Raw genomic sequence first — 69,085 nt, 5'->3', positions numbered from 1 at the left:
CCTTCCAATCCGCCCAGAGTGCTTCGTGTCTAGATAGAAGTAGATCGCAGTTTTAGCAGCCAGTGGAACTTTTAGTGAATTTGATATTTGAATTCTGCAAACGGTGGTTACCAAAACAAACGTTGTGACGAAATCCCCGATCGCTTTGATTGCTCTTCCTGTATATATACGAAACACGTGCTATTTTTTAATATTTTTTCCAATACTAAACCATCATCTGCCTAACCTGTGCTTTATTATCATTGGTTCGGACCCCCTAGTTTAGCTGCTGCAGTATGTACATGAAGCATTTCCACATCATTGACTTAGATCTTCGAGGAGGTGCTGGGCTGGGTCCGGCATCCTTACGACGTGTCCGGCCCACCGTAGCTTGTTAACTTTCGCTAGATGTACGATGGGAGTCTCCCCAAGCAGTGCCTGTAGCTCGTGATTCATACGCCTCCGCCACTCTCCGCTTTCAGTTTGTTCTCCGCCAAATATCGTCCGCAGCACTTTCCGCTCAAACACGGCAAGGGCGCGTATGTCATCCGTGAGCAGCGTCACGGCTTCAAATCCATAAAGAACTACCGGTCTAATAAGGGTTTTGTACATTGTTAGCTTCGTGCGGCGGCGTATGCTTCCTGATCGTAGCGTTTTACGAAGGGCAAAGTAGGCCCGATTTTCCGCTTGGATGCGCCGCTGGATCTCCTTACTAGTGTTGTTGTCCGCGGTCACCAGCGATCCCAAATACACGAACTCTTCTACCACTTCTAGTTCGTCGCCGTCATCGATTACCGTCCGTGGGAGACGCGCGTTTGTTTCCTTTGAGCCTCTTCCTTTCATGTATTTGGTCTTCGACGCATTTATTTTTAGCTCAATTCTCCTAGATTCCGCTTTCAGTCTGGTGTAGATTGCCTCCACCATCGCAAAGTTCCTGGCTATGACATCGAAGTCATCTGCAAAGCCTAGAAGTTTGTTACCCTTGGTAAAAATCGTGCCTCTCGTTTCGATGCCCGCTCGTCGGATCACCCCCTCAAGAGCGATGTTGAACAGCATGCAGGATAGACCGTCACCTTGTCTCAACACTCGCCGCGTCTCGAAGGGACTCGAGAGTGTCCCAGAGATGCGTACGAAACACATCACTCGATACAATGTAGCTCTGATCAGTAGCGTCAGTTTGTCCGAAAAACCGTGTTCGTGCATAATCTGCCATAGCTTGTTTCGATCGACTGTATCGTATGCTGCTTTGAAATCAATAAAGATATGATGCGTGGGCACGTTGTACTCCCGACATTTCTGCAAGATCTGTCGGATAGTAAAAATTTGGTCCGCAGTTGCGCGAGCCCCCATGAAACCCGCCTGATAATTCCCTACGAAACCTTGTGCTATCGGTGACAGCCGGCGTAACAGGATCTGGGAGAGTACCTTGTAGGCGGCGTTTACCAGCGTAATACCACGATAGTTGTAGCAGCCTAGCCGATCACCCTTTTTGTAGATGGGACAAACCACTCCTTCCATCCATTCTTCCAGTAGCTTTTCCTCCTCCCAAATCCTCGAAATAACTCAGTGTAGAGCCTTTGCTAGCGTTTCTCCGCCATGTTTATAAAGCTCTGCCGGTAGGCGGTCCTTCCCAGCGGCTTTATTGGTCTTCAGCAGCCTGATTTCTCGTTTGACTTCAGATCAGGTGCTAGGACATTACTATCTTCCACGGGCGCTCCTAGGATAATTTGCGTTCCGTCACTTCTGCGACTTCGCCGTTGAGGTGTTCATCGAAGAACTGCTTCCATCCGTCGACCACCTCGCGCTCCTCGGAACTCCTCGGAAGAAGGCAGTGCCTCATTCAGTATTAGCGCGTTGTTCTCGACAGCTTCCGGGTTATCTAGCTGCCTGATGTTCAGCCAAGGAGGGCGGCTTTGACGTGTCCGGTATACGGTGGACAGCTTTGAGCGCACATGTACTGCTACTAGGTAATGGTCAGAATCAATATCCGCCACCCCCCCACCCCCCCCCCCCCCCCCCCGTCGGGAGCGTACGTTCGTGATGTTTGAGAAAAATCGTGGTCGATTTGGTTCATTGTACGTTGGTCAGGTGATCTCCAGGTGGCTTTGGGGATATCGTTGCGCGGGAAAAAGGTGCTTCGGATCACCAGGCCTCGGGAAGCTGCGAAGTTTATACAGAGTGGGCCCTTACCGTTCGTGTCGGTATACAAGCTACGGGGTCCTACCACCGGTCTATACATTTCTTCCCTGCCGACCTGGGCATTCATATCCCCGATGACGATCTTGATGTCCCGTGACGAGCAGCTGTCGTACGTTGCCTCCAGCCTCGCGTAGAACGCTTCTTTCTCATCGGCGGGTCTACCTTCGTGCGGGCAGTGCACGTTAATGATGCTATAATTGAAGAAACGACCCTTTATCCTCAATACACACATTCTCTCGTTGATCGCCTTCCAATCTATCACGCGAGCCTGCATTCCGCCCAACACTACTTCGTTGGTAGCGTCACCGCTCTGGTAAAACTGGGCCTTCCCGCTACGGATCTTCCATACTTTCTCTCCTTTGCGACAGATTTCCTACATAGCTACGATGCCGAATTTGCGGGGTTCAAGCTGTTCAATCAGCACCCGTTCGCAACCTGCGAAATTTAGCGATCTGCAGTTCCAAGTACCGAGTCTCCATTCGTTGTTTCGTCTCCTAGATCGATGCCGAATATAATGATTTAATTTAGGTGTGTAGCCGTACTGGGGCAACACTACCGAGTCTCGGGATGGGGCTGCCATCTTATAGTGCTGAGACTCACCATACCTCCTTCCCGGTTAGTATATGACCTTAGTTTCCACCGGGGTTGGTTACCCGATCTCCGCTATGGTTGCTCGTATTCTACCTGGCACCACGAGGAGGTCGAGATCGGAGTTGCTGGATAAGAGGCTAACGACCACTATGGCGCCTATATTCCGCATTATCCAGCCATTTACCAGACCGGGACTGTATCGCACGCTGCCCTGAAATCTACGAAATTAAGGCGCTTAAGCACGTTGTACTTTACTGGTGGATTTGATGGAGTGAGAAAGTTTTATCTATAGTAGCACGGGCTCCCATAAAGTCCGGCTGACATTATTCTACGGAATCTTTTGCTATTGGGGATAGACGACGTAAATAAATCTGAGACAGCATCTTATAGGCGGCGTTGATTAGCATACTACCGCGGTAATTTGTAGATGAGAGTATGAGACAAATCACATCTTCCTTCCACTCCTACTAGTGGTTCCTCACCATTTTTGAAGGGTTCTGTTGAGAGTCGGTCCGTACCGACGGCTCTATTAGTCCTCAGCTCAGGCTCAGACTTATTTGGTCATATTACTTCAGCCATACTAAATTTAAAAAAGTTATGGAGTACTTATAGATTCTATTATTATTATTCAAAAAATTGTTGTATTATTCAATTTTTTGTATTTACGTATTTATTCCCGGTTTACACTGAGTGCTACACATAGACTTATGGCTTGTTTTGTTCCATTTTTCTTTATGCATTATATTGTAATATTATATTTCTTTAATGTTGATTTGCGTCAATGCTTCTATGCATTAACAATGTTAATTTAAGTTTTTAAAAGCATTAAAATTGTTGATACACAGCAGTTTAGCACTAGCGATGCTTGTTCATTGTTTTGGATTAATGATCATGGTTACTTGGGCAACCAGTCTTTCCCAGCCGAGATTCGAACAAACGTCGACTGACTTGTTAGACCTGCGTCGTACCTCAAGACCAACTTATGATGCACGGTACGGTAAATTGGTGTTAGGATTATCGAAAATCGAGCGAATGGGGCTTTATTTATTCACAATGTTGCATGTCACGTCACAAGCACATAAATAATAAATTAGTGAAAACTATTATAATACAAATGTAACATAGAGAACCTCAGTATATGCATTTCCGACCCGCATTCGACGATAGGTTATGCCCGCGGACTGTGAACTGATAACCGTCAGCAGGAAGTTGGTGTTTCGTACCGTGCAGCTACTCGGTCTTATCCCAGCGTGGTGGTGTCCGGAACGGAAGCGTTTCGTCCGTTCAAAATGGCTGCCGATTGTTGCGGCCTTGTTCACGACTTCCACCGCGTTGGCGCTGCCGTTCCTGTATCGTCCCGTCATCGGCAGGCTGATGTGGGAAGAGGGCATCAATGTAGTGTTTGCTGTTGGCCCTGTACTAATCGGTTACATCTGTTTTACGTCGTCTTATGTACTGATGTTAAGTCATAGGAATGATATAATGGGTTATTTGAATATTTTTTCGCAGCTCTTCTTTAGTTTGAATGACAATACAGATTGTGTTGATAGAAAACTTTTGAAAAGATTTTTGAAGAAGTTTGTATACATTGATGTGCTGCTATTTTTACTGTCGTATACCGCCTATTGGACGGTTATATACAACAAAGAATCTCTTGAAATTATCTATTGGAGTAGCAATTATTTGATTGCATTTCAAATGACGATGATGTGTACAATTTTGGAAGGTGTGGCCGTTTTTGGATCAATGCTGTTTCGTAACATAAACAGAAAAATAAAAAATACGATAATCATACTTTGCAACTTTGATGATCGGGGAAAGAATACGATCGGTCGCAGCCTCGCGTCTGAGTTTAATCGTTTGGCCTATTTGCATCGTCGTCTTAACAAAACTATTCAACAAATGACTTGCGTTCTTGGTCTTCCGGTTTTGCTGTGTCTTATGTATTACTGCTTAGTCCTTTTGACCGAGGTTTGATCATGTTTAAATGCTCATACCATACCTAAGGTTCTTACGATGACTTCTATCTTACAGATTCATTTTAATTACGTCTATTTGGCGAAGTGTCTACGTGCCAATCAAGAACCTGATTTTTATCTTGCTATTGGTTCTACGATATACATCACTTACTTAGGATTCGAGATTTTCTACGTCGTATCTTTCTGCGCGCAGTTAACGAAAAGGGTTCGTATTTTTAATTGAAATCTGTTCTGTTCCTTCGTGGTCTTTTCTATAATTTGAAAATTTTTAGGCAGAGCAAGCAGGAGATTTGTTAAGCCAACCAATTTTGCTAGCAAATGTTGACAAGGAGGTCGAACTAAGTGTGCGTAATCAATTCAACCACTTAAGCTTGTAGTGTAACTGAAAAACTATATTGCAGATGGAAACGTTCTCCATTGAAGTTCTTCACGGCACGTACAGCATTCACGTGTTTGGACTTTTCTCTATCGATTTTACTTTGCTATCCTCGGTGAGTTTGGCCACAGTGGCGAAATTTAGAATAGTGTTTGAATAGAAGGGCACTAGAAAATCATGGTATATTTTGTGGTTCCGTTTTTTACAGGTGGCTTTTTCTTTGATCAGTTATACCATTATCTTAGTACAATTTTCGTTGGCAGATTATTGAACCTCAATGCTCAATATTCTCAACATCAATTCAGATGTATGTATAAATAACTCTTTCGGAGAAGCGGTTTTTTTTTAATAAATATAATAAATAAGTTGCAATGGTATTATTACTTGCTTTCAATGGGTTTTTTATTCGACAAATAGGTTTTGAAAGATGCCAGCATGAAGTTATTAATAGTTACTTACTATACAAGCCGAGACCCGGAGTGGCTCTTGCTGTATCAAGAATTTCTCTCCACTGTACTCAGTCCTGGCCTATTCGTCGCCAAATCGTTGCGCGTCTCGACACACGCAAGTCGGCTTTAACCTTGTCGAGCCATCTAGCACATCGGGCCGGTGAGGTTCTTGAAGAGAACAGATTTCACTGCATGGCCGTCCAGCATCCTTGCGACGTGGCCGGCCCACCGTAGTCTCCCAACTTTCGCCAAGCGTACGATCGGAATCTCTCCAAATAGTGCCTGCAACTCGTGGTTTATACGCCTTCGCCACTCTCCACTATCCGATTGTACTTCACCAAAAATAGTTCGCAACACCTTTCGTTCAAATACGGCAAGTGAACGTATGTCTTCCGTAAACAAAGCTGCTAACTCAAGTCCGTAGAGGACTACCGGTTTGATTAGCGTTTTGTGCATCGTCAACTTTGTGTGGCGGCGTATGCTCCTTGAATGAAGCGTCTTGCGCAAGGAAAAGTAGGCGCGATTTCCAGCTTTTAGTGCGTCATGGAATCTGCTTAACCATATTACTGTCGGCGGTGACCAGGGATCTCAAATATACGAACTCATCAACCACTTCCAGTTCATTGCCATCAATAGTCACTGCCCTTGAGAGTCAAATGAATTGTTTTCTGGAGTCTCTTCCATACCGTTTATTTGGTTTTCGATGCATAGATTTGTAACCCCATCCTCCTAGCCTCCGTTTTTAGTCTGGCGTAGATTGCCTCCGCCGTTCCAAGGTTTCTAGTAATGATGTCGAGGTCGTTGGTTACTCTTGCTAAAGATCGTTCCTCTCGTTTCGATGCCCGCTCGCCGGATCACACCTTCAATAGCGATATTGAATAACATACAGGACAGTCCATCTCCTTGCCGCAACCCACTACGCGATTCGAAAGGACTCGAAAGTGTCCACGCGCACGTAACACATCACTTGCTCCAGACTAACTTTGATCACCCGCGTCAGTTTATCCGGAAAACCGTACTCGTGCATTATCTGCCATAGATGTTCGCGTTCAACGGTATCATATGCTGCTCTGAAATCCACGAAAATATGATGCGTGGGCACGTTGTACTCTCGACATTTCTGAAGGATTTGTCGGAGAGTAAAAATGTGATCCGTAGCAGCACGGGCCCCCATAAAGCCCGCCTGATACTGCCCTACGAATTCTCTTGCTATTGGGGATAGACGACGCAACCAAATCTGGGAGAGCACCTTGTAGGCGGCGTTGACCAACGTGATGCCGCGGTAATTACAGCAATCTAGCCGATCGCCTTTTTTTGTAGATTGGACAGACTACACCTTCCATCCACTCCGCCGGTAGTTTCTCCTCCTCCCAAATCCTGGAAATTATCCATTGAAATGCCGTTACTAACGGTTCTTGGCCATTTTTACACGGACATGGTTTTCCGGATAAACTGACCCAACTGATCAGAGCTACATTGGATCGAGTGATGTGTTTCGTGCGCAACTCGGGGATACTTTCGAGTCCCTTTGAGACACAGCAAGGGTTGGGGACAAGGTGACGGCTTATCTGGCATGCTATTCAACATCGCTCTTGAGAGGGTGATCCGACGAAAGCGGACTCTAGGACTGAGCTAAATATAAATGCGTCGAAGACCAAATACAAGAAAGCGTCGGACGGTAATTGTTGACGGCGACGAAGTGGTAGATAAGTTCGTGTATTTAGGATCGCTGGTAACCGTAGACAACGACACTACTAAGGAGATCCGGCGGCATAACTTCGTCGTGCAAACTTATCTTGCGTGGTGATTTGTGTGCTCTCCGACCTTATATGACTTGGGCTGGTTACCACATCCCTCATCCAGTCTTTGATTCATTCGATACCCTGATGCTCCTTCCCATTTACGATAATGATGGTATATGGCAAGGTAATAAAATATGTGTTATATGAATATACATTATATAAAGATATATGGACAAAAATAGAACAATCTCATCAGCAGCCCTTCGAATGGAATAGCGTTGCATGATTTGAGTTTACATGAGTGCTTCCATTATTAATTTAATTTTTTCTTCTGGTATCTATGAGCATTATTTAAACTTTCTTCGGCCCGAGTTTTCACTGTACAGTAACAGGTGTTGCTTCATGGGCTAAAACGAAACAAATAATTAAAATAACTTATGTTATGCTTATCTACTAAGAAGGTCGTGTGGCTCAGCCGTCATCCAAACCCGCAGTTTTGAGAATAGGCAGCCGGGAATCACTCATCATCGCACCTCCTAGCTTGGCTACTCAATAGAGCAATACCGGGTAAGGCCACGTGGAGGCGCTAGGTAGGGGCTTGGGATGACTGGAGCTATGTTGGGCGCTTCCTCATTTGCCTTCCCCAATTTATCCCCATATTGCTATACCGTGGACCCCCGTTCGTTTGACCATTGTTAATCTGAACACTTTTTAATTTGTACCCCGTTGGTTTGCACGACGTGCAAATTAAAAATGGTTCAAATGTCATTCTCAACATGGCATCATTTGTTTATGCAGACAATACACATAAACACGATTTGTTTGTACTGACCTAGCGTGTTTAATCGGTTTCACATTTCGTTTTCCTAACGATTAAGATAGAAATCCGATCGGAAAATGCAATATCCGCACTTGCAACTGCCAACTAAAACAAACTACCAAAACAATAACAAAGAGCAGGGCGGCCAGTTCACACAGGTTTTAGCATATTTCGGGTTACCAGTTGTTCAAATTAAAAAGTAACCCCGTTAGTTTGCATGAGGAATCGTTCAAACGAACGGGGGTCCACTGTATAATATTTGAATATATTTAAATTATTTTTTAATTACCGAGGAAGCGAAAAAAATTTCTTAATTACTGAAATCTATTCGTCCAACTTACTCACTTCCATCTCTGCTTTTACATCACGTATTCTCTTGTAGATCACAAGCAGCTGATATCTTGGTTGACCGTGATTCGTGCTGTTTCAAGCAGTCGTCTGCATTGAACTCGATCTTTGGCCACTCGTCACCAGGGATGCCAGGTGATTTTTTAAAAAGTTTTCACGAATCAAGAAAAAATGTCTTCATTTGTCTTTCTTCGGCTTTCCGCCCATTTAAATTGCATGGTGAAGACATGTCTTCACATTGGCTATGTACTTACATCTGATTTCACAGTAAACTCATTATGTAACTTACTGCGGATGTCAGGTAGCTGATACCATCATTCCGGAGTTCAACTGCAAATGACGGCTGTTACGATGATAAGATGAACACATGTGGGCTTTTGAAGTAGGATTTTATTAATGATCTCTTCACCAAAGGCAGTGTTGCCGAGTTTCTTTAACATCACAACATATCTCCGATTTTATAATAAAAAGAAGTTCAACAATATAATATCAAATCACTAATAATAATAATATCAAGTATATAATATTAAATAACGTAATCTTCAAAACGCCTGGGAAGTGTAACACATCTACGGGGTCTATCTTGACCGGAATTCGGTGATTGTGGAATGTCCTTCGTAGGATCATCTCGTTCGCCGTGGCTGATGTCGTCTGCAGATGGTACGTTATCCACAGACGGCAATGGATGGTGCACCTTTAGATGTGATGTGTTTCTTTTGAAACGTTGACCACTCTCGGTCTCCACCGTCGCCGTGCTTCCATGCTTCGCCACAACTGTTGCTGGTACAGGCAGAAAAGTGGATGATAGTTTATTCGCTGGATGCATGTTTTTCATAAGCACTTCGTCGCCGACATTAATAGATGTTTCTTTGGCTCCTACCTTGCTGTCTCGATTTTGTTTAGTACGATGTTTGATAACAGCATCCTTGTCTCGAAGTTCATCATCCATTACCACTTCATCTCGCACATGAGGAAATAAATATCGGAATCCGCGACCGAACATCAATGTAGCAGGAGGGACACCAGTTACGCTATGCGGGGTAACTGAATACATATAGAGGTAATCTTGAAGCGCTGCTTCCAAATTTGTGCCTTGATGCTGACCTATTTTCAGTACTTTTAATAGTGAACGATTCTGTCGCTCAACCTCACCGTTTGCACACGGCCAGTACGGCGTAGTATGAGTAAGTTTGATACCATAGTCCACGCAATAATCTATGAATTCTTGGCTCGAAAAGTTTTTGGCGTTGTCAGTTGTCAAAACCGACGGCAAACCGAATCTAGTAAAAATCCTCTTCAGTGTTCGAATAACATCAGCTGACAAAGTGCGCGTCATAAATTCTGCCACTACAAAACGACTGTATAGATCTATGAGGACAAATACGTATTTTCCATTCGGCAAGGGTCCCAAAAAATCGGCGCTCAAATGTACCCAAGGGGCTGACGGCATCTCTCGGATGCGTAATGGTTCTGGCTTATTCAGTGGACCGACCAACTGACACTCGACACAATTTCGACATGTTTTCTCAACATCTGAATCTAAACCTGGCCACCACAATGCTACCCGTAAGCGTCGTTTCATTTTTTCTCTACCTGGGTGCCCGATGTGTGACAATTGTAGTACTGTTTCTCGAAGATCTCCAGGGACAACGATTTTGTCTCTGCGGAGTAGAATGTCTTTAGAAAAACATAGCTCGGATTTAAAGGGTTTGAATGCTTTTAAATCATCCCAACAAGCATCGCTCAAGGCTCTTTTAACTTTTTGGAACTCGTCATCGTCACGGGAACTACGTATGATTTCAGTCATTGTTATCGCCGATGGTTTACTAAACTCTGCAATCAAACACAGCACCTCCTCGGACTGTCTGTCGTAGGTTTGTGGTTTAACTGCTTCGCACAATCTCGATAATGGATCCGCAATGTTTACCTCACCTGGAACGTGCACTATGGAATATCGATATGATTGCATACGAAGGACCCATCTTTCTTGGCGCTTATTCGGACAGGAAGATTCGCTAAAAATCTGGACTAACGGTTTGTGATCGGTGAGAATTGTGAAATCCAAGCCTCTCAAATACATTTCGAAACGTTCAGTTGCCCAAACTATGGCAAGTGCTTCCTTGTCGAGCGTGGAATATTTTCTTTCCGTTTTCGAAAGTCTCTTGCTAGCATAACTAACTGGTCGCAACTTCGAGTTATTTTTTTGCATTAAGACAGCGCCCAAACCACTGTCGCTTGCGTCAGTTACCAACACTGTATCAAACTTAGGATTGTAGAATGCCAAGTGGTTGGGATTCGACATAGCCTGCTTCACCTTATTGAACGACTTCACCGCTTCTCTCGACCAGTGAAATTTAGCTCCCTTAACGATCATTTCTCGAAGAGGTGTAGTCAGTGTCGATAAATTAGGGATGAATTTCCCTACGTAGTTAACTAACCCTAGGAAGCTACGCATCTCACTGGTGTTCTGAGGACGTCGGAAGTTTTTAATTGCACTAACCTTTTCATTCGTAGGAAGGATGCCATTCGCTAAGAGTTCATGCCCCATAAACTTTACCATTGCTTTTCCGAACTCGCACTTCGCTTCATTGACAGTTAACCCGTTCTCAGCCAAACGATTCAACACTGCTTTCAGTCGTTTATCGTGCTCATCTTTAGACGATCCGTATACTAGTATGTCGTCAATGAAGACTTTTACTCCTACCAATCCTTTCAAAACTCTCTCAATACATCGTTGGAATATTTCAGGTGCTATCTTCATCCCAAACATAAGCCTCTTAAACCGGTAGTAAGCATCTTGCGTGACGAAGGTAGTTATATCGCGTGACCCGGCATCTAGCTCAATTTGGTGAAATGCTTTAACCAAATCAATTTTGCTGAATATTTTACATCCATCTAGATGAGGCATTATTTCCTCGAACGTCGGCAGCGGATGCTTTTCTGGAATAATCGCCTTGTTTGCTTTGCGCATGTCTACGCAAAGTCGAACGTTTCGTCCACTGTCCTTAGGAGTAACAACGAGAGGAGAGGCCCAGCTGATGTTGAGAGGCGCAGGCTCAATAATGTCTTGCTCAAGCAAGTCCGCAAGTTTGTCGTCTACTAACTTTTTCAATGGAATCGGCAATCGCCTACATGACTGCTGCACCGGTAGTACACTGTTGTCCAATTTAACTTTCACATGTACATCTTTCAATTTTCCGATCACAGGCTCATTAGATTCGCTAACACTGAAAACTTCTCCATGTATTTCAAGCAATCCAAGTTCTATCGAGGAAGCCCTACTCAACAAGTTAGCTCCTTTCGGCTTGTCAACCACGTAAATTACGTGATGTACTGTTTTAAATCGTGTTGCGATATCAGTTTTTATAACTTTATATACATTCAATTTTCCGTCACCGTATACTCGCAGTACCTTATTCGATTTACGCGCTTTACTCACTACACATCCTCTCTTTTTCAGCCATTTCCACATTCCCCGCGTAATCACATTAACGTGTGCCCCAGAGTCGATTACCCAATCGGTTTTTGTGCCTCCTACAAAACAAGAGGTTTTGTCCAATCCCGAACCAGTGGCAAAAACATGTTGCAAATCATCATCGGAACCTTCCTCTACTGTATCACTACTAGATGAATATGAAATGTCATGCGGTTTGCGAACTTGCTGAACCTTCAACTTTCGAGACGGCTTTACTAACTTTGGCTTGGTTTTACACATTTTCTTGAAGTGTCCTATAATTTGACACTTGTCACACTTTTTAGACCTTGCTGGGCACTTTTTATCATTGGCAAAGTGACCTAAGTTTCCACAGCGGAAGCAAATGTCACGTCGTTGCTTATTTACGAAATTTAACGGGCACTCTTCCATCGGTTTTTTCATTTGATCTCGATTGCGTTTTACAGTTTCTAGTACTCTTCCCTCATCAGCAATTTCTTGAACTGACATCAATTTTTTCTTCAATATTGCTTCTCTCAACGAATCCGATACGCAGTTATCGAATACTTGTTCGGTAATGCGCATCTCTAACGCAGCACCATAATCGCAGAGACGGCCTTGGTCCCGGAGTCGATGTATAAACTTCTCAACCGATTCATCTTCCTTTTGTGCTATTTTCCGGAAAACAGACCTTTCATATGGAACGTTATTCAGCGGAGCAAAATGCGCATCTAATAAATGTAGAGCTTCGATGAAAACATCTGATCCCGGTGGAGGAGTTGCGTCATGTCCTTCTATATTATAGAATATATCCTGTACTTCCGGCCCAGCGTAGTGTAGTAAATATGAACGCTTGCGCGAAGCAAGAGCTACACAGTTCACTTCCAGGAACAGTTGAAACGATCTTTTCCATTTAATCCAACGACTGGCGATGGACGCTGTGTCCGATATATCAAACGGTAGTAAAGTGTTTGTTTTTTCCATTTTCGACCGAAGTGGGGTTATGTTCACTTTCAAGCTTAACCGATTAGCTGCTCAATGTACCGCCACGAATACACCGAATGTAACTCGCTTTACTAATTTTCGCGTATTTAAACAGTTCTTTTTCGCATTTAAGCACTCCGTTAACGAATTTAATCACAAAAACCCATCATTAGTCGCCAAAATGTTACGATGATAAGATGAACACATGTGGGCTTTTCAAGTAGGATTTTATTAATGATCTCTTCACCAAAGGCAGTGTTGCCGAGTTTCTTTAACATCACAACAACGGCCCATCCATATTGTTTTGATTCCATGCTTACGCGCTCATCTTTAGTGCCGATCAAAAGAGACTGTACCTGCTGCCAGGTACAGGCTGTGATCTTGGCCTCGAGATACGACACTGGTCTAATAAACTAGTCGTCGCCGTCGGATGTTCGGATCTCAGTTGGGAGTCAATAGGATCGTAGCAGTAGCCCCACAAATGTCCTCCACACTAACAGCTGGCTGCGAATTCTGTCGAAGCCTATAAAAAACTGTTCTATTGACTTATAAAAACATCAGCTTCAGCCTAAGTTCAAAGAAAGCGAACATTCCCTGGAACTTTTTTTTTCTTCGTAAAAAAGATATTCAAGAAATTTTATAGGAAGAAAAATAATTTGAAAGAAGAATTAAATAGAAGACAGCTTGTAACAGGAGTTCGGATAATCGACACTCTACTAACACCATGTACTAGCACTTTTAAGATTCGATATTTATTACAATAGTGGTTTTACTGCAGTTCATATTTTGCTACTTGCTTTAGTAGTAATTATTTCAAACATGTGCTTGCTTAGTATCTTTTACTAACTCAAATATCTCAAAAAGAAACTGATATTGAATTCATTAATTAAATTAAAAAAATCAATGTCATCTCGAATTGTTTGTTCAATAGCGTGTTCTACTCTAGACAATTAAGAAAACGAGTCCAATTCAGGGAGATACACAGTAATACGATCCAAAAACTGTGAATTCAAAATTCATTCTGCACTAAACTGGGTGGCCAACATAATACAAATAAGTATCTTATTTTATACTGCACAATCTACTACCTAAAGACGCATACATCCAAAATCCTATCCAAGACCGTTGCCAATTAGCTAGCCGATTTGTTAAGAGCATTCCTAGTATTTATGCGTATAATTGCATATCATTGTGGTTATTCATTACAAAGAACATATTCATCATAGAAGGTCTTATAATTAGGCAAAATGGTTACCTAACCAACTTTGAAGCGCACTCACCTAGTGAAGTCAACACACCCGCCCGCTGCTTTCAGCATTTCTAGAACTGTCTACGCACGCGCTCGATGTACTTGGTCCTGGTGAGCGCACTTCCACCCTGAGTCGGATCCATCATCCGGGACCAATCGGTTACGCCGACCACAAAGCCCATCTGGCGCATCTTGCGCTGGGCCTTGCGTTCCTCCAGGTCCGCCCAGCGTACGCGCTTCTTTCCGGATGACGGAGCGCCCTCGTAGTCATCGTTGGCGAATTCGGCGTCGTCTAGCTGCAGAAAGTCTTCTATCGTCGGGGGCCGGCGCGGTGGTTTGCTAGTGCCATCCAGACGGGCTAGCAACAAGGAGAGAAAACGATGCGTTAGATTTACTCTGGTAGTAACTGACAGACTAGAGGGAGCTTGCGGCGCTGCTTGATATTCAGAGATACTCTCTTGTATGAAATTTTGTTTTCAATAAACATTTAGCTGCACATTTAGAGTAAATTTTTTTTTTGGTAGGAAATAAAATGATACCAACCTAGGTTCTGTTCGGTCGTATCGGTGTCCCATTTGCTCGCGAAAAATCCAAGCTAGATAGGTATTTGCCAATAGGGTCATAGATTAAAAACGGTCGACGTGACGTGATTCGTCTTAATGGTTATTTGATGTGATACTCGCAGATGCCAGTTGATTTTTACAGTTCACAAGTATATAAGTTTCTTACCCTTCTTGTTTCATGTGGTATTTTTGTTTCGAGGGTTTGCCAGATTGTATTAAACAATGTGGTTAAAAACGTGCCTCACCAAACTATACCAAAATATTTTTAAAATAAATCACTCGACATAAGATAAGGTAAGGAAATTTCCTTTCGTGGCAGGAAATATTTACTATCAAAAAAGTTGAAAAATCAAAATCAAACATTTAAAGAACAGTTTTATAGGTCGAATAGCACGATCAAATCGCCGTCTCATTAGTAAAATAATGTTTCTAAGCTACACGAGAAACTATTGAAAGTTGTATCGATGAGTATGGAAGCAAAACACAACAGACGTGGGTTCAATATAATTTAAATAAAAAATTAAACAAAATTAATAGCATTTTAAATATATGTAAAGGAATTGTGATGCACAGATTAAAGTACACATTTAGCACAGGTATTTATACGGAATAATTGCTGTTCCACGCGTAATTGTACCATGTTCTGAGGTTTTTTTCCATTTGTATGGGACAATTATGCGTGAAAAAGGCTGTTAGAAACAGGTAAATATCAATATTGCAACTTAAAATGAAAATACTCGATTAAATCACATTGTGAAGGGTAATTTTTGTTTTTTTTTTCTCGTATGAATAATATTGTTTTAAAATATTCCAAAGCATTTTTCCTTCGAATTCCACTATTTACTTTCTATTCTGCAGAATCTTCAGTTACGTTTGCAAGTGGGCAAACTTCAACAGTGTCTATTTTCAACATTTGTACTGATTCAGTCTGTAAGTTCAAGTCAGCATTTAGGGCTAATCACATCACGGTACTACCTTAAATAAAAAATCCCAAACAAGCGCGGATTAAATTATTTATAGATAGGGTATTTTCGGTCCATTAAGCTATTGCTTCTATTTTTTCGGCCTATGGCCCCGTTATAGTGGAAGAACAGGTGGTTTTGACGCTCTTTTAATAAAAAACAGTAGATTACTTACTGTCTTGAGAAAATGTTATATAATATTGAAATTGTATGTCGGCAAAGTATTATTATTAGCGAAAGAAGAGGAAAATAGGCTGAATTTAGAAACCTGCTGAAAATACCCTCCCGTACCCTACGATGTTTATCGTGTAACGAACTTGTTTGTTCAACCTGGATTGAAATGAGATGAATTTTATTTATCAAATAGGAGCAAATGAACACCAAAAATTCATACAGTTCCAACCCGGATTGAATAAAAAAAATTACTATTACAGAAACATATCTTCATCCTCACCTAATATGCTCTCATTGAGCAAAACAGCTATCAATCTGACAAATAAATTTGAAATGGTTCGCATTCTGAACTGATTTTAACCACTCGAAGCGAAATAACCATCGAAATGTCAAATTTTAACTAAAAAGTTAAAAAGCGAAATGGTTCACAGCCATATAATACTATACTTAGTGGACGCCTGTCCGCACTGACAATTATTAAAAAGCAAGCTTGTCGTGCAGATGCCATTTAATTCCATTCTTTGCCATCTGAACATACTCGCTCTTGTCGGCTCTCTCATTCCACAGCTGCAACCGTCAAGGCACGAAAATAGATTTACATTAGCCAGACCATGACTGCATATGTCGCCTGTTTGCAAGCAAAAAGGTCAACTAAAAGGGCCTCGAGGTATGACACTGGTCTAATAAGCGAGACGTCGCATGTTCGAATCTCGATTGAGAGAGGCTGATAATAGAATCGTTGCACTAGCCAGCACTCTTACTGCTGGCTGCGTAGTCTGTCGTATATAAACAGAAGATCAAGTTTCCAAATCGGAATGTAGCACATAGGATTTGAAAAACACGATCGAAAGTGAGGCTTGTACAATAAATTTCCAAACAATATCCAAGTCGAATTACCACAGGTGGAGTCCAAGATTAGATCAAAGCAGAAACTTACTGTAATTAGCTCGGAAGTCGAGCAGTAATTGAATGACGATAATAGCTTTGTTTTGTTTTTATGTCATTTCAATAGTCTACATGTCAAGATGGCAGGACTACGCAACCGCCGTAAGTATATCCGACTTCTCTGTCTTAAAGCAGCAGCAGCAGCAGCCACAACCACAAGCTTGGTGAATATATTCGTCCCTGCTTGGGAAGCAGGGCTATCACACGGAAAATGTTTCTCGTTGATTTTCACTAAGTAGCTATTAGAAACTAATCTTTTCAAAAAAGCCTTACAATTGCTGCAGCTTTTATGAATCGAATGGCATGCGAACCATCAAAATCCGTTCGAAATTGGAAGAGTTTTTAGCGTTCAAAATATTTCATTCTTTCGTGATGCTGGCTTGAATCCATCTTTTCGATTGACACCCTGCGGTAAGACGTAGTGCCACGTCAAAACTATCTAAGTACCGTGATTGTGCGCAGTTCCCTACGCGTTAAGGTAAGTAGTTTGTTAACTACTGCAGAGTCTGGGTAGATCAACTGTTTAGCTTGTCTACAGCCCTGCGCTTTATACCAGCTGGATGATATTTCTAGCTTTTCCCATGTCAGTAATTCACTTTTGAAAGCGGATATGGAGGTGCCCAGAAACGGTTCGGGGCCAATGAACTGATGAGGAGATCCTTGTCTCGCTAGGCTGTCGGCGAGCTTATTGCCCTCGATTCCCCAATGTCCAGGGACCCAGAATAATGAAACTTTGTTCTGGTGGGAGAGCTCCCTCATGAAGTAAAATTCATCTTCATATTGGTCTAATAGGGGGTCAATCCTGGTGTAGTGGTTAGCATTCTATTCACGCCTCTCACGCCGAGATCCCGGGTTCAAATCCCAAACCCGCAGAAGTCACGAATGACCCATGCTGTTAAAGTTTTTGGTTCAATTTTAAATCGAATGTAAACTCCGGCATCAACATCCAATTTCAAATACAATTTGAATTCCAATTTCCAGGTAAATTTGAAGTAAAGCTTCAAGGCCAAATTAGCCCGAATTTCCATCGAATCAAATCTAATCAAATACCCAGGTCCAATTTCAGGTCAAATTTCAATTCTAATTGCTAGTCTAGTAAAAAGCAAAGCCTTGGGTATAACGTCTTTAAGACTTGACCCTTATTTATTGGTACAGACTTCGCAGCCGGTTATAAGAGTACATGACAACTACAGGGCTAGTGTGACGATCCTACTGAGCCCAGAATAATTCGAACATGCGACGACTGGCTAACTGGAAGTCTGCTAGCCCCATTTCAAGTCTAGTTTTTAGTCCAATTTCAACTTTGATTTCAAATCCAGCTGCACCCGAAAGTCCGGGTTTTTCTAGGCCAAAACATTCCGATTCTGATAGTTCGGGTGCCCTCCCTTTTGTTCATATCTGAGCACGCGCTGTTGCGACTAAACCATTAGATTCGATTCCTTCCAGTTATTTTTTGCACCCAACGATGACTCACGCAATTGCAAACTAGCCTTTGGTTTGAAAAAAAAGACGTTAAAAATGGTTACAATGGCTAAGCAAGTTACAGTGCTCTATCATCATTCTATTGGGAATAATTTGGAAATAAATAATGAATGAAAAATAGCACTTTGATACATCGAATGAAGGGATTTATTATTGAGCGACAAGCCACAATACGAGATTATTTTTCTGCATGACAATGCTCCGCGACATACGACAACCTCTCGACGCATTGTTTGTTAGTGCTTTGGATTTGAATTTGGATTTTTCATTATGGTAAACCTGCCTTACAGAGAGCTCGTGTCACTAGTTTCTCACGCGAAAGAAATCGACTAAAGGCCCAGACACAATGCATACGGATTTTGCTACGTTGCGGCAATTTGACAGTTTTTCCATGGGTTTTCTGTCATATTTCCGCAACGTAGTAAAATCCGTATGCATTGTGTCTGGGCCTTAAACTTTTCTCTAAAAGGCGTCCAACAAATGCGCTTTAACGCTGCCAGGAGGTACTCCATCGCAAAAGCAATACAACCAGCCGCTTGTCCTAACCTTAGAGCCATCCATACGAGTGACAAATCGGTTGCCTTGATCGGGATGACTTGCTGGTCGTGATTCGCCCGTTGGTAGCGATCCTCATCGAATCTCAGCTGGTGGGCAAGTAAAAAGTAGCGATAGAGATCCGTCTCGGCAAACGCGTATCTAACCATTGCCACGCGAGCAGCCTGCGAAATCTCTTTTAATTCCGTTATCGCCAATGGCAGATAATGCACGAGTACGGTTTTCCGGACAAACTGACGCCGCTGATTAAAGGTACTCTGGAACGAGCAGCGAGTGATGTGCTGGCGAAAGTTGGGATTTTTTTTAACGAATTCCGATGCTCACGATGAGGTTATGTTCGTGATGAGATTCAAAGCCGAAGGATGCATTATCGGCAAGGCAGGTGAATAGTGTATGCTCATGAGGAATGTTCATCGATTCAAAGCATTTTTTCGCGAATTCTTCAACTACTGGTCCCAACAGAGCGAAGATTCTTTATGACGATTAAACCTAGAGCAATTTAATGTCCTTGCTTGAGAAGCGCACCAGAAATAGTGACAAAGTCCTCTCGTCCCAACAAGTTTTCTTTCGACCGCGATTAAACCGAAACAAATTTGATGTTTGTGTTGCGTAAGTGCGCTACGGTCTGCTTTGACAAGCGAATGGTCATGGGGTTCGAATCTTAGTAGAATCAGGCCATTCGATGTCAAAGTGACTTTTAGCATGGGTTTATTCTCAGGCCGCTCATAACCCTTTCTTCATGCCGAATTCTAAATTATGCCGCACTGGCCCGCTTAGGCACGTCCGGCAGAAAACGAACAAAAATCTGGCAGCGAAAAACTTTTTCTGCCAGACATTCTGCCGGATTTCTGGCCGCCGTCACTCGTGAAAACTAACAGAAATGACACATCCGATTCGGGCAGAAATTTCGCCTTACGGTTTTTCTGCCGGATTTCTGTTCGATTTCTGCCAGAGGTTTCGTAGAAAAACCGGCTTTGTACCGGTTCAGCTTTCCCTCCTTTTTTGGAGCAAGACGCAAGAAGCAGCAGGAAGCGTGCAATAAACAGGTTAACAATTAAATTATACCTGCTTTGTTATGTTCTATATTATTCTCTTACCTTTTGCCCGAAACTGCAAAACTGATGAACCACTTTTCTCCTGCCTCAAAATGTCACAGTTGACATATAGAGAATTGAGCGAAAAATGAAGGCTGGTTCTGTTCGATTTCTGCCAGGCATCCGACTTTTTCGTAAGCGGAGGTTAGCACTGGTTAGCTGCGCCTGGGATGGCTATAATTGGCGACAGCGCTGTCATGTGGAACGAGGTGGTTAAAGTAGAGAAAGCATTGAAGGAAGGGTACCCAATTACACACAAGCACGTACAAAATTCAATAAGCATGTCGCTCACTCAATAGCGATTATAGCAAAAATAAATGCAGCAAACACCCGGGCGATATCACAATAGATCAACGATACTGGTCGCAGTGATGAGCAGGGATGCCACATATAATTCTGTGTTTTTTGTTGGAAAAATCTGACCATCTGTACGGCGAGGAAAAATATCTGTGTAAAAATCTGCCCAATGTAAAACAATGAGAGTGAAAGAGATAGACAGTCATTTGGCTGACTATTTCCGTCTCTTTCACTCTCATGTAAAGGCTCAAAAATCTGTTTAATCTGTGTAATTTGGCGAAAATCTGTATTCTATGCATACAGATTCTGTACAGGCGATTTCCTTCAAATATCTGTTAAACACAGAATAATCTGTGCATGTGGCAACCCTGGTGATGAGTCCTCGGTATGAAATGGAGAGGGTTACCTGGAAGGAGCGTCAAACATAGCTCTGGCTCTCTCAAGCTCCCACTTAGAGCCTCCACGCAGATCTAAGTCAAATGATGAAGCAGCTAAGTTAGGAGGTGCGAACTAGAGCGCCTGTTCTCCAGGTGAGGGGCGGCTCACACAGCGTCTGTCTCGTGGAAGGAGCACTTCCAGACTCTGTTGAATGGAGAGGTAAATGCGGAGATCAGCAGGGACAGGATAGGAACTGTAAGCGATGGTCAAGCTGTGGAGCCACCAACACAGGAGGAGGTTAAAAAGGCAATCAGTGAGCTGAAAAACGGTAAGGCTGCTGGGAAGGACGGTATCCCGGCTGAACTTCTAAAAGCGGGGAGCGAGCGGCTGTACGAAGCAATCCACCGGATCACTGTCAGGATTTGGGAGGAAAAACAAATGCCGGAGGAGTGGTCGGATGGCCTCATTTGCCCAATATTCAAAAAGGGACATCGACTGGAGTGTAAAAACTATCGAGGAATTACATTCCTCAATTCTGTCTACAAGGTGTTTTCCCGTATCCTGTTCTGTAGACTAAGACCGTTAGCGGAGTCCTTCGTCGGCGAATACCAAGCTAGTTTTCGTGAGTGTCACTCCACGACGGATCAGATGTTTACCCTGCGTCAGTTGCTAGACAAGTTCCGGGAGTACAACTTGCAGACACACCATCTGTTTGTGGATTTTAATGCGGCGTACGATTCAGTTAAACGAAATGAGTTGTGGCAGATAATGCTAGAATATGGTTTTCCGACGAAACTAGTTACGCTAATTCGTGCGATGCTGGAAGGATCCAAATCATGCGTTAGAATAGCGGGTGAGACCTCAGCTGCCTTCGAGGCGTTGGATGGACTGAAGCAAGGGGATGCACTCTTTAACCTGCTATTCAACATTGCCTTGGAAGGTGCATTATGAAGGGCAAACGTGGAAAGGAATGGAACTATTATCACGAAATCTCACATGCTTCTTGGTTTTGCGTATGACGTCGATATCATCAGAATCAACCGCAGAGCGAGCCTCCAGACCTTCAGGCCTTTTAAAAGGGAAGCGGCGAAATTGGGACTCACCATCCACACCGCCAAAACGAAGTATATAGTTGCTAGTAGGGAACGTGGGAGCCCAAGTGATCAGGCTTTCTACGGATTACGTAGCCAGCTGAAGTCCCGCAGTTTGCAAATTCGCACAAAACTGGCGCTCTACAGAACACTAATCCTCCCGGTGGCCCTTTACGGACACGAATCATGGACGCTAAAGGAAGCTGATCGGCGAGTGCTTGGGGTTTTTGAGCGTAAAGCTATACCAAGTATACAAATATGCTGATATAGTGAAGGCAGTGCAATGTGGCAGGCTGCGGTGGACTGGACACGTGGCCAGAATGCCCGACAAAAGAGTAGCCAAAACTATTTTCAGCAGAAAACCAGGATGAAGTCGTAGACTCCGAGGCAGACCCCGCACCCGGTGGGTGTGTGCTGTCGAAGACGATGCACGTTCAGCAGGTGTTCGTGGGGATTGGAGAACGGCAGCCCAGGACCGACGTTACTGGAGGACCATAATTCGTCCGGCACAGGATCGATAACGGACCGCTGCCACTAAAGTAAAGTAAGTAGATAAGTTCATACAGGAAAAAAGTGCGCTACGGCTACAGCTGTAGTGTTGGGTCGTATATGATTCTATTTATATGTATGCTCATGTTTTCCATTTAGTTGAAAAAGTAGAGAAAAGTGAATGTATTAATTTGAGGCAAGAACCTTTTTCGTTACTACTTTTTGCCCTTGGACAAGAGACTTCATTCGCATCTCAACCAACACACAAGGGGACATAAAGAACTAAAGCTTTTGAAAAATTCATTATTTTTTTATTTCAGATTTTTATACTGCAGTCTTTGATACTAACTTTATAATGATCCGACCACGGGAAGTGGCCGAAAAACGATGATACACATAAGCGTTCCAGTGCGGCGTGGAACAACCTCGACGGGATAAAACGCCGCTCTTAAAAAAACCACAATTTTTAAACTTTATGTTCCTTTTTCTCAGAAACTACACAACGTATTGGAACAAACTTTTTTTTATTTTGTTGGTAGGAGCTTGGCAAAGACTTCTATAACTTTTGAGCTTTGTAAACGAAACACAGCTTAAGAAAAAAAAGGAAGAAAAAAAGAAAAAAAAGATTAAAATTTGTCTTCTTTTTTCTTTTTCTCTGGCTGTGTTTCGTTTACAAAGCTTAAAAGTTATTAAAAGTCTTTGCCAAGCTCCTACCAACAAAACAAAAAAAAGTTTGTTCCAATACGTTGTGTAGTTTCTGAGAAAAAAATACATAAAATTTTAAAATCGTGGTTTTTCAGGAGCGGCGTTTTATTCCGTCGAGGTTGTTCCACGCTGCACTGAAACGCTTATGTGTATCGTGGTCCGATCACCGTGGTCGGATCATTACAAAATTAGCATCAAAATGCGCGGAAAAGGCTGCAGAATTAAAATCTGAAATAAGAAAATAATGAGTTTTTCAAAGTTTTTAGTCGATTATGTCCCCTTAAAAAAAGCACCCAGTTCGGTAAAATTTTGCCAAAATTTCCACAGCCGTCCTTTCGGTAAAATTTTTAATGTTACCAAACGTTACTAAAGATCCGTAAACGTCGATATGCACCATCAAAATTTTTACCGAACGTTCGGCTGTCGAGATTTCAGCAAAATTTTACCGAATTTGGTGCTTTTATTTGAGTGTGAAGTACCGCTCTTCTAACTTGCCCTGACAAGTGGCTTCATTGTTAGTAAATGAAGAATTCAGCAGGCGAATGAAGTGAGAATAAACCCATGCTAAAATCACTTAACACCGAAAGACCTGATTCTACTATCAAAGTTTTGAACCATTTGATTCATTTGACAGTACCGTCTCAGCCGAGCAAAATTTGACCAAATTATATATGGGACATTCAATTTTATAGACCTAGTAATTATCTACAATTTTGCCGAATAAAGTTTTGCTGTATCTTTTGTATTTACGGTGCTAGCTAGGAACTCATTAGTGATTAAATGAACGTTCACTTAGTCAAATGAGTTACTAGCATTATAGAACCGTAAATACAAAATATGCAGCAAAATTTTATTCAGCAAAATTGTAGACAACTAGTTCTACAAATGTCCCATCACAATAATTTTGTCAAACTTTGCTCGGCTGAGACGGTACTGTCAAATGAATCAAAATTGAGTCAAAGTGATCGAACCATCCCTGGATCGAACCCATGACTACTCACTTGTCAAAACAGATTCGGTAAACTTGTGGCTACAGAGCCTCTCTATGCAGGAGGAATATCTGGACGCTTGCTGATCTTCCGAAGGGACGCAAGTGACCAAAAAATAAATTGGGTCGAAATGCGAATAGAAAAGATGAAAGATGGTTACACTTTGGAACAGGATGCATACAATAAACTGTTTCAATATGACCGAATGTAAATCTACGAAAATATTGATCAAAAACAAACGAAATGTCATCAAAAACTGACGAAGAAGTTGAAGTAATGAAGTGTTTCCCTTCTCAACAGGCAATGAGTTGTTTGACACCTCAAAATACCCGATCAAATATACTGTTTGCAATTAACAAACTTAGACGATTCAACAAAAATCTGTAGTCTTAACATACAAACCTAAACAAACAGTACCAAAACCGTAATTTGAAATATTTCCGAAATTCGATGGGCATCACTGCAGTTTCTAGAGGAAGACTGTGTTAGAAGACCAGATAGAAATTGTAGTGTGCCATGATTATTAAGGTGGTTTTAGATTTATGCCACATACCATACAATTTGTTTGTGCCAGATGCCAGATTTCCCAGTAACTATGGTAACGCATTAAACTGTTAATTTTCTATTAAAATAAACTTCACAATTGTTTAAGCTATCACTGCAGATAGACGTAATTCTATAACTCTCTACAAAATGTTCAATATTCTAAACGAGTTTTTCATTAAAATAAAATAAAAACAATTGCTGAAATAAAAAAAAACAGGATACCTATTTTTGAGACACAAATTATTAAATTTATGATGATTTTTAATAATAATACGCCGCTTTTAAGAATAGAACTTCATTCTTGAAAGCATCTATAGAAAATCGATTTGAAATTCAAATGTTTTAAAATGAAAAAACGGAAACAAAACAACAAAGCAAAAAATATGTCCTCATTTTAGTGCCACAAGCATCTAGTTCATTTTGATCTATCACATAATCTAATAAACGATTGTTTGCTACAAACTTTTCCCCGGTAGCGCAGAACACACCACCGCAGCAGTTTTTCATCCCCATTCCATCATCTTCAAAACAGAATAAAATTCAATTAGGTAATCGGTCAAGCGCTATGTTTGCTTCCATACATATCGATACTATTGGAATGTGTTGTCCTAGTATTTGACACAATCATTTCTCAGTACAGCAAAACATTATTTTCTCTAAATATGTGTGCGATTTCAATCGTCTCTTTAATAAGATATTTTTGTTCGTATTCAAAAACATGCACTTTTGGTTAGAGTAAAACAAAAAAAACTATTTCGTAGCCATAGAATTTGTTCAATTCTTTTGCTGGTTGGAAAGTAAGTAAATATTTAGCCCCTTAAGTGCTTAATGGCAATTGTCACCTCCGTCCGATAGAGTCGGCGTGCCGTTTTATAGAATTACTACTTCACTTTGATAAGGATGTTTAAGGCAATGTAGTGCCAATAAAATACAACGAACTGTTTCGCTCGCTGTGGGAAACAAAATCAGACAACCCAACGCTATGCAATCATTTTTTTCTGTCTCTAGCATCTCACCTCTGGAGCATCAGTATTCGAATCCTCATCATTGTCTTGCTGTTGCGCGTTTACCTGTAGAATCATTTTCATTGCAGAGGGTAATGGATTAGTAAATTGGTTACCTTACACAGTTGCAGAAAGTTTGAAAGAAAAGAAACCGTAAAATTAGAGATAAATCATACTTCTGGTGCATCACTAGGTGCAGCTCCGTCCGGCGCTGGCTGCTGTGGCTGATCGTCCTCTTCCGTGCACAAATCCATATCAGCCTGCACTATTTGGTTGTCCTCCTGGGGATCCAGCAACATACTGGCATTAATCAGTACGTGATCAGCCGGACCGAGAGCCCAAACGTTGGCATAGGATCGAATCTCAGCCACGGTGCGGCTGTGAATGTTTTGCTCAACACACAAATCGATTTCGGTTTGCATTGTGCAAGTGTACATCTGCGGAAGAATTAGTTAGTGATTAGGAACGAAAAAACACGGGGGAAAATCGACGAACCTTAAATCCGTTGCTGCGACCAAAGTTGTGGAATTCATTGTAGTATTGCAGCCGCTCGTTAACGCAATCCACGATTACGAAGTTGTACAGCTTTTCCGTTATAGTACGCTTAAATGCCTTCACCAAGTTCTGCATGTACACATCCTCCATCTCGGCATCGAACTTGTAGTCCGACTTGGTCACCAGGGTTGAGCGTCCCGTGACGGGATCCGGCTCGCGCACTTCGTTGTCGACTAGAAAGTAATCGTCAATGCTGAGAACACGGGGCGCCTGGCCACCATTTTTTATCTCGCATTCCTTTATCATGCGAGCTAGGTAGGATTTACCACTACCGGGAATGCCTCTTAAAATAAAGCAAATTCGTGCGTGCCGTTTGAACCGTCCAGGAGGCAACAGTAGTTCATCGATCATTACGATCGGATTGACGGGAAGATGTTTGGGATACTCATCGGAGCCACGCTTCATTTCGAGCTCGTAGTCACTGGGAACCGGTAGAGAGGGTCCGTCGATCTCGCAAAGCTGCTGCTTTGGATTGAGATCTTCCACGCCGGTGGAAGAACTGGCAACCGATCCCTCCTGCCGCAGCTGCTGTTTCCGGATCGAGGAAGCTCGCTTGCCGCGCTTCGTTCTGGGACGATTTGGCCGATTGTCGTTCATCAATATGAACTTACTCGGATAGCACGGATTACTTTCGTCCGGATTCGGATTGTTGTGCATGGCCGCCAGCCGGCAAGTGGAATTCGGTGTGTAATGCGGTGGATTCTCCACCATGAACGTAGGCAGCGGTAAATCTTTGTTGCTGTCCGGCGCACCACCAGCTCCGGGCTGTGCGGACTGGGTGTGATTGTAGTCGAATCGCTGCGGATGGAAACCTTCGTCTCCGAATGCTAGCCGAAAAGAAAACGAAAATTAAGTGAAATTTGATGATAGACGCGACAAAGAAAGCCTACCTCCCCTCTCACCACGCTGACCACCGAAGGACGGCCGGCCCCGGCTGTTCCAATCGTTGTCCAAACGTGCGGAACTGTCATTATGAACCATCGGCCCGGAACTACTGTGGCCGTAATCAATAACCCGCGGTGCTCCGTTCGAGTAGTCAATAATTTGCTTCGGCTTGAAGTAGTCGTCGTCCTCGGCAAAGGTTTTCTGCCGCTTGGCTGGACCGTGCGGCTCTTCGTCCATCAGCGGCTTCGGCATACCACCCACCCAGCGACTGGGGCCGCGATCACCGCAATCGCTATTGTTACCATTGCCAAACTCTAACTTAACTGGTTTTCTATCATTGAAAGGAGGACCGGCGTTGCCATTCCCGAAGCCTCCCTTACCGAAGGGAGGAATAAGACCTTCGGCTCTCTTCTTCTGCTCCAACTGTCGAATCGCACATTCCATTTTATATTTCCGTTCTTCAAAAATCTCAACGTCCTCGAACCGATCGAAAATCTCCTGATACTCTTCTTCCTCCATCCAATTGGGTTTAGGAACGGCGCACGGTTCGCCAACCTCGGGGTCGATTTGCAACTCATCGCAGTGTCCCTCATAAAGACTTGAAATATTTTTAGGAGGAAAGTCTGACCCATTGAAAGATTCTTCTTTGAGCGGGGTCGACTGACCACACATCTCCATCGCGTCAACTTCACCCTCTGATTCATGTTTCATATTTTGCTGTGGCTGAGTGGTCCATCGAGATTGACGCTGGCGCGACCCTGTCGAGGACGTGTTGCTCAATGCAGGCGAAATCTGATCGGAACGCTGTGGTCTCGAAACGTTTGGCTGTGGTCCACCAAACATTGGCGGGGGTCGGCTCAAGTCTACATTCAGCGATGCCGGAGGTCGCTGGGCATTAAAATTGAACGAATCACCACCTTGATTTGGAGGTGGACAGCGAGTAAAATCATTAACCGGCGGAGGACCACGACTAAAATCGCTTCCAGGCGGTGGACCACGATTAAAATTGTTCATCGGTGGAGGACCACGATTAAAATCATTGCCAGGCGGAGGGCCACGAATGAAATCATGTCCAGGTGGAGGTCCACGATTAAAATCGTTACCGGGCGGAGGACCACGATTAAAATCGAACCCTGGCGGTGGACCACGACAAAAATTATTTCCCATCGGAGGACCACGGTTAAACTCGAAGCCTGGTGGTGGACCACGACTGAAATCCATTCCTTGCGGAGGAGGACCGCGATTAAATTCACCACCTGGAGGAGGACCCCGGTGAACATCGGCACCCGGCGGAAGGCTACGATTAAATTCACCTCCCGGTGGACCGCTACGGTTTAGATCGTCCATCAAAGGCGGTGGACCTCGACTGAACTCATCAAAATCACGACTTCGATCATCTCCGGACGGTACTGACCGACCATCTTCATGAAACGACGATCTACTTCGCTCCTCTTGTGGCAATTTTTGCGGCATTGGCCACATGTTTGGCTTTTGGATTCCACTCCCGGGACTACCATTTTGATTTGCATTGATAACTGCTCCAGCAGCATTTTGAATCTGCTGCAGCAATTCGGAATTACCGTCACTGGCCAAATTGACACCTTCGCTATTGTTGCTTCCAGAAATAACATTCAACAGAGCACTGACTTTGGGATCCTTCAACAGAGACGCCAAAGCATTCACCGGATTAGCGCTCTTGTTCAAAGACGCGTTCAACTGATGTATGTTCGGTTTATCCTCTTTTTCATCATCCAAATCAATAACCTCCACTACGTCATCATTCGCTCGCTTCCCAGAATTCCCCTCATTTCCGATAAGATCCAGCCCAGGAATGCCTCCGCCAGCAACCGCACTACCCCCAAGAGCATTTTTAAACAAACCCACGTCACTAGACTCTTCCGGAGGAGGTGGCGGCGGTGGCTGACTAAACTGAGACTGTACGGCAGGAACCGGAACAGGAACTGCGCTCTTCTGTGCGCTTGCAGCGGCGGCAGCCGCAGCAGCTTCAGCCAGCCGCTTCTTTTTCAAATATTCACGCCGTTCAACCAACTTTTTGCGACAATCTTCAAACTTTTTCTCGTACTCGCGATAGGTCGACTTATCCGGGTGGTTCGCATTCTTGCGCTTCCAATTATCAAATTCTTCCTCCCACTTACGAAACTGTTCGTCGAAAGCCAATTCCTCAGCGGTTTTCTGTGCTTGCTCCTCTGACACCGGTGGGGGTGGGGCTATAAAATAAACAAATCATTATCTCAACACTGCTTCAAAAACACATTCGATCCATCAAAAAACCAGATTACCTTGCTCGGCAGCTAGCGTGTCTGGATGGGGTTCCGACGGTGGAGGTGGAGCAACCCCAATTGGTATCGGAGGAGCGACGGCCATTGTGGGAGGTAGCATCGTATGTGCAGGCACTACCGCTGCCGGAGGAACAGTGGTCGGTATGGCCATAGCTGGTGCCATTGGCATCGGTGCAGCCACGGCGGGCAAAGGTTTTCCCATTTGCCGAGCGTACTGCTCGCCATACTGAGCATGCCATTGAGCGTATTGCTGCTGATATTGTTGCCACTGCTGCCATTGAGCGTACTGGTCGGGAGTCATGGCTGAGTAGGCCGCTGCCGTTGGAGCAGCCGCAACGGGTTGAACCGTCGGGGGAGGCATTGCAGTCGAATAACCGGGATTAAAACCCGGCTGTACCTGCCAAGCGTTTGGCCAAGACATTTTCAATTTTGGAATTTACGAGAAATAAGAAAAAGGAAAAGAAAAATGTGGCTGCCTAGCGACGTAATGTGAAAACCTGAATTACACAAGAAATTCACTTTTTCCGGCGAAGGCTTGTTGCTATTTCTATGCACTGTACTTCAAGAAATGTTTTCCAACTAATTTTTGCCTGACACGGAAACTTTTACACTATTTTTCAACCTTTTCTTGCCAAACGCATCACTCAAGCATTATCCATTTTGTTTTACACTTTCGACTGACAGCGGGGCGACCGTCGATTTTCACACCACTCTTGTCAAAAAGTGATCCGCCGCGGAAAAAAAGTTTCGAAACAGAGAGGGTGTCCCAAAAATCGCATGTTTTTGGCTCGGGCAGAGCTGCCAGAAATTTCACATTTAGCTAGCACAACACAATCTTTTCGATAAGTTTTTATAGTACATATTTTACAATTAAAATTGAACTTACCTAACATCTCCTCCACATTGAACCTCTTGTCTTCTTTCGTCAAAAGGGTTTCTATAAGTTTTTTTATGCCAATTTTTAATTTTAAACAATGTTTTGTTCGTAAAAGTGAATCGTGCATCCGAGCTTAATGCAAGAGAATTTAATATGGCGGTAATTTTGACAGTTCGGCTACAGCAATTACTGAACGTTCAGCATTCGGTGACAGTTCGATATACTTTTCAGTAAACAGAAACCAAATTGCTGAAATTCAGCAAGGAATGGCTTCCTTTCAGTAAACCATATTGCTGAAAACGAATTTCAAATTTTGGTGTGCATCCCATCGACATCTCTATATCGAACTGCAGTAAACGTCAGCGACAGCATGTCCGGGGCTCGAAATTTGGCAGCGGGCCCAAATCAGACTGCTGGCAGTTGAGTGAAACGCAGTGCTGACATGCTATCTCATTTTCGCACACACGAGATGTTGGCGGCGAAAACATGGTTGTCTGCCGATGGGGTGATTGTAACTGTCAGCACTTGCTGCGGAGCAAAATGCTGTAGCAGTGTGACTTGATTGTTTTCAAGCTTCTGTTTTGTTTACATCAATTTTGCACAATAGAACGATATATCTTTTAACTTAATCAGTGTAAAATGCATTGCAAAGCTTTATACACACTGTGTCCGAGTATCCAGCTTTTTACGAGCCAAACATCCATGGAACTGGGAATTTTAAAAATCTCTGCCGAGGTCTTCAACATTTCTGAAGCCAAAGAAATGCCAATTGGTAAACTAAAGAATGTACAAGTTGAGATCAAAGTCGACCGGAGTATTACTCCTATCCAACAAGCTTGTAGACGATTACCAATACCGCTAAAGGAAATGGTGGACAGAAAGATAGCAGATCTTTTGGAGCAAGACATCATCGAACCTGCACCGCTAAACATAACGTGGGCATCGCCATTAGCAGTCACACCTAAAGACGGGGGTAAAAGCGTGCGCCTTTACGTGGATATGAGGAAGGTAAACCAAGCGATTATCTCTCAGAAACATCCTTTGCCAACATTCGACGAAATCGTACCACATCTGAATGGATGCAAGGTTTTCAGCAAGATAGATCTGGTTAAAGCCTTCCACCAGATAGAACTTGCCCCGAACTCTCGTAACATCACAACTTTCGTAACGCCAGATGCGTATTACCGTTATAAAAGACTGATGTTTGGAATGAGCGTAACTGCAGAGGTTTTCCAAAGATTCATCGAACGAGTCCTCAAAGGTTTGAAAGGAGTGAAGGTATTTATTGACGATATGCTGGTCTATGGATCGTCACAGAAGGAACACGATATAAATTTGCAAGCTGTGTTAAATCGTCTGAAGGAGCAGGGGCTCACGATAAATGAGGAAAAAATGCGAATTCGGAAAGCGATCGGTCGTGTTCATGGGACATAAACTATCGGAGAATGGAATTTTACCAACGGAAGAAAAAGTGAGTGCCATACAAAGTTTCCGCCGACCTCAAAACGCAACCGAATTGCGAAGTTTTCTGGGCTTGGCGAATTACGTCGGTCGATTCATTCCCAACTTATCAACAGTTACCGCACCGCTTCGTGCAATGACAACCAAAGGAATTAAATTTCAATGGTCGAAAGAAGCAAAGCGAGCATTTACTGAAGTCAAACGAGCATTGACAGATCCTCAAAGTAGCCTTCTATCAACCCTCAGTATAAAACAACACTTGTAACAGACGCCAGCAGAAAACGGCCTAGGAGCGGTACTCCTGCAAACGTTTAAATCGGTAACACGCCCAGTATGTTATGCTAGTAAAAGCACAGAGAACAGACTACCAGGTAATCGACAAAAAGTGTGTAAAAGGTTTTTATGTAATCTACGAGTAATCCTTCAATAGAGCACCCCTCGAGCAGTAAGTGGCAAACTAAATCTTGATGTCGCTGCCATTGCTGCTTGTAACTCCAGCACAAAGAAATTTTGATAAAGGTACATGGATATTTTTTGATGCGTTTGGCAAACTATTTCTGGAGGGCGCCACCGACAGATTTTACAGTAGAATCAATATATATGAATGCCAGTGTCGCTGCAGTGCTCGTGGTAAACATCACACATTTGAAAATTACGTATTTACACTGTATGCGCATATGTGTGAGTGATCGATTCGAAACGGGAATCTGATTGTCAAACTAAAAAGGCAACCCAATAAAAAATCCTTCTGCTTTTCCGTAAATCACGTAGGATAAATCACCCGATTTGGTCGTTTTAGGGTACAGCCTGAATTCGTTAATTGGGCCACGACTGCACTCCAGCTGATTCGCTAATTGGGCCGACTGACAGTTGTTAGAAATTTCTAAACTCGAAAATTCCATACAATTTTGACATTCAAGTTGTCACATAGCCCAATTAGCGAACACCCAATTAACGAACCGCCCAATTAACGAACCACCAATTAACGAAACTTTGCTGTATTTCGTCGGCAGGAAAATTTTCTATTGGGCAATTTGACAATGTAGTTCCCGTATCCAAGACACGAACCAGCAACATGTTTGCCACCAAAATATCCATGAAACACCAGCGACACTGGCATTCTATATACAGCCTGAATTCGTTAATTGGGCCACGACTGCACTCCAGCTGATTCGCTAATTGGGCCGACTGACAGTTGTTAGAAATTTCTAAACTCGAAAATTCCATACAATTTTGACATTTAAATTGTCACATAGCCCAATTAGCGAACATCCAATTAACGAACCGCCCAATTAACGAACCACCAACTAACGAAACTTTGCTGTATACAGCCTGAATTCGTTAATTGGGCCACGATTGCACTTCAGCTGATTCGCTATTTGGGCCGACTGACAGTTGTTAGAAATTTCTAAACTCGAAAATTCCATACAATTTTGACATTCAAGTTGTCATATAGCCCAATTAGCGAACACCCAATTAACGAACCGCCCAATTAACGAACCACCAATTAACGAAACTTTGCTGTATTGATTATACTGATTTTACACACAAAAAATCGATCACTTCCTTCGAGCCTGTTAATCTGTTCTCTGTAGTAAAAGTTTGAGTAAAACGGAAAAAAAATATTCAACACTGGACAAAGAAGCTTTGGCGATCGTATGGGCAACGGAGCATTTTGACATGTATTTAAGTGGATTGGAGTTTACCATACTTACTGACCATAAGCCTTTGGTGCACATATTCGGCGATTCATCTACAGCAAAGTTTCGTTAATTGGTGGTTCGTTAATTGGGCGGTTCGTTAATTGGGTGTTCGCTAATTGGGCTATGTGACAACTTGAATGTCAAAATTGTATGGAATTTTCGAGTTTAGAAATTTCTAACAACTGTCAGTCGGCCCAATAGAGGTTTTCCGTCAAAAATTTTTTTTTCACTAAATGTTCGGTTTTGACTCTTAGAAATGATACCCATATAAAACTTTCTTTATTAAAGCCTCTAACTACTGTAAAAATGAAAAACTAAAATACGTATATTTCAACAGGTCACTTCTCGGATGTCTTACATGCCTTTTTGTACCAGTGTCCTCTATTTTCACCACTTCGAAACCATTTGTGCCACTCTTTACTCTTGTGGCAAGCAACAAACGAAATGAAAAAGAAGGTAATCATTAGCTTTTCATTCGTTTTATCCTTTTCACTCTACCGCTGATACACATATGTCAAAAACTGTTATGCAATGCTGCCAGAAAATCTGAAAATTTTGATAAACAGTGCAGCCGAAACGAATTTTTTAAAACTCAACATTCGTGATTTGGTGAAAAGAAACTCAACATTCTTGCAATTTGCATTGTTTAAAAAATCGTAGTAAATTCTAGAGTCAACGAAAAAAATATATTTTTGCACCATTGTCACTCGTATTGGGAGTACTTTTGAGAAAAAATAAGAAAAGGAGGGGTATGATCTGACGGAAAACCTCTATTAGCGAATCAGCTGGAGTGCAGTCGTGGCCCAATTAACGAATTCAGGCTGTACAATTTTCCTTGAAATTGACAATATAGAATCTTAAATTAGAGAGAGTTTGTACATGATTCTTTCAAAACTATTAGAACCATAGGAGCCAATAAGGCAAAATGGGTTACTTTCCGTCGTTTCCGCGCGTTGAGACCATCACCGATCGTTTTCTCGTGATTTTTCACATAAGAAAAGTAACTACCTGCTCTTTTTACCCCTTAAAAACAACGGCAACAAAAAGTTCCGTTTTTCCGTTTTTTTGTCGATTCTGCCCACTGTGCGTTGGGAAAAGCAGGAGGGATTTTTCATCGGGATTGCGGTTTGAAGTTTCGAAAAGAAAATTCATTCTGTCAAAGTTTTCTAACCAGCTCAAGCTTTTGATAGCTTTGATTCGCTATGACGGCGCCGCAGTGGAGACACCTACATTAGTTTCGAGTATGCGTGAAGCAGAATAGCGATTTGTTAAAGAGTGCAAAAGACAGAAACATGTCGGAAATAATTTTCACGCATTCAGCTACGGGCAGTTCTGTAAGTGGAAAAGAGGTCGTGCGGTGCCGTCATTGCGAATAGCGCAGGTAAACCGTAAACGTGAAACTTTGCGGTTATATTTATTGTTTACACAGAATTCTGCCAGTTCCTTTGGGTTTGCTGCAGTGTAATTTTCAGATCCCTGTCACGACAGTTGTCAGCTGAAGCCGCCTGCGATAGTGGTGGTAATAGAGGTAAACAACAAATTTTGAAACAAAATTTAAACGAGATAACGCATGTATTTAATGCTGCGCAGTATGACGAAAGCAGCGTGTTGTTTCCCTTTTTTTGTTTATCGTAAAAAATAAGACTATCAAAAGTCAGAATTTTTTCTATCCTATGTTGCCGATAACAAAAAAAACGAACATCGTTCATTATCTACATCCTACATGCAACGTATTTTCTGAACCATAAAACCCTATGATTGCGTAATTCTTACAGATGCTGTCAAAATCGAGCCAGCAAGCCTGGCTCAAACGGCTTCAAGAAAAATGTATGAGAATGACGTTCGTGCCAGGGATGTGGTAATTTTATTTCTCAAAAAAAAACTTTAAGTAATAGTAAAATCTGTGATAATGGCCAGCCCAATTATTACCCCGTCGCTCGTACAATTGCAAGCTCAGTTCAAAGAGGTGGTCGGAAACATATTAAACCGGTGGACAGGCCTTCGATTGGCGGTCGAACATGGCATGGGCGGTGCGTTAGGAGTTAATGTAAGTCTGTCTGAAAAATTAAGGTATAAATATTTAAAAAAAATTACTTTCAGACTGCAATAGAAATCATTGATTACATCACTTGTTACTGCACAGAAAACAAAAAAGTAGATTCTTATGATTTACGGGAAATTCTTGAAGAAATCATGGATCAAGAATTTCAGACCATATGTGAGGATGAATCGATTGATGGTACTTTTTAACTCTTGTTTTGTTTCACCTTTCACCATTAATGAGGGACAATTTAAACTTTTAGAAATAAGCGACATTCTGATAAAACACCTGAACCTTCTGAAGGACGGCAAATCAGAGCAGGTGAATGCCGAACTTAGTCGGTTAGGACCCTGTGAGATTTGGATCAAATCGGGTAATCACATAAAAATGCAGCGCATGGATGATAGTAGCGAAAGCGACGAGGATGACGACGATAACGACGACCAGGATCAAGATATGGAAACGGAGCCAACGGGTGGAAGTGCGGCACCGAGTACGCAAGGGTCTACCACCGAATTCGTTGAAGAAGACGCGGATCCCGGCTGGACTCAGGTACGCAATCGAAGGCGAAGATAAATGGGTAATAAAAAAAAATCAAAGTCATTGGAGATGAATCGTTGTTGAGATATAGGATTTACATTAGTTTGTGCCGATAAGTAAGCTCCACTTTATTTTTCGTCCTCGAAACTGCTGATATTCCAATCGGATTCCTCGTCCGCTCTAGATTCTTGGGTTACCGTAGGAGCTAGCACAGGAACTGTTGCCGCAGCTAATAGGTGTTTAACGTTGTCTAGCTTGCCCTCACTGTCTTCCAAGTTGAACAACACCCGTTTCTTGGGTACGGGTTTTGGTTGCTGTGGAACGGCTTCCAAAAGATCGCTCAAATCCGAGCCGTCCAGCTGTGCTGTCTGTACTGTCGATTGTGACCGATCCGGTGGCGTGACGAGCCGTTTAACTGGTGTTTCCAGCAACCGTTGCAATCGTTGATCATATTCGGAAACCGAAGACGGCCTGTGGGGAGAAGATCTTCCCGCAGGGACTGGAGAGCTAGTTTCATGGCGATCTAATGATGACGGTGGTGGAATGCGGTTGATTTCTGCCTGGACGGTTATTATGTCGTCGCTGGTTAGCTGAACTTCTGTTTGGCCAACGGAAACTACAGACGAGGTTGAAACTGGAATGAATTTAGCCTTGAAGGGATTTGCGCTGGGCGCTGGAATTGTAAGAAAATCATTTGTGGATATTTTTAGCTTGGATGGTAGAATGTCGATTGACGATTTCCGGTCCACGGTTGTTAGGGAAGAACGTATCTTGGGGATTGACTGCGATGCTTCTCGTTGTTTAATTACTGGCACATCGTCATGTTTTGGACTTTTTTGGAGTTTTTTCACAGAATCAATCAGTTTACTCTTTGCTATTTGGTCTACTTTCGCCGAGAGTTGGTTTCTCGTAATAAAGAAACCCCGATTTTTCTTTTTGTTGGTATCTCGTCGTTCAGCCAAAGCAACAGTTGCGGATCGCAAATCTTCGGTTGGTAACTGTTTTGTTTTAGGGTCGATACCCAAACCTTTCAACCGGCTTTTAAACGTATTTAATACTTGCTTTTTAGGAGACATTAGTGGTTTTACCCGTTTCTTTGGCGATTCTTTTTGTTTTACGAGGGAACTCTCGTTTTCTTTAGGCAGATATTTTACTTTAGCTGCTTCCAGCAGTTTTAATTCCTCGTCACTTTCCGAATCCTTTACTTCGTCGGAAAATGATGCTTGTTCGATGACATCATCAATTTCCGATTCTTCTTTCTCTTCAATTACTTCGATAACCGGTACAGTCGATTCAAATGACACTGCAATCTCTTTATCTTCGTTGACTTCATCACGTTCTACCTCTGCTATAGCTGTCATTTTTGGTAATTGTTCAAGCTTTTTCAATTGAGCACAATTTTCGTGTTTTTGCATCATTTCTTCAAATTGCCTAAACTTTTTCTCATAAATCGATTCAATGTTCTGTACAGTTTGATTAACTTGTCGCTGACTGTCTTGGTACATGTTCTCCATCTCATGATATCGATCCTTCCACGCGGTTGCTTCATCTTCGAAGCTTGCTCTCCGTTCTTCCGTTACTACCGGCGGAACAAGTAAACTGTTTGGCTGCCGGTCACGTTGTTCCATTTCACGAATCGCTTCTGCCATGCTTTGACGCATCTGTTCGATTTCGAGCGACACTTTCCGCCTCTCGGCTGTTTTCCAACACTCGAACTGCTCTCTTTGTTCCCGTAAAATTGCTTCCAAATCAGATTTCGAAATAACATCCAACGGAGTCGGCGACGCACTCAACTGTTGCAGCTGGTTTCTTGGTAATGGGGAAAGTTGAGAAGGTGATAAAGATCTGTTAAAAATTGAATTTAAATTTAGTGGAAATATATCTATCATTTGAGTAATTACCCTGGTGGCGACTTCGGTCTACCTGTCTGGACCTCTTTCTCGTTAACATCTTTCCTATCGTCTAGATTGGTCTGGATGGCAACTGTATGGAACTCTGGAGTAACTTTTACCATCTCTTGGTCACATTTTACTTGCTTCGAACAACCATGGCATTGATGTTCACGATTCCTCTGATCTATTAAACCTTTTTCAGCAATATTCAATCTTTCCTTGAGTTGTTTCACCTCTAGTTCTAGCTTTATTGTGTTGATTAAGTTTGTATCCGTTTCCGAAAATTTTCTCTGGTTTGCCAAATTTGTGTCACCGAAAGACGAAGGCATTTCCGTATGTTTGCGGGTCATGTGAGCGTTTAGAAGCTCAAAACTAATGAAATTCTTCGTACACTTCGAGCACGGGTAAACCACTTGACTCTCGGTCCTTTGCAGCTTACGATGCAGCGTTGCTATTTCCTCGTTTTTTCTTCGACAATTTTTTTCCAATCTCAGATTTTCCTTCTGCATATCCTGAGCGGTGTTCCGCAGCTCCACGATGGTTTCATCCAGAAATTGCTTACAAAACAACAAATATTGAATGCTGAATTGCGCCAGCACAAAGTACTTTCCGATCGCTGGGTCTAATATCCGGTTCTGCAGCACCGTTCCAATGGGAACCTCGGAAATGTGGGGAATAAATTCATCTAGCTTTTCGTAATCTCTCTCATTCACTATGGCATACGGATCGATAGATGCTAAAAATAGATGACTGATAACACTTGCATAACACCGAAAATAATTCCAATATCAATTACAAATCAACCTCCAGTCTATACAGTAACCCGACGAGAACTCTCGAATAATGAACCCAGCGTCACGGGCAATTTTAGGGAAATTATGGTTCCATTTATAAGCCATTAAGTAGAGAAAATTCTTGCTGCACAATAAACCACCCTCAGCTGTAGCAGGCTGTGTTTACATTTACGTTTATTATTCGACCTAATAATTTACAAAAATTACCCGCTGCTGTGAACCAAACAATTCATTACCATGGCAACTAGCCTAGCAGAACGAGTAGAACAAACGATATAACTAAACTTTACATAATCCTATCCTATTCTACAGTAGATCAACTATCTCCTCCAGAACCAACGGTTCCACATCCCGATACTTAAACATATGAATCGACCCGGCCGCTATGTTGATGGTCTCGTGATCGGCACTGATCGCAAAATCCGCCACGTTTTCTTTGGCGCGAATGAAAACGTAACTGTCCACGTTCGGGACCACCTTCCGCACGTGCTCATCGTCCTGGTGGTTCTGCGGCATATGCCGCACCGCAAGCTGATGAAAATGATTTTCAACACTTTTGTAGAAATCCGCCGCGAACTGTTGCTCCCCGGCGGAAAGCCGCTTGGCCTCCGGTGCCCGTTTCGACTCCTCTTCCAGTATGTGAAAAGCGTACTCTTCGATTTTCTGTAACCGACAGCGGTGATAACTGGCCAGCACGTACCGTATCCGTTCCACTTCCATACGGTGCGTAATGTAGAGCATTTCATTCTTGTTTGTATTGGCCAAATTTTCTTCCATGTAAACTAGTTGGCTCATGACCATATCGACGATAGCTTCCTTGTACGGTAGGATTTGAACGGCAAATTTTTCGTTCAACCAAGCTTGTTGCAATGCATCCAACACCTGTACCGACAAACAAAATTTTATTATCGAATTTTAAATTGCTAAACTAGTCAAACGGCTAACCTGCTTGGAAGTCATCAGAACCTCTTCCTCATCTTCGTCATCTTCCACGGGGCCACTATTGTCGTTATCCAGGGCAAACATGTTCTCCACTAGCTGGGCATTATTCTGATCCATCTTTGGGCTGGCCTGGATTCACGGAATTCACACACTGTGGGATAAGTTGCAAACGGAACTGAAACCAAACCAACGAAACGAAAATAAAAATCAACTTCGCGCCTGATGCGGTTGTTGATATTGTCTTGAGGCAGCTGTCTGGTCACCCTAGACATACACGGAAAACTCGAACTATGCAATAATAGATTTTAACACAAAAATTATTAATATTTTTTAAATATTTACATACGGTCCATTTTGAATTTTTTTTTATCTTCAATTCTCCGCTTGAAAATTGAGTGACGGACCGTAACTTACGGTTTTAAAAATTGATATTTTTAATAATTTTGCTCATAATTAGGATGAGAAAAAGTGCTATAATTCTAAACGATAGAAGAAAAACAGGATTTTTTGTAGGTATTGTCAATTGCAATCAATAGCTTACGTGCTAGACAATCATAATATTGTCAATTGCAAGGAAAATTGTACCATTCAAAGTGCGCAATCGCTCATAAAAGTGCTATTTTAGCTTAAATCGTTTTGGTATCTTCGGCGCACTTATTGCTTGGAAGATAACGAAAAAGTGCGCCGAAGATACCGAAACGATTTAATGCAAAATAGCACTTTTATGAGCGGTATCACACTTTGGATGGTACAATTTTCCTTGCAATTGACAGTATTATGATTGTCTAGCACGTAAGCTATTGATTTACTTGCAAAATAAACGATATTTGCCCCCGCGACGATTCTGGCGACGGTTTTGCCCGCGACGGTTATAATTCATCGCGTACGAAAGGGTGGGAAATTGATAATATTAAAGGCAGAAATTGTTTTTTTGACGTAGGACTACGTCTTACGACAAGGTTTGGGGTAGGGTGTCATTCCGAAAAATCGAAAAATGCGAGCGTCACGAAAAATGATAGGTTTTGAGTGCTAATAACTTAGCGGTTTCCCTAACAATTTTAAATATTTTTGCACCAATCAATCGGAAAATCTTCTACGCATCAACCCCGATATAAAAATCTATTGATTTCAAAGTACGCACTATTGGAAAATTGAAAATAATGAAGCATTATCCTTTTGACAATCCTCGCTTCGTGATTGGTCGCAACGTTTTCGTTTAATCAGCTCCAGGCCGTGGTTTCCTCTGCTGTACGAAGAAGTCGTCTCCATTCCACTCGGTCCATGGCCGCAATTCGCCAGCCACGTAGTCTACGTAGGGTCCGCAGGTCGCCTTCCACTTGATCGATCTATCTTGCTCGCTGCGCGCCCCGCCGTCTCGTTCCAGTCGGATCGTTATTGAGAACTTTTTTAACCGACATCCTCACGACATGCCCAGCCCACCGCAGGTGACCGATTTTTGCGGTGTGAGCGATGGGTGGTTCCCTAAGCAGCTGATGCAATTCATGGTTCATTCGCCTCCTCCACGTTCCGTCTTCCATCTGCACTCCGCCGTAGATGGTGCGCAACACCTTCCGTTCGAAAATACTAAGGGCGCGTTGGTCCTCCACGACCATAGTCCATGTCTCATAGCCATAAAGGACTACCGGTCTAATCAGCGTCTTGTAGATTGTTATCTTCGTGCGGTGGCGAATTTTGTTCGATCGCAGCGTCCTACGGAGTCCAAAGTAGGCACGATTTCCTGCCATAATGCGTCTTTGTATTTCTCTGCTGGTGTCGTTGTCTGCGGTAACCAGTAAGCCCAGATACATGAACTCTTCTACCACCTCGATTTCATCACCGTCTAAATGAATCTGGGGAGGGAGGTCAGCATTCACTTCTCTAGAACCTCTTCCTTTCATGTATTTTGTTTTCGATACATTAATGACAAGTCCAATCCGTTTGGCTTCAGCTTTCAGTCCGATGTACGTTTCCGCCATCCTCTCAAAGATACGTGTAATGATGTCAACGTCGTCAGCGAAACCAAGAAGCTGGACTGACCTCGTGAATATCGTGCCACTCGTGTCTATACCCGCTCTTCTTATCACACCCTCCAAAGCGATGTTAAACAGCAAACATGAAAGTCCATCACCTTGCCGTAACCCTCTTCGAGATCCAAAGGGACTCGAGACTGCCCCTGATACTCGAACAACACACATTACTCGATCCATCGTCGCCTTGACCAATCGCGTTAGTTTATCCGGAAATCCGTAGTAGTGCATAATCTGCCATAGCTGATCTCGATCGATCGTGTCGTACGCCGATTTGAAGTCGATGAATAAATGATGCGTGGGCACGTTGTATTCGCTACATTTCTGCAACACTTGCCGAAGCGCGAAAATCTGGTCCGTGGTGGCACGGGCACCCATGAATCCCGCTTGATATTGCCCCACGAACTCGTTTGCAAATGGTGATAATCGACGACATAAAAGTTGGGAGAGTACCTTGTAGGCGGCGTTCAACAGTGTGATTGCGCGGTAATTGCAATAACCCAACTTGTCGCCGTTTTTGTAGATCGGACACACGATGCCTTCCGTTCACTCCTCCGGTAGTAGCTCATCCTCCCAAATCTTGACAATGACCCAGTGCAGCGCTCTAGCCAGTGCGTCACCACCGCATTTCAGCAGCTCGCCGGGTAGCTGATCAGCCCCAGCCGCTTTGTTGTTCTTCAGCCGACCGATCTCTTCTGCTACCTCCTGGAGGTCAGGGGCTGGTATTCTGTCGTCTTCTGCACGTGCTCCAAGATCTATTGCCATCAGAGATGCCAGAAGTGAAGACATGTCTTCATTTTGAAGACATTTTGGTTACAAAAAAGTGAAATGTCTTCGCTTGAAGACATGTGAAGACATGTCTTCACCATGCAATTTAAATGAGCGGAAACCGAAAGAAGACAAATGAAGACAATTTTCCTTGATTCGTGAAGACTTTTCAAAAAATCACCTGGCATCCCTGATTGCCATATCGTCACCTCCATGTTCAGCGAAATCGCTGTTAAGGTGCTCGTCATAATACTGCTTTCACCTTTCGATCACCTCACATTCGTTCGTGAGAAGATTACCGTCTGAGTCCCGACACATATCGGCCTGCGGCACATAGCCTTTGCGCGAACGGTTTAACTTCTCGTAGAACTTCCGTTTATCGTTAGCACGGTACAGTTCTTCCAGCGCTTCGCGATCTCGATCTTCCTGTTGGCGCTTTTTCCTCCGGAAGACCGAGTTTTGCCTGTTCCGTGCTTGTTTATATCGCTCCATATTCGCCCTCGTACGGTGTTGCAGCATTCTCGCACGGGCTGCATTCTTCTCCTGCACTAATTGCTTGCATTCGCCGTCGAACCAATCGTTTTTTCGGTTCGGCTTCATTGTACCTAGTGCCGCTAGAGTAGTACTACCGATGGCGGTCTTAATGCCTTTCCAACCATCTTCAAGAGTTGCTGCGCCAAGTTGCTCTTCCGTTGGTAGCGCTGCTTCCAGCTGCCGCGCGTATTCCTGGGCAACTCCGGTGTCTCGTAGCTGCTCGATGTTGGGTCGCGGCGTACGACTTCGACGCGTGTTATGCACCGTCGAGTGTTTTGAGCGCATGCAGACTGCAACTAGGAAATGGATTAGGAAACGTTTATAATATCAGAGAAGAATTTACCGTCGATTAGAATATGGTCAATTTGGTTTTCTATTCGTTGGTCTGGTGATCTCCAGGTAGCCTAGTGGATATCTTTGCGGGGGAAGAAGGTACTTCGGACTACTGTACCGCGGGAAGCTGCAAAATTTACGCATCGTTGGCTATTGTCGTTCGTCGCGGCATGCAGGCTGTTTGGCCCGATCACCGGTCTATATATAGCTTCCCGTCCTACCTGCGTGTTCATGTCACCGATGACGAGATTCACGTCCCGTCGCGGACAGCCATCATACACCTGCTCCAGCTGCGCGTAGAACGTCTGCTTCTCGTCATCGGGTCTCCCTTCGTGTAGACAATGCAAATTGATGATACTGTAATTGAAGAAACGGCCCTTAATCCTCAACTTGCACACCCTTGCGTTAATCGGTTGCCAACCAATCACACGCTGGCGCATCTTTCCCAGTACTATAAAGCCGGTTGCCAGCTCGTTGATGGTGCCACAGCTCTGGTAGAAAGTAGCCGCTCGATGCCCGCTTTTCCATACCTTCTGTCCTGTCCAGCAAAGTTCCTGCAGTGCTACGACTTCGAAGTTTCCGGGATGTAGTTCATCATACATTATCCTATCGCAACCCGGGAAGCCGAGCGATTTGCAATTCCATGTCCCGAGTTTCCAATCGTAGTCCTTATTTCGTCGCGTTATTTTCTTCTTCGTTGTTGGTAACTTTTTGTTTTCCAGGGCCTGCCCCTAACCCCCTGTCTCACCGGAGGACCATCGTGCACAGCACTGTTTAGAGTCCCTGCTGGCATAGGGACGAGTATAATAACACGGTGTTACACGGAAAAAATACTTCTCAAATGACCTAGTGTACGTTGTTAGTCACACCTAGTACATCCTAAAAACACATTTGAAATCTTCCTACCACCCCCAAAATTTCAAGTTATTGCAAAAAAAAACATTTTTTGGCTAGGTGTACACATACTATCATGAATAACCCGAGAATTTACCAAGCAATTTTAAGTTTTTTATACATTTTTGGAAAGCTTAGAGGACAAGCTTTTAGAATATATACACATTCACTATGGTTCTACAAAAGTTAGACGAGATTTTTTCAATTAAATATGAAATTTAACTGCAAAAATGAAATTTTTCTCACTTTAGGGGTCCTTAAAGTGACCTTAAAAATGACCCACATTCCTCAGCTCAACATCAGTTGTTTTATATTCAATCCTAAGGCTTTGGTCAAAATTTCAGCCAAATCGGGCAACATTTGCATATTTGAGACCATTTTTAAGAGGTGTAGAATTTGTTGCTTCTCATATATCACCCGCCTAATCTTACATCGTGTACAAGATGCTGACGCAACAATTCTCAAAGCGAAGAAATGACTTTCTTATCCGAGAATAGTTTTGAACGTTTTATTTGCTGCTTTACGTCAGTTAGTTGACTGCAATTCTATACATAGTTACAATAGTCAAGTATTACATTTAGATTAATTTCTTTCGAAAATGATGGACAAGACAAGGCAGGAGGGATCCGTAGTGATGTCAATTTTTATTTGACCGTCAACTCGGCATAAGACAGGAAGGTACAAATCATTTTCCAAACAACTTTAACTTACTTATATAGTAGCTTGCAATCATGAAAATGAGTAAAAACATGTAAAAATTATCGACCTGCAAAAATTTGAATTTCTCAACATACAGCGCAGCCAAGCCATTTTAACATAACAATTTTTTGATGTCATCAAAATACATGTACCTATATGTAAATAGTGTTTGATGTTGAAATAAGATTTGAGGCGCTATTAACATATACAGCCTGAATTCGTTAATTGGGCCACGACTGCACTCCAGCTGATTCGCTAATTGGGCCGACTGACAGTTGTTAGAAATTTCTAAACTCGAAAATTTCATACAATTTTGACATTCAAGTTGTCACATAGCCCAATTAGCGAACACCCAATTAACGAACCGCCCAATTAACGAACCACCAATTAACGAAACTTTGCTGTATTTAAAAACAATCGAATTTTCTCAACCTGCAGTTAGTCTCAACAAATGCTAAATTTAGCATGATGTACATGAAGAATTGTATTATTACATAAACCTTTGCACGGTGCCTAACCTCAACTCTGGTTTGACGTTTTTGTGTGTTTAGTTTTGATTCCCTTTGTAACCTAATTTTATCGCTAGTGGGTTTATTACTTGTAATTCGTACCACTTGTTTGCGGAAACCGGAAATGCCCGACTTTTCCGAAGCAGAAAAATGATAACAGTTCTGTACAACATATATTTTTGTCATTTTTGCAGTTTTTTCCTTCTGGGTCTAGCGAATAAGTAATCAAAACAAACCCCACAAAACTGTCAAACCTGGGACGAAAAAACGCACTGACATCTGCGTGCAATGCTTTATACGTGGATACATGTTACTATCACTACAAAGAGACTTACGTAGTCCTGCGTCACCTATGCGGTTGTGTCTTGTACACAGCCCCTCTGATTTTTTTTCATTTTTCCTAACTTTTGCACCGTGAAGGTACCATATCTTGCGCCGTTAACACATTTTTATGGTTCTCCCTCTATTATAAGCATTCTACATTCATATTAACAACTTTAATAGCAGCAATGTGTAGACTTAGAGGTACGAACTGCGGATGAGCGTCATTCAGAGAGTCAAGGCTGATCTTAGCATAACGGATTGTGCTTTAGCGAAAAAACTGAATACTGACCGCTGTACTGTACGGCGAATACGTCTCGGAATGGCTACAAGTGTTACCGAGCAAGTGGGGAGCCCAACAGAAGCCTCAAACAATGAACAAAGCCTAGAATCCGGTCTCAGGGGCTGTGCGGCCCATGGGTGGTGACGAAACGCGATACATGTGTCTGATTCAATGATGAATAAGCTTCGGAGAATGCCGATTTGAGCCAAACCCATGGGTTAAATTCTTCATGTCCTGGCTAGCAGTAGGATTTGTAGCAGATTCGAGATTGGTTTTGAGGATGAGTTCGTGATAAAACTTCATGGCTTATTGCATCCTTAGAAACTGTTTCGATTAAAATAATTAATCAATGCGGGACACTTTCCGGGATGCTTAGTAATCCGGGACAAGTCATACAAATCCAGAACATCCCGCATCCCGCATAATCTGGCACGTTTGGTCAGGCTAAACTAACCCCTTTTTCTATATCTTGACCTCTCTCCTCTTGTTAGAGACCAACCCACTTTTGTCAATTCTACTGATTCTCTTATGTCAATTGTCAAGTAATGCTTAGTAATTTGATGAAGAACCGTCCAGGTGTTCCGGATTTATGGCAGAACATACAAACATACATTCACTTTTATGTATTTAGATTTGGACCTCCTCACACCTTTTTGTTTTCCAACCAACTGCACATTTGTTTGCTTGCCGGAAATCCCTACAGTGACAAAGAAACGAAGTCGTTTTCTTTCTTTGAATCCCCCCCTTAATGGAGAGCGAACCATGAGTTCGGAGTTATGGCGAATCAGACATCTATACTTACGTTTATTTTTATATATTTAGAAGATTTATTGTCAATCGCAATCGCAATTTTCTGTATGTTCGCCTTCCTTCAAGGATACGAAAGAAAATTAAACACACATTCTATTTATTGCGATTTCGATTGAAGGAGCCGAATTTGTCACATTGTCATCCGGCATCCTCGCGACGTAGCCGGCCTACTCTAGTCTCACGACTTTCCATGGAGTGTCGGCAGTTCGTGATTCATGCACTGGCGCTACTTCGCCAACAATAGTCCACAACACGTATGTCTTCGCAAGCGTGGTTACCGTTTCAAATCCCTAGATTACTACCGGATTGATTACCTTCATGCGGTGGCGCAAGCGCAAGCTGATCGAAATATGTTGCCCGATTTCTCAATTATATGCGTCGTTTGAATCTCCATACTTGTATTATTGACGGTCACCGGAAAAAAAACCAAATATATGAACTCATCAACCACTTCAAGTTCATCGCCGTCATTACGATCCCTGGAAGGTGAACGTTGGTTTCTATTGGGCCTCTACTTCTAATATATTTGGTTATCGAAGGTTGAAGCCCAAATTAACTCTCATCCCAATCCTCCTAGCCTCTGCTTTTAGTCTGACCCAGACCTCAGCGGTCCTATAGTTTCTAGTGATAACTATGAAATTATCCTCGAAGTCGAAGTAGCAACTGCTGGTTACTCTTATTGAAAATCGTGCCTCTCGTTTCGATGCCTGCTTGCCGAATCACATCCTTTATGGCGAGATTAAACAACATACAGTATAGTGTTCCTCTTTGCCGCAATGCCGACACGTGAACGAAGCACATTACTCATTTTAGCGTAGTTTTGAATAGCCACGTTAGATTATCTAGAAATCTCTTCCCATACCTTATGTGCCATAGCTGTTTTCGTTTGACCATAGTTGTTGTTCCAAATCTTCACAATCTATCCCTTCTTCTGGCGCTTTTTCCTCCTTTGGATCTTGATCAACTGATACCGCATTCGTCGACAATTCGATTCGATCGATTTTTGAATTTCCCCGTCAAACCTTTTATTTCGTGGACTCGGGGCTTCTAGCACTAGGGTATTTTGCCCCATCCGTCTTCGAGGGCAGAATTCCCTAACTTCACAGGAGAAAGTAGAGTCTCTTAACAAGCGCGCCTAGCTTTCAGCAGCTTGAGAGTTGGCCAATTGTCGATTGTTTAGCCGAGGAGGACGACTTTGTCACGAAAGTTTTGGGCAACGGAAAGTTTTGGGAAAGGGGTTTTGAGCAACTCGCACGAACACAGTTGACTACTTTCGGATGGAATAAACACCAAATAATTCGAACTACGACAACGTTTCAATTGCATAAATCTTGCTACTGTGTTTTATATTAAACATGGTAAACAAAATATAATCATCCAACAAAAATAACATCAATCGTGATCTAATCCCTAACTTGGCTTAAGCTTTCTCATCTGAGGCGGTTGTTGCTCCGGAAACGGTTGACTGACCATCGGCACCCGCATGGGACGAATTATCGTCCTGGCAGGACAACGATGGGAAGGTCTTGTACAGAGCTGCTCGGTATTTCGGGTGGCTGATGCCGTAAACGATCGGATTGTAGACGGCGTTGGCCTTGGCGAACAGCGATCCCCAGATGGTGGCCAATGGGCTGAGCTTTGCAGTTCCAAGGACACCGGTGAAGTTGATGACCAGGTACGGAGTCCAGGCCATGAACCACAGCGAGATGGTAACCAGAGCAACCTTGGCCAGTTTGATTTCAGCGCTCTGCTGCTGAGATTCTGACGATCGCAGCGAAGCGACGTTCATCTTCTTAGCCTGTTCTCGCATCTGAGCCTCGTGTGCGGATACAGCCTTCAGAATGAAGTAGTACGAGTAGATGATGGTTAACAGAGGCGCCCAGTAGCAGAAGATGGCATAGACCAGAATGTACGAGCGGCTGAGCCAATCCCGAGTGAGGTAATCGGTTCCGCAAGCGGTCATGTTACCCTCTGGGACGTATCGGTTCCATCCGAACATTGGAGCCAATGTCCAGACCAGTGCGAACAGCCAGATTCCGAGAATTCTCAACAGAGCTCCATTGTTGGTCATTGGCTTAGCCGACAATCCTTTCACGATGACATTGTATCGGTCGAACGCAATCATAGTCATGGTCCAGATCGAGGCACAGCCGAATAGAGATCCAAACATAGCGTACAGCTCACAGGCGAATGCGCTGAAGTACCAGGTCTCATGGTAGCAGTTCACAACCATCGGCGGTCCCATCGTAAACATCATAAAGAAATCCGAGAAGGCCAAATTGACCACCAGTAAATTGGACGGGGTGCGGAGTGCTTTGGTGTTGGTGAAGATGTACATCACACAACCGTTTCCGAGCATCGAGACCATTCCCAGGACGAAGATGGCGAATCCGAGGATCGAGTGCCACAGTGGATTCATCGGTGGGAACTGGTTCCAATGCGGGTGCACCAGATGCAGGATCTCCGGTGGTACTCGGTCGACAACGGTCAGATTGCCACCACCCGACTGCCAGGCTTCGAAATGCGGCTCGACGAAAGCTGCCATCTTTTCACTGTAACTTGTTCGATTAAACTTTTAACTAATTGCTCTGAAGAAAATCGTTGGTTAGACGAACTACTCCAGACTTGCACTTTGTATGTACTAGGTGGTTGCAGGTCAACCCCAAAACACGACTCGGAAGGGTACGGTGGCTTTTTTCCAATTTATAGTGCAACGCTAATTGGATTGGAAATTTTTCTTGAACTTATCGCAGACATAATTGAACGTGAAAAGAAGCTTAAAATTTTGCTACTTATGCTAGCCCCTTCAATGCATATGTGTTTCTTTAAAACGGAATGTGCTAAGGAATTTTACCGTAACCGCGCCTTTTTTGGTCCAGTTTATTGACGCAGGTATGTTAAAATGATATCGTTATCTAATGAATCATAATTTCGGTTATGGAGAAAACTGCACCATGTCACTGGTTCATATTTAACAACTGCAAGAGCTTTGAATATATCAAGGTAATGTTGTCGAAAAATAAATTAGATTACCAGCTACTATAAAACTTTGGAATGATACCATTTTCCTTTGAGTTGTATTTTGGTGTTCAACCAGCAATCTTTTAGTGAGAATTAGTAGTCTGAAGTAGTTCGTCTTACAAACGATTTTCTTCAGTCTTACTAATTAGATACTACTAAAAAGTTCTTGTAAAGTTTTCAACAAAAGCAATACAAAGGAAACAATGGCAGCTTTCGTCGAGCCGCATTTTGAAGCCTGGCAGTCGGGTGGTGGCAATCTGACCGTTGTCGACCGAGTACCACCGGAGATCCTGCATATGGTGCACCCGCATTGGAACCAGTTCCCACCGATGAATCCACTGTGGCACTCAATCCTGGGATTCGCCATCTTCGTTCTAGGGATGGTTTCGATGCTCGGAAACGGTTGCGTGATGTACATCTTCACCAACACCAAAGCACTCCGCACCCCGTCCAATTTACTGGTGGTCAATTTGGCCTTCTCGGATTTCTTCATGATGTTTACGATGGGACCGCCGATGGTTGTGAACTGCTACCATGAGACCTGGTACTTCAGCGCATTCGCCTGTGAGCTGTACGCTATGTTTGGATCTCTATTCGGCTGCGCATCGATCTGGACTATGACAATGATTGCGTTCGACCGATACAATGTTATCGTGAAAGGATTGTCGGCTAAGCCGATGACCAACAACGGAGCTCTGTTGAGAATTCTCGGAATTTGGCTGTTTTCACTGATCTGGACACTGGCCCCAATGTTCGGATGGAACCGATATGTCCCAGAGGGTAACATGACCGCTTGCGGAACTGATTACCTCACTCGGGATTGGCTCAGCCGCTCGTACATCCTGGTCTATGCCATCTTCTGCTACTGGGCGCCTCTGTTAACCATCATCTACTCGTATTATTTCATTTTGAAGGCTGTATCCGCACACGAGGCTCAGATGCGAGAACAGGCTAAGAAGATGAACGTCGCTTCGCTGCGATCGTCAGAATCTCAGCAGCAGAGCGCTGAAATCAAACTGGCCAAGGTTGCTCTGGTTACCATCTCGCTGTGGTTCATGGCCTGGACTCCGTACCTGGTCATCAACTTCACCGGTGTCCTTGGAACTGCCAAGCTCAGCCCATTGGCCACCATCTGGGGATCGCTGTTCGCCAAGGCCAACGCCGTCTACAATCCGATCGTTTACGGCATCAGTCACCCGAAATACCGGGCAGCTCTGTACAAGACCTTCCCATCGTTGTCCTGCCAGGAGGACAATTCGTCTCACGCGAATGCCGATGGTCAGTCTACCACATCGGGCGTCACTCAGGCCAGCGACGAGAAGGCCTAAGAGGTCGGCCCCCTTTCCGGATGACGAATAACAACAATGCCAGACAAGTTTTAAAATAGTTAGACAATAAAGCAAATTTTGAAGCAAGCATCAAGGATGAATTGAAACTATTCTGATTGATTACGTGTGGAACTAGGTATCACAATGCCCTGCTTAAGGTTATCCGATCTATCGGCTGTATGACTGTTATGCACTTACATTGAGTCTGATTCTGAATGTCCTCAGAAATCTTTTACAGTATAAAGGATTATTTCAAGTGAACGACAGCTACCCGCGCTTGGTCTTTCATCAGACGGTCATGATTTCTATCATAATTCTATCTCTTTTGGATAATGTCCACAATAAGCACTCCCAGAGATGAACCTAAAACGATAAAAAACAGTCATCTATTAAAAGTGATTTCTAGAAATCTGTAGACGTACCTAAGATCTAATATCTACGCAAAAGACAGTCCAACGCGTCGCGTCGGTAAGCCCCGCGGTTCTATAATGTCCAAACATAAACAGAAGAAATCTCACAGAAAACCCCCCAGGTTTTGGAAAAAAGCTTTTCCTAATCACCTAGCTCGCTGTACCCATCGGCATTGTCAAAACATGTCCCGTTCATTGTACCATTCCAGTTTTAGCGACGATCTGGATCTGCAACCAACTTGTGCCTGCTTATGGTGCATCCTTCTCCTCAAAAACGTTCAGTGCTTGCATGTCCCCGCAGAGCATTGTCTACGTCTTGTGCCCGTAGAGAACTACCGATCTTATTAGCGTTTAGTTTTACTTTAACGGGAACTGCCACAACACAAAGATTTGGTCGTTCGCCCGTTCACAAAACCGGCTTGATAACAGCATAAAACCAGGGTGGCTCGTGCCGTTTCAAGTAGTCCTGTCCACTTGGTCTTCGATGCTTTCATTTTTAGCACAATTCATCTAAGCTCCGTCTTCACTCTGGCGTTGGTTGCCATCGCCGTCGCAAAGTTCCTGTCGAAGACTAGCAGCTTGCAACCTTTACTAAAAATCGTGCTTCTCGTTTCGATGTCCGCTCTACGGATCACCTCCTCAAGAGCGACGTTGTAAAGCATATAGGATAAGCCGTGACCTTATCTCAACCCTCGTTGCGTTTCGAAGGGACTCGAAAATGTTCCCGGGATGCGCAAGAAATACGTCAGTCACTGATCAGGCGCGACAGTTTGTCCAAAAAACCGTGTTATTGCATAATCTCCCATAGCTGGTCTCGATTGACTGTATCGTATACTGCTTTGAAGTCAATAAAGCCCCCACGAAATCATGTCGAAATCGGTGACAATCGGCGTAACCGGATCTAAGAGAGATCTATTCCTTTAGTAGCTTCTCCTCCCAAATCCTAGAAATAATCCAGTATAGAGCCGTTTCTAGCATTTCTCGGCTATGTTTATAAAGCTCCGCTGGCAGGCGGTTGACTTCGTTGGGGTTCAAGTGCAAACACTACTATTTTTCATGAGCAAACCTAATTTAACTTTCATTCGGCCTCCTACTGCAACTTCACCATGTTTCGGTATGTAACCCAAGGATTACGGAATTGGTTCACCTTCTCCAAGGAGTTGCGCAGGACATTAGCTGGGAATTTTGCACGATCTCTGTTCCCCTTCTGATGTTGTTTACTCCCACACGCCTACTTGTTAGCGGCATAAGGCGGCTAAGAAAGCACTTTTCTGGCTGCTTTGAGGATAGTGATCGCTCAGTAGTTTTCATCTTAACCCCTCTAAGGTCTACATCATTTTTAGCACCGCAAAATTTACTAAAATGGCCGTAACTTTTTTATCTTTCAATATTTTTCCATCAAATTTTGGTATTTTGCCGAAAATATTTTCTATTTTCATAATATCTATAGATAATGGCCATATGGCATATGGTCCCGGAGTTATTCCGGAGTTCCTTGGGGGACCGAGATATGGCTTTTTTAGATAAAGTTGCCAAATATCTAAAATTCGTTTAAAATCTGTTGATTTTTGTAAACATATCATCGACTATGGACATATCAGTTACTTTGCCGCAGTTGAGAGCGATGGTGCGCGCCATCCGGATCCGGGGGGACACTATAAATCCGGAACCGGTTCCCGTAACGGGACATTTCAGCATCAGCAAAGCATGTCGTGTCGCATATCAAAAAACATCAGCATTCGACAAAATAGCGATTGGCGATCATCTCATGTCTCTCAGAGGCCATATGGCCGATTCCAGGTCCCGGACAAGTTCCTCCGAAATCCGTTCCGTGCTTGAATCACAAAAGAAACCCTCCCCGGACCCGGAGCCGGTCATACGGCCTCTGAGAGACATGAGATGATCACCAATCGCTATTTTGTCGAATGCTGATGTTTTTTGATATGCGACACAACATGCTTTGCTGATGCTGAAATGTCCCGTTACGGGAACCGGTTCCGGATTTATAGTGTCCCCCCGGATCCGGATGGCGCGCACCATCGCTCTCAACTGCGGCAAAGTAACTGATATGTCCATAGTCGATGATATGTTTACAAAAATCAACAGATTTTAAACGAATTTTAGATATTTGGCAACTTTATCTAAAAAAGCCATATCTCGGTCCCCCAAGGAACTCCGGAATAACTCCGGGACCATATGCCATATGGCCATTATCTATAGATATTATGAAAATAGAAAATATTTTCGGCAAAATTCCAAAATTTGGTGGAAAAATATTGAAAGATAAAAAAGTTACGGCCATTTTAGTAAATTTTGCGGTGCTAAAAATGATGTAGACCTTAGAGGGGTTAAACTCAATAAGCTCTACTGTAATGTCATTCTTGCCAGCTGCCTTGTTGTGATTGAGGCGTTGACCACTTCACCTATTTACATTTACATTTATTAAAATTATTCCATCTGACAACAGCGCCAGCGTCTACATGAATAAAACATGCTTAAATAATTTACATATCAACTAGATTACGTTCAAATTTTGCAACCGGTATCTAAAACAATTAGCAGAACAATTAAAATCAAAGTGACTATAAACACGATTGAACATACGACAGGTAGCTTTAATTGGCTCCGTAACCGTAAATTTGTCCGTAATCGGTTCTTCTGAAATCCGACCGAAGAAATTCTGCGCTGCGAAGGACACACGTGGAGCAGCGTTTATGTTAATTTGAGCGAGGATATTTGGAGAGTCCAGTTCGCCCAGCAAAATTTTCCTAAAGAAGAGTATCCTGACGATCAACAGTCGACCTTCCACTCCATGATGGGACAAAGAATGCTCCGATGTCTATGCAGAAAAGTCCAATGTGTTTAAGAACTTCCGAAAGAGAGGAACAGTTGAAAAATTTTTGCGATACACCGCAATTGAAAACAAATTTACGGCTTGATCAAAGCAAAGAAACGTAGTTATTGGCGAAGGTTCGTTAATGGCCTATCAAGAGAGACATCAATGAATACTCTTTGGAATACAGTCAGAATAATGCGTAATGCGTTTACATTCGATTTTGCCAGAAAGATATGTCCAGACTCTGTTCCTATGCAAAAACTAGTTCAAATCATGTCTCCAAGTCGCAATGAAATAGAATTACCATTTTCAATGGCAGAATTATCCATTGCCCTTCTTTCCTGTAAAAATAACGCTCCAGGGCTTGATAAAATCAAATTTAAACTATTAAAGAATCTACCCAACATTGCTAAGCGACATTTGTTAAATTTATTCAATAATTGACCAAACTTCGTGATTTTAGTCAAGACCTTGAAATGCGGTCAGGCATATATTAATATTTTTTTGAAACGATGGTTCTACAATTGATGAAGGGACGTTAAGGAAAAGTAATGAAGAAGGATTTTTTGGGAATGGAGGGGAAAGAGTGGAAAGCAAGGGGGGGATAATAGGTAGCTACGCTTAACAAGTTGTCGCAAAGAATTGAAAGCATTGGACAAAAGGGGGGAGTCACAACGACAACTTGTTAAGCGTAGCTACCTATTTTCGCCCCCGCTTCCTTTCCACTCTTTCCCCTCCATTCCCAAAAAATCCTTCTTCATTACTTTCCCTTACCGTCCCTTCATCAATTGTAGAACCATCGTTTCAAAAAAAATATTATTCAACAAGTTCGTCGAGCAAAATATAATTCGAAGAGACTGGAGACAAGTTAAGGTGATCGCCATCCAAAAACAGGGTAAACCTGCCAACGACCATAATTCATACAGACCGATTGCAATGTTATCTTGCATCCGCAAATTGTTAGAAAAAATGATTCTTAGACGTCTAAGCTATTGGATTGAGACCAACGGTTTGGTTATCTAACACCCAATTTGGATTCCGTAGAGCCAAAGGAACACACGATTGCCTTGCGTTACTCGCAACAGAAATTCAGATTGCTTACTGCTCGTAAAGAACAAATGGCATCTGTTTTCTTAGACATTAAAGAGGCCTTCGATTCAGTTTCGATTGACATTCCTTCGAATAAGCTTCACCAACAAGGATTTTCGCCAATTTTAAACAATTTTTTACGTAATTTACTATCCGAAAAACACATGCACTTCTCATATAGAGACTTATCAATATCATGAATTAGTTACATGGGTCTTCCCCAGGGTTCGTGCTTAAGCCCCTTACTTTACTATTTTTATACAAATGACATTGATGAATGGCTTACAACCCCATGCACAATAAGACAATTTGCAGATGATAGCGTAGTTTCGGTTACCGGTCTTAGAACTATCGATTTACAAAGTCCATTGCAAGAAACTCTATTCATTTTATCAACTTGGGCTTCACAACTGGATATCGAGTTTTCTACAGAAAAAACTGAATTATTAGTCTTTTCTAGAAAACATGAGCTAGCTCAGTTACAACTCCAACTCATGGATGAAATGATCTTCCAGGTTTTAGTACATAAATCCTTGGTCTTTGGTTTGACTGAATCTGGAAATGCCATATAAGATATTTGATTCAGAAATGTCACCAGAGAATCAATTTTCTCCGTAGATTAACTGGCACACGGTGGGGAGCTCATCCAAGAGATCTCATCAAGCTTTACAAAACAATGATATTATCTATTCTAGAATATGGTTGTTTCTGTTTTCGTTCCACTGCAAACATCCACATCATTAAGCTTGAGCGTATACAATATCGTTGCTTACGTATCGCTTTAGGATATATGCACTCAACCCACACTATAAGTTTAGAAGTACTAGCAGGAGTTCTTCCATTGAAAGAGCGCTTCTGGAATCTTGCTTCTCGTATTCTTATTAAATGTGAGGTTATAAATCCTCTAGTAATTGAAAACTTTGAAAGGCTAATTGAACTGCAGCCTCAAACTCGTTTTATGACTGTTTACTACAATCACATGGCTCAAAGTATAAATCCTCGCTTATGTCTCCCAAATTTAGCCATTTTGCCAAATTTCTCTAATGTCCTTTTTGATACTTCCATGCTAGAAAATACTCGTAACATTCCCGAGCATCTACGTGTACAGCAGATTCCCCAAATTTTTTCTAATAAATTTGAAAATATCAACTGCATCACTATTAGATGGATCTACTGGCTTTGGTGTCTTCAACGTTAATTTCACCGCTTCTTACAAACTCAATAACCCAGCCTCTGTCTACGTAGCAGAATTAGCTGCAATTCAGTATGCTCTAGGGAGTATTGACCAATTGCCCCTAGATCATTATTACATTTTTACAGATAGTCTCAGTGCTATTCAAGCTCTACGATCAATTAGAGATTTAAATCACACCCCGTATTTCTTTTGAAAAGCACGAGAGCGCTTGAGTACCTTAACTGAAAAATGTTTTCATATTACTTTTGTGTGGAAACCTTCCCATTGTTCAATATCTGGCAATGAGAAGGCTGACACATTAGCTAAATTGGGGGCAATAAGCGGTGAAATTTTCGAGAGACCGATCGGCTTTAACGAATATTATGCTTCTTTACGTCAGAAGACATTAATTAGTTGGCAAAACTCTTGGAACAATGGAGAACTAGGAAGTATCAACTAAACCATGGTTCAAAACTTTTAATGTGAATCGTGATTTTATCTGTGTGATGTCTCGAATTATGTCAAATCACTACTGGTTCGAGGCACATTTACATCGTATAGGTCTCTCAGAAGATCAGAAGTGAGGGTTATCATGACATAGAACATGTCGTTTGGCAATGCCCAACATACCATACCGCTAGATCCGTGCTTAAGGATTCCCTTCGAGGGAGAAATAAACAAGCTAATGTTCCTGTTCGTGATATTTTAGCAAGTTTAGACCTTTGCTACATCTTATTTATACGTTTCTCAAAACTATTCGCATCCCCATTTAGTACTTTCTTTTATCTTTTTAGAAAAGGATTATAAGACATCCTGCATATGTGACTAGAACTTGAAGTATGAAAATAATTACAAGAAGCCATATTCAAGACCTCTATACCTGTTTTTTGTTAACTCATACAAATTAGAATGTTAATATTTTTAGTAATTAAGTAACCTTCATTAATGTTTTTTGTAATTGTTACCTAATTTAATTTTTGTTGAAGGAGAAGACACAAAATGTATGTGTCACTCCCGCGGGTTTTTCCCTACTCCACATAAGTAAAATTGGCTCCATTAAATATTTGTGCGCGAGCCGTATAACTAAACAAAATGAATAAAAAAAAAAGAGTATCCTATCGATGTTTCTCCTTTTGACGAGTGTTTCCATATCGAGTAGCTTACAACGGTTCTGATACGGCGGGAGCACTAAAGGGTAAGAATTTCCTTTAATCTGCTTGTAGTCTGGAAGACCAAATTAAGGGCTCCAAACTACAGCTGCGTATTCCAAGAAAGACCGTACGATAGAATAGTACAAAGCACGTAACCAATACCGATCTTTGAACTCTTTACACACTCGAAATGTAAAGCTCAAGTTTTGATTAGCTTTGAGTATAATATAGGAGTAGTGCTCCCGAAGGTTGAGGGTTTCCAAGCGCTCGTTATCGATGTGATAACTTCAAGTAATGGGTTCTTTTTTTGGCAATCTTCAAATGTTTTGACCAGTACGTAAATGTTTAGGTCATCAGCATAGAGCAGTCTACAGCCTCTTAAAAGCAAAGTGCACACGTCGTTGAAAAACAGGGAAAACAGTAGGGGCCCAAGATTGCTTCCTTGTGGGACGCCAGATTGATTACAAAATTCACTGGAAGATGCGATACCTGGTTTTACCGAGAGGTTTCGTCGAGTTCCTATGATTAATCGCCTTTCAGTCACGGTATCCCACAACCTGGAAGGATAACATCTACGCCCCGCACGAATGTGAGTACCTCTCAACGACTAATAGGCAACGGTTCTGTAGTTCCACCACTGTACTGTACTGTACCACAGACTGTAAAAGACCTGCCCAAGTTTGGCGGAGATCCAGAAGATTGGCCACGGTTCATCGCAGCTTATGAAAGAACAACCAGAATGTGTGCTTTCCGAAATGATGAGCTGCTCGATCGTTTAGAGAGAAGCCTGTACGATAAAGCTCCCAATAGTGTTAAAAGCCTGCTTCTGCACCCTGACAACGTTCCAGTAATAATGAACCGGTTGAAAACTCTCTTCGGAAACCCGGAGTTTATTGTTGAAACGATGGTGAATAAGGTTAAAATGATGCCACCACCGAAAGCCGAGGAACTGGAAACCATTGTAGATTTCGGCGTTGCAGTGCAGAATTTGTGTGCTACAATTTAAGTATGCCAAATGGACGAACGTTTTTACAACGTGGCGTTGCTCCAGGAACTTGTTGACAGTTTACCGCCGGCATTAAAAATGAAATGGGCATTCTATCGAAAGGAAATCGAAGCAGCCACTTTACGGAAGTTCAATGCGTGGCTTGGGAACATGGTTGATGCCATAAGTCAGGTGAGCAGATCCCAAGTTTACACGAAGCCTTTGAAGATGGGAAAGAAAGGTCGGAAAGAAGATGCCTTTGTACATCTGCATTCCGAACAACCGCCTGAGTTGATCAATCGCAGAGCCTGTTTAGCGTGTGCAGGAGAATGCAGTAGTCTTGACAAGTGTAACAGTTTCTTAAGGATGGTACCGAATGCACGGTGGACATTAGTGAATGAAAAGAAGATCTGTCGAAGATGCTTGACTAAACACTTTAGAACATGCGAGATAAAAGTTCCTTGTAACCAGAACGGTTGTAGTTTTCTGCACCATCGTTTACTCCACGATGATAGCAAGCACCAGGGTCGTTCATCGCCGAGTGAATTATTGGAAAATTCTTCATGTAATGCACATCACTGCCCGCCCGATGGAGTGCTTCTAAAATATGTCCGTGTTGCACTACACGGGAAGAACCGATCGATCGACACGTACGCCTTCCTCGATGCTGGATCAACCTCCACGTTAATGGAGCATAGCTTGTGGGAGGAGTTGAATCTGGGTGGCGAGAGAAATCCGCTATGCATCACATGGACTGGCGGTCAGGGGAGATACGAAGGAAATTCGGTGAAATGTTCCCTCGATATATCAGGTGCCCAAAATCCAACCAAGCGTTTCTGCCTTTCCAAAGTGCATACTGTACGGAAACTGGATCTTCCTTCGCAATCGATGTCTGCTACGGAGCTCACAAGATATTTATCTGCTATTATATTATGTATAGCTTATCACATCTGTGAGTGTGATGCCCTTCAGTCGGCTGTCAAGAATTATTTCGCTCTGAACAGTCTTGGAATTCCACTCAATGGGAAGGCATTGATGTCGAACGAGGATCAACGTGCGATTAACCTGCTGCAGTCCAATACCGTGTGGAAGGACAAGAAATACGAAACATGTCTTCTATGGCGATACGACAATGTTAGGTTGCCGGAGAGCGAGGCAATGGCTCTGAAACGTCATAACTGTCTCGACAAGCGCATGGAACGTGAGCCAGAGTTAGCTAGAGTATTTCAGGAGAAAATCTTTGACTATAAAGCTAAAGGATATATCCGTGAACTTCTAGCGCATGAGGAGGAAATGCAAAGAGAACGTTCGTGGTATCTGCCAATTTTTCCCGTGTTCAATCCCAACAAACCCGGAAAGCTTCGGATTCTTTCTATTGAAAGGCCCGGATCTAGTTACACCTCTTCCGGAAGTACTTCATAGGTTTCGAGAACACCGAGTGGCGGTCTCCGGTGATGTGCGCGAAATGTTTCATCAGGTCTTGATGAACCGTGACGATCAGCATTGTCTAAGGTTTTTCTGCAACGAAGGTTTCCCCGGCAAGGCTCCTACTGTATATGTTATGCAGGTAATAACGTTTGGTGCAAGCTGTTCGCCAAGCAGCGCACAATACGTTAAGAATCTAAATGCAGAACGTTTCAGAACCCAGTTTCCGGAAGCAGTGGATGCGATCCGTAAAGGAACTTATGTGGATGACATGTTATACAGTGTCGAAACGGAAGAAGAGGCAGTTAGACTTGCTCAGAACGTACACTTTATCTATTCTGAAGGAGGATTCGAAATCCGTGGATGGTTGTCGAACTCTAAGAAGGTGGTGGAGTCCACGGGCGAACGCAGAATTGCCGCGAAAAGTCTTGACCAAAATGCGGAATTGGCGACCGAAAAGGTCTTGGGAATGTGGTGGGACACAATCAGTGACACCTTTACTTTCAGAACTCCACAACGGTGCAGGCCTGAATTATTGTCTAAACAGCAGGTTCCTACGAAGCGGGAGGTATTCCGGATTCTCATGTCAGTTTATGACCCGCTAGGACTCCTCGCAAATGTACTGATGTACTTAAAAGTTCTACTTCAAGAGATCTGGCGAATGAAAATAGGCTGGGATGAGCCAATATCCGATGAACTATTTTTGCCAAATGGAAAGCATGGATTAATGTACTGAACATGGTTGAGTCAGTAGCTGTCCCTGGATGCTATCGCACGACGACTTCCTCGTCCCTGAAAACCAACGAAGTTCAACTCCATATTTTCGTTGATGCGAGTGAGGATGGGTATGCAGCGGTCGCATACTTTCGATATGAAGAAGGAGGCGTTATTGAGTGTGCCTTCGTAACGGCCAAAACCCGTGTTGCTCCCCTGAAATACGTTTCGGTTCCAAGACTAGAGCTTCAAGCGGCAGTGATTGGCACTCGTTTGGCAAGTTACATTGAAGAATCGCATTGAGTTTCAGTGCGAAAACGGGTTTTCTGGACTGGCTCGAGGGATGTGCTGTGCTGGCTACGGTCAGATCATAGAAGATACAGCGAATTTGACGGGCCAAAGGTTGGCGAAATCCTGGAGAAGACCGAGTTAACGGAGTGGTTTTGGGTACCGAAGTGGCAGAAGACTCCTGATCTCTCGCCATTAAGTCGGTGGTTTAGAGGACCTAATTTCTTGCCGCAGCAGCGAAGTGCATGGCCAGCCCAGCCATTGGATCATGGTTCAACCACTAACGAGATGAAGCTATCAATAAACATGCACGTTGCCCGTGATACTCTCATCGATTTTTCTCAATTCTCTAAGTGGCGGAAGCTCGTACGGACCATTGCCTGGGTGCTGCGGTTTCCGAGAAATATTAGAGCTAAACATCAGCACAGCCAACCTACCATCGGTATCCTCAAGCAGATGGAGCTCTTCGAAGCAGAGAACTTTATTTATCGACAAGCGCAGTTAGAGGAATTCAGCGAAGAAATGTCGTTACTGCATTCTGGAGCATCAATTCCAAAAGATAGCTCGATTTGCAAACTGTCGCCCTTCCTGGATGAGAACGGTGTACTGCGTATGAGTGGAAGAACAATTGGTTGCGAATTCATTGAATCGGTTCAATCGGTTCACGAACAGTACCATCATCTCAACCACGAAACCGTAGTTAACGAGTTACGACAAAAATTTCGCATCCCGAGGCTTCGTAGTGTTTGCTACAAAGTCCGGCAAGACTGTCAGGCTTGCAAGAATGCTAGAGCTAGTCCGCAACCGCCCCTAATGGCAGATCTTCCGCCAGCAAGGCTCGCTGGATACACCAGACCCTTTGCCTATGTCGGGATCGACTAGTTCACCTGACAGCAGTGGGTACAAAATCTTGCGCTTGCATAGTAGCGATTTGAGTAACTTCAGTCATTCCAGGATGCATTGTGGCCACGCCTGGCAAGTGACGATATCGATGGGCCATAAAATGGAAAGTTTAGGTGCATTTCAACCACCAATACCCAGGTAAATCGTCCATTAAAACATAAAGAACAAGTTCAAGGTGACTATCTTGTGAAACTTTAGAATTTATAACGAAGGTGTCGTTAATACTGCTTCACGGGTATAAACGTCTTTAAGACTTGAGCCTTCGCAACCACAGTTATTGGAGTATAGGAGAATTACGGGGCTAGTGCAACGATCCTACTGACTCCAGAAGCACTGCCCAGCCGAGACGACGAACATACGACGACTGGCTTGTTAGACCACCATCGAACCTCGCAGCTAACTGAGCGGAGCTTCACCGATAGTTACCTATTTGACAAGTATGTGATAGCTCCCAGTGTAAGGGGACAACCTTCCAGCTGGCCGATCGAACAAGCCAGTCATCGCACGGTCGAATCTCGACTAGGAGAGGTTGTAAGTATCAAAAGGATCGTAGCACTAGCCCCGCAACTGTCCTGTATTGGCTGCCGCGTCTGTCGGTAGTTTTCTACATTCAATTTGCTAGGTGATTTTCGTTTCGTTTTATTTCTATGATCTCCAGGTGTACCGATACCTTCTAATCCTGGTGCGATATCCTTTCGGATTTCACCTGCAAAACAATGTTCTGCCAACAAACGCGGTCCATGGCTGTCTGTCTTCAATTTCTCGAATGTTTCATACTTTCCAGGTCTTGCTCTACTTGGTCTAACCATAAAGCACGTTGCGCACTTCTGCGTCTGGTACCAACCGTATTCGAGGCGAACACCATTTTTGCGGGATTGTTGTCCGGCATTGTCACAACATGAATTTCTCTACTGCAGTTGTTAATCGACGTCATCAACGACACGAGGCATACAAATTAGTCCACCACCTCGAACTTGTCCCTGTCGACTACCAAATTATTTCCTGTACGAACCCGATTGCGCTCGGTTCCTCATGCTAATAGGTACTTGGTTTTCGACGTATTCTCCGCTGGTCCAACCTTTATTGTGGTATATTGCTCAGCAACTGCATACCATCCACCGTGGACTTAATAAGTCTTGTTACCTTCCCGGGAAAGTCGTTTTCGTCCATAACTTTCCATAGCTCTTCACGGTCGATAGTATCGTAGGCGGCCTTAAAATCAATGAATACGTGATGCCTAGAGACTTGTTATTCGCGACACTTTTGGAGGATCTCTCGCAGCACAAAGATTTGGTCAGTTGTCGATCGCCCGCCACAACCACCGGCTTGATAACTGCCTACAAATCTACTTTGAACTAAAGTATTATAGCTCTTACATACCTTCTATAAAACAAGATGAAACGATACATTCTGCAGTAAAATTAATTAAAAATTAATTCTCTACGATGCTCTCTCAGACCTTAACCTTTTATCGCAATGCGTCCAGAACGGTTTAGCTTGGAAGACACGGAAGATGTGGTCCTGAAAAGTCAAAGAAACAATCAATAGCGTAACTTTGGTTTTGGCTCAAACGAATTGAATGATTACATTCAATGTAGAATATTAGTCAAAGATATAAAAAGTATTCAAATTTTTCGCATTATGAATAGAAATTGTAGGCTGTCAGAATACCAGAGCTTATCAAAAATTCACTCCCAAGTTTATAAAATACCTATGTCTAATAAGAAAACGCATTTCCAGCGAATATTTTATTGTTTCTAAATTATTACAAAAGCATTATCCAAACTGCTGATCCAGCTGCTCACTGATGGGTTTGGTGAAGTTGGTATTCTTTCTCCGGTTCGCATTGGAGCGGGCCTGATAATTCCAGAAAGTGGCCATATCATCGGTCCGGTACAGATTATACTGCGGCTCGCCGCTGTTGTTGCGCGCCATATAGTAATCCTCTCGCTTCCTCAGCGGCATTCGTTCCTCCTCCTGACGATGCAGCGTAGCGTACTGGTGTTGCACCTGTTTCATAAGCGTTTCCGTTGCCTTTTGACGAAACTGCTCGCGTAACCAATCCCGGCGTAAATCTTCGTGGTAAAAATGACAGATTTTTGAGTTGTTTCATAGTTTTAAGAAATTAAGCAATACTCACTGGTTTTCTTCTCAAACCTACGGTAGACGTAATTATCATCATATTCCGACGGAGGAAGTTCGCAGTGCTCGTCGACTTCGTCAGGTTCCTTTCGGAAAGGATAGTTTTGCGAAAAGCAATTTTTTCTTGCCGTTTGTATGTTACCCGCGACAGGAAGCATTTTTCGATGGTGTTAAACTGGTCATCCAATTCGTTTCAGTTTCAACTAATAAAACTAACAAACACAGACTGTCATGCCGTTAGAAACGGGTGTTTATAATCACATGTTTCGTTGCTAGGATAACTAGATGTTATTTTGCAGCACGTGGAGGGAGAGTGTATAATCGATTTTCTGTGGCTTCGGGTTTAATATTGTAATTTTTTTTGTACCGGGACGGTTGGTCGATTGTGATGTATTACAAGACAGTTACCGTTTTTGTTTGCTACCGCTGAAAGCCATCATAAGTCCCATAATCCATCTAATCCTTCTAATTTTATTTTGAAACTAATTGACATATCAACTTAAGGGTATAGCTCAAATTTAATTAGGTAATGAAATATTGAACAGTATACGGAGGCCTTGTATAATGTCAGGCAGTTATCCAATGGCAAATGGAGAACGGATTAGCTTTCTTAACTGTTTTTCTTTCCCTTTATCCTCATGTTGTTTTCAACTCTATAGAAACATACATATGAAACATCCAATCAATCGTCAGATGTAAATTTAAACGATATTCTATTATATTGAATTTGAAATATAAAAAATAAGAAAAAACTTAAGCTTATTTTTGTTAGCCAAGCAAATTCTCAAGCTTGGTCCAACAAGTTGAATGCAAAAGCTGTGCTGCAAAAGAACATTCTGCGATAGAGATGTCCTTTTGGTGGAACATAATCTTAGACATAAACATAATCTTTATAAGAAACTTCGACAGCTATTTAACCTTCGTCAACTTGCAGACTCATCATCTGTTTGTTGACTTTAAGACGGCGTACGGTTCAATCAAACGATAAAAGCTGCGGTAGATAATGCTAGAACATGGTTTTTCGACGAAACGTGAAGGAAAAACTAAAGGTGAAACTACAAGTGACGAGAAGGAATTCGAGCGAAAATGGAATTTGGTTGTTAAATAAATGGTCCCGTGTACGAGGAAAAGTCCAAGCAATGGGCTTTGGTAAGAAGCAGTGCCGAAATCCAGTAGGGTAGATGCTCCAGTAATGGAGGGATTATGTTGGGGGATAGTGTTTAAAGACAATTTGAACGCTCAATTTATCAGTTTCCAATTGAACTACATGATAATATGGTGCACAATAATGTTGGCTTTAAATACATACCAAACTTATACCATTCTGTTGGTTTATATATCTAAAATATTGCTTTTCCTGACATTAGTTTGTGCTCCCAAAGTAGTGGTAATGTTCCTATAATAGTGGAAAATTTGCCTATAATAGTGGAATTTTGTTTACCGCCCTTAGTAACGCTTGCGGTGAGCATGGCAGCAGGTGGATAACAGCGTAGGCTTGTTAAAATGTTATGGATTGTTACGAATTTCTTAAGCAATTGCACTTTATTGGTCTGCTCAAAAGGAATTTGTAATTTTTGCACCAACGTCTTTAATTTTAACTGTGTATCTTAGATAAAACTGTTAACAAATATATATTTAACAATAGAAAATTGAAATTATCTCGAAATCCGCTATAATTATGATATATTTCGCGTTTCCACCACTACTGGTACTACCACAACTACTGGAGCATCTACCCTAATAAACGATTATTAAACTGTATGTATTCAGGCTCCATACGCGATTTTAGGAGGCTATTTAAATTAACGTAAACTATAAAAACAATTTTAGGTTTGGTAACCTAGATTTTCCTGGAACAGTTCGCTATAATCATTCACAATGATTGGCCCATTAACGTTATCCGGATTTCAACAGTTTACCTCGAATCGAATTAAACGAATCAAAAGCCTATGAAATGCCAGAAAATTGCTTTTTTCTGAGGATTAACAGGTGATAATCGCACCATAGGTGTTTCATTGACTACCGTGACTTCATTGACACCGTTGCGTTGGTTGTTTCGATGCAATATTATACATTTGCTACAGTTTGCCTTAAGAGGCTTAACGGCCACTGTATACAAAACAAAAAAGCGTCTAGGAAGCCAGCAATGAAAGAAACTGACACTATGGAAAGATAGTAAATTGTGTGCAGCAAACCGGACATTTTATTACATACAATGTAGAAGCAAATAATACTGATCCTATAAGTAAGCCAAGTCGTTTGTCTTTTTGCTGGCTACACTAAAGCACCAACACTTCCGATCGTCGACGAAATTGTCAACTGGAATCCAATCAATTCGGTTTCTCGTCAGACAGAACCCTTCCTGGACTGTCTACATTCTACAACATTGTTACATATCTGCATACTATTTCGCTTGTTGCTTTACAGCTGGAGTGAAAAACTCAACTGTGAAATATACGAGCGATTGTACAGAATTTATTTTGGAACGTCCATGATTCAATGTATCCTTATTAGTATAAAAATCAAATTTGGGAAGAGCTTATCTTTTTACAATTTATAAATTCTTGTAAAACGCCAATGGCTTTTTGGAAATTGTTCGAAAATGATCCTTAACGTAATACATTATAATTTCACTGGACTTCGAGACGGTCGGTTTGGCACAAATTTGAATACTTTCTTTAAAACAAACATTTCGAATATTTCTATTGTTTGAGTAAAAATTTCAAACTTTTCTATTGCTAAATAATTAAACACCAAATATTTAAGTTTTTGAAAACAACCTACCTTCCCGGTGGACATCTCATTGCAAACTCAATAACAAACTGACCATCAAAAAGAAAATTATTCCCTACTCACTCGCCTGTTGCTGTTACGGATCTAATTTGCAAGACCCTTTGTTCGGTGGTTTATTGCGATTACCTGATGCACTGACTGACTTCTGAATTGCAAACGCAAGCAGCAGCACAGCTAAAACCCTTCTCGTCAACCGCAAAGTTGAGGAGGATTTGTCATAAAACAAAGGCTAGGAACCGGCTGTTAATCCCGAAAACTGTTCCCCTTCTTAGCACTCATGCCGAACTGCTAAGAAGCGCCAGAAGGTTTAATCTAATTTAAGGTTAAGCCGAAAAGATGGTTCGGGAACTAAAGGAGTAAAGGCAGTATAAATAGGTGATAGCTTCCAAAGTTTGGAAACGAGTCCCTATCTGGCTGCACGGCGGATAAGTAGTGGAAAGGATCCCGAAACAACGTTCAACCGATCGCTCATTTTTAAACGACAGTCAAAGTGACCAACCAATAGTGTGACAACATGTTGGGGGAACCAAGTATGCCGATGGCCTGGAGTGCAGTGATCAGTAATGTGTCCGTTGTGGATAAGGTGCGACCGGAAATGTTACACCTGGTAGACGCACACTGGTATCAGTTTCCACCTCTGAACCCGCTGTGGCACTCGATATTGGGATTCTTCATCTTCATGATGGCTTGCGTTTCAATCGCTGGCAACGGATGCGTGATATATATCTTTACGACTACCAAATCACTGCGCACTCCCGCGAACCTGTTTGTAGTCAATCTTGCCTTCTCCGATTTCCTGATGATGTTTTGCATGGCACCTCCCTTGATAGTCAACTGTTACAACGAAACTTGGATCTTTGGGCCGCTCATGTGTCAAATCTACGGAATGCTCGGATCCTTGTACGGTAGTGTTTCGATTTGGAGCATGACGATGATCGCCTTCGACCGGTATACCGTGATCGTGAAGGGACTTTCAGCGAAACCGATGACCTACAACGGATCGTTATTGAAAATTCTTTTTGTATGGCTAAACTCTATCCTCTGGACTGTAGCTCCAGTGTTCGGCTGGAACCGATACGTACCGGAAGGAAATATGGCAGTTTGTGGAACGGATTACCTTTCTTTGGACATTGTCAGCACTTCATACATCGTGGCGTACTCAGTCTTCGTCTACTGGTTGCCTCTGTTCCTGATCATCTATTCTTACTATTACATTCTCAAGGTACGTAATATTATAGCATTTCTATGAAAGATAATTAAAACAACCTAATCATTCATGCAGGCCGTATCCGAACACGAGAAGAACATGCGTGAGCAGGCCAAAAAGATGAACGTAGCTTCACTCCGATCGTCGGATACCGCCAAGCAAAGCGCCGAAATCAAACTGGCAAAGGTTGCCCTGGTAACCATATCGCTATGGTTCCTAGCTTGGACGCCATACCTAGTGATCAACTATGCTGGAATGTTCCACGCCGCATCAATCAGCCCGTTGTCCACGATCTGGAGTTCACTGTTTGCGAAAGCCAACGCCGTCTACAATCCCATTGTGTACGGTATCAGCCATCCGAAGTACCGTGCGGCCCTGTACAAAACGTTCCCATCGTTGGCGTGCACCTCGGATAGCCCACCGGCTGCCGACGAGCAATCGGTGGCTTCCGGGACAACGATTTCATCGGAGGCTCAGAACAACAACTGCAATGCCTAAAGGATACTTCGACAAACGACGGACCGGACGAGATTTTTAGACCGCAATGTGATTTTTGATATTAATTTGAAAGTTATTTCAATAGAATCAGTTATAGATCTTCCGATCGTAGTAAACAGCAAATATCAAGCAACAGAATTTGGTTGTATTTGATTTGACCTAAACAACGGGAACTCTATTCCACCGACTATAATCTGATCGAACCATCGTGGACGCTGTATTTCTCTATCTCTCGTGCCGGGGAGGTTACCAAAAAAACATTATTGTCGGTTGCACTGTCCGAAATCCATGCGGTATGTCGTTTCAAGACCCTACAGGACAACCGCAACCAACTTCGCACGGCGATGCATCCCGTTCGATCCCAGCGTATTCTGAAGCTCCGTTTCTGGGTTTCCTTGCTGAAAAGTTGTTGTTGGCGGACACAGTTACTTAAGTGTCTTGCCGTCCTAAGACAAAGCCTGTTGAACAAGGTTTTTCCAACCGACACCGAGTACTCTCCACCAGATCTCGCTTCACCTTGTCTAACCATC

At 42.8% G+C, this 69,085-nt stretch overlaps 8 protein-coding genes across 9 annotated transcripts; 3 read left to right on the top strand and 5 right to left on the bottom strand.

The window, feature by feature from the left end:
• Nucleotides 1-13,648: 13,648 nt before the first annotated feature.
• On the bottom strand, nt 13,649-29,822 carry LOC128741352 (uncharacterized). 2 transcript variants are annotated; one of them, XM_053837123.1, is made up of 7 exons: nt 29,164-29,822; nt 26,869-29,091; nt 25,919-26,805; nt 25,600-25,860; nt 25,436-25,489; nt 14,693-14,744; nt 13,649-14,507 (listed from the first exon to the last, which is right to left on the bottom strand). In XM_053837123.1, exons 1-7 carry the CDS (start codon nt 29,582-29,584, stop codon nt 14,221-14,223), a joined length of 4,185 nt encoding a protein of 1,394 aa, XP_053693098.1. In that variant the 5' UTR covers nt 29,585-29,822; the 3' UTR covers nt 13,649-14,220. The 2 variants fall into 2 exon arrangements, with proteins under 2 accessions (XP_053693098.1, XP_053693099.1); XM_053837124.1 differs by lacking the exon at nt 14,693-14,744 and having other exon boundaries at nt 14,340-14,507.
• Nucleotides 29,823-34,988: 5,166 nt separating this feature from the next.
• On the top strand, nt 34,989-35,859 carry LOC128743638 (pre-rRNA-processing protein TSR2 homolog). The gene is made up of 3 exons (XM_053840251.1): nt 34,989-35,251; nt 35,305-35,443; nt 35,508-35,859. Exons 1-3 carry the CDS (start codon nt 35,114-35,116, stop codon nt 35,819-35,821), a joined length of 591 nt encoding a protein of 196 aa, XP_053696226.1. The 5' UTR covers nt 34,989-35,113; the 3' UTR covers nt 35,822-35,859.
• A 54-nt stretch (nt 35,860-35,913) lies between these two features.
• Nucleotides 35,914-38,576, bottom strand: LOC128739271 (cilium assembly protein DZIP1L). The gene is made up of 3 exons (XM_053834750.1): nt 38,474-38,576; nt 37,699-38,413; nt 35,914-37,630 (listed from the first exon to the last, which is right to left on the bottom strand). Exons 1-3 carry the CDS (start codon nt 38,574-38,576, stop codon nt 35,914-35,916), a joined length of 2,535 nt encoding a protein of 844 aa, XP_053690725.1.
• A 138-nt stretch (nt 38,577-38,714) lies between these two features.
• Nucleotides 38,715-39,609, bottom strand: LOC128743596 (DNA replication complex GINS protein SLD5). Its single transcript, XM_053840200.1, has 2 exons — nt 39,417-39,609; nt 38,715-39,353 (listed from the first exon to the last, which is right to left on the bottom strand). Exons 1-2 carry the CDS (start codon nt 39,528-39,530, stop codon nt 38,778-38,780), a joined length of 690 nt encoding a protein of 229 aa, XP_053696175.1. The 5' UTR covers nt 39,531-39,609; the 3' UTR covers nt 38,715-38,777.
• Nucleotides 39,610-47,911: 8,302 nt separating this feature from the next.
• LOC128744363 (opsin-1-like) lies at nt 47,912-49,248 on the bottom strand. Its single transcript, XM_053841312.1, has one exon. It carries the CDS (start codon nt 49,134-49,136, stop codon nt 48,012-48,014), a length of 1,125 nt encoding a protein of 374 aa, XP_053697287.1. The 5' UTR covers nt 49,137-49,248; the 3' UTR covers nt 47,912-48,011.
• Nucleotides 49,249-49,685: 437 nt separating this feature from the next.
• Nucleotides 49,686-51,037, top strand: LOC128744362 (rhodopsin-like). The gene has a single exon (XM_053841311.1). The coding sequence runs from the start codon at nt 49,816-49,818 to the stop codon at nt 50,938-50,940; it is 1,125 nt and encodes a 374-aa protein (XP_053697286.1). The 5' UTR covers nt 49,686-49,815; the 3' UTR covers nt 50,941-51,037.
• A 12,654-nt stretch (nt 51,038-63,691) lies between these two features.
• LOC128743571 (uncharacterized) lies at nt 63,692-64,215 on the bottom strand. The gene is made up of 2 exons (XM_053840172.1): nt 64,056-64,215; nt 63,692-63,990 (listed from the first exon to the last, which is right to left on the bottom strand). Exons 1-2 carry the CDS (start codon nt 64,213-64,215, stop codon nt 63,692-63,694), a joined length of 459 nt encoding a protein of 152 aa, XP_053696147.1.
• A 3,149-nt stretch (nt 64,216-67,364) lies between these two features.
• On the top strand, nt 67,365-68,555 carry LOC128739270 (rhodopsin-like). Its single transcript, XM_053834749.1, has 2 exons — nt 67,365-68,072; nt 68,133-68,555. Exons 1-2 carry the CDS (start codon nt 67,365-67,367, stop codon nt 68,553-68,555), a joined length of 1,131 nt encoding a protein of 376 aa, XP_053690724.1.
• Nucleotides 68,556-69,085: the final 530 nt, after the last annotated feature.

Source organism: Sabethes cyaneus, chromosome 3 (assembly GCF_943734655.1).
Source record: "Sabethes cyaneus chromosome 3, idSabCyanKW18_F2, whole genome shotgun sequence".
Taxonomy (NCBI): Eukaryota; Metazoa; Arthropoda; class Insecta; order Diptera; family Culicidae; genus Sabethes; species Sabethes cyaneus.
The sequence above is the reverse complement of the archived record's forward strand: the minus strand, read 5'-3'. Positions and strand labels throughout refer to the sequence as shown.

Excerpts from the sequence above, each read along its gene's own strand:
- LOC128739270 (XM_053834749.1), top strand. The coding sequence starts at position 67,365 with ATGTTGGGGGAACCAAGTATGCCGATGGCCTGGAGTGCAGTGATCAGT. Across the intron at positions 68,073-68,132 it reads CTTACTATTACATTCTCAAG|GCCGTATCCGAACACGAGAA; the intron begins GTACGTAATATT and ends TCATTCATGCAG.
- LOC128739271 (XM_053834750.1), bottom strand. The coding sequence starts at position 38,576 with ATGGCTTATAAATGGAACCATAATTTCCCTAAAATTGCCCGTGACGCT. Across the intron at positions 38,414-38,473 it reads TATAGACTGGAGGTTGATTT|CATCTATCGATCCGTATGCC; the intron begins GTAATTGATATT and ends ATCTATTTTTAG. Across the intron at positions 37,631-37,698 it reads GTCCAGACAGGTAGACCGAA|ATCTTTATCACCTTCTCAAC; the intron begins GTCGCCACCAGG and ends AATTTTTAACAG.
- LOC128743596 (XM_053840200.1), bottom strand. The coding sequence starts at position 39,530 with ATGGATCAGAATAATGCCCAGCTAGTGGAGAACATGTTTGCCCTGGAT. Across the intron at positions 39,354-39,416 it reads TTCTGATGACTTCCAAGCAG|GTGTTGGATGCATTGCAACA; the intron begins GTTAGCCGTTTG and ends TTGTCGGTACAG.
- LOC128741352 (XM_053837123.1), bottom strand. The coding sequence starts at position 29,584 with ATGTCTTGGCCAAACGCTTGGCAGGTACAGCCGGGTTTTAATCCCGGT. Across the intron at positions 29,092-29,163 it reads CACGCTAGCTGCCGAGCAAG|CCCCACCCCCACCGGTGTCA; the intron begins GTAATCTGGTTT and ends TTTATTTTATAG. Across the intron at positions 14,508-14,692 it reads TACGACCGAACAGAACCTAG|CCCGTCTGGATGGCACTAGC; the intron begins GTTGGTATCATT and ends CCTTGTTGCTAG.
- LOC128743638 (XM_053840251.1), top strand. The coding sequence starts at position 35,114 with ATGGCCAGCCCAATTATTACCCCGTCGCTCGTACAATTGCAAGCTCAG. Across the intron at positions 35,252-35,304 it reads GCGGTGCGTTAGGAGTTAAT|ACTGCAATAGAAATCATTGA; the intron begins GTAAGTCTGTCT and ends AATTACTTTCAG. Across the intron at positions 35,444-35,507 it reads TGAGGATGAATCGATTGATG|AAATAAGCGACATTCTGATA; the intron begins GTACTTTTTAAC and ends TTAAACTTTTAG.
- LOC128744363 (XM_053841312.1), bottom strand. The coding sequence starts at position 49,136 with ATGGCAGCTTTCGTCGAGCCGCATTTCGAAGCCTGGCAGTCGGGTGGT.
- LOC128744362 (XM_053841311.1), top strand. The coding sequence starts at position 49,816 with ATGGCAGCTTTCGTCGAGCCGCATTTTGAAGCCTGGCAGTCGGGTGGT.
- LOC128743571 (XM_053840172.1), bottom strand. The coding sequence starts at position 64,215 with ATGCTTCCTGTCGCGGGTAACATACAAACGGCAAGAAAAAATTGCTTT. Across the intron at positions 63,991-64,055 it reads TAGGTTTGAGAAGAAAACCA|ATTTACGCCGGGATTGGTTA; the intron begins GTGAGTATTGCT and ends TTTACCACGAAG.